The sequence below is a fragment of the Oncorhynchus mykiss genome, chromosome 15, assembly GCF_013265735.2.
Source record: "Oncorhynchus mykiss isolate Arlee chromosome 15, USDA_OmykA_1.1, whole genome shotgun sequence".
Taxonomy (NCBI): Eukaryota; Metazoa; Chordata; class Actinopteri; order Salmoniformes; family Salmonidae; genus Oncorhynchus; species Oncorhynchus mykiss.
This window is the reverse complement of record NC_048579.1, coordinates 57574522-57646610: the sequence shown is the minus strand read 5'-3', so window position 1 is coordinate 57646610 and position 72089 is coordinate 57574522. Positions and strand designations below refer to the sequence as shown.

General features: G+C 42.2%; 1 protein-coding gene across 1 annotated transcript; it reads right to left on the bottom strand.

Moving 5' to 3' along the window:
• Window positions 1–44603: 44603 nt before the first annotated feature.
• Window positions 44604–62098, bottom strand: LOC110490401 (monocarboxylate transporter 2). The gene is made up of 5 exons (XM_021563776.2): window positions 61825–62098; window positions 51865–52116; window positions 47704–47847; window positions 46574–47383; window positions 44604–46103 (listed from the first exon to the last, which is right to left on the bottom strand). Exons 2-5 carry the CDS (start codon window positions 52079–52081, stop codon window positions 45829–45831), a joined length of 1446 nt encoding a protein of 481 aa, XP_021419451.2. The 5' UTR covers window positions 52082–52116; window positions 61825–62098; the 3' UTR covers window positions 44604–45828.
• Between the last annotated feature and the right edge of the window lie 9991 nt (window positions 62099–72089).

Below are 72089 nucleotides of genomic sequence, written 5' to 3'. Positions count from 1 at the left end.
TTCTGTTTTAGAGTATCTGGGTTACTTCTGCATGTTGTGATTGAGTCATTTACTTGCTTGTCTTAGTGGTTACACTTTATTTTACAGTATTACTTATTAGCTAGGATGTAAGTACTTTTAATATGGCAATTTATTTAATTTTTTTTAAGCACCACTAAGCATATTTTGGAAGCAGGAAGTTGCGATAATGCTGAACTGAATTAAATCTTTGTTAATACTTTTTAGTATTTTTTTCTACCGTGACTCTGGGTATCACCATTTAAAGCCAAGGAATAGAAATAGTAGGCTTTTTATTGAATGTCGAGCATTGGAAAATGAATGACTCAATGGGTGTGTTTCTACCCCTGGATAATTCCAGTCTGTCTGAACACGGAAACAAGAGATGATCAAGCTGAGGGTAAACATATCTGCAGGTGCAGCAAATGTTTTTAATCATAATTCGTTGAGTCATGCTGGCTTCAGCTGACGCAAGAGGAGACACCTGCGATGCACTGTGCTTCTGAACACTTGAGAATCCCAATATTGTATTATTGGGCAAAACTAGCCTCTGCTACATTTTTGGCAGGTTGGCATTCATTATCATGAATCTTGTCCTGGAGGCAGCTCTACAGAATGGCTAGCTAGCACTAGCTAGCAAAGCCAAAAAGTCATAAAATCGGATTTTAAACCTAACCTCAGCCTGGTCTTATAGACTGGACGTAACAGAGTAAAAGTAGATTTGGGACACTCAAATTGATATGATATGTTACGTTTGGTGTGGTTACATAAGACAGATGGTTACTTAGGGCAAAAATGAAAGTAGGGCGGTTGGTCGGGGTGGATGGGTCAGAGTATAACGCAAACTTCTAGCAACCTAAAGGTTACGAATTCAAATCTCATCACGGACAATTTTAGCATTTCAGCTAATTAACAACTTTTCAACTACTTACTTCTTTTTAGCTACTTTGCAACTACTTAGCATGTTAGCTAACCCTTCCCCCAACCCTAACTCTTTTAGCCAAAACTTCCCTTAACCCTAAGCCTTTTAGATAACCCTAGTCTTAACCTAACTCCTAAACTTAAACCTAACCCCTAGTCTAGCTAACATTAGCCAGCTAGATAACGTTAGCCACCTAGCTAGAATTCATAACATATAGTACGTCTAGAAAATTCAGAACATATTGTACTTTTATAAATGTGTAGCAAATAATACAAATTGTAATTCGGAACATATATGAAATGTGTGATGGACATCCATAAATTAATACATACCATACAAAACACTATAAATCAAGTTAGAGTAGCTTGTCTAACTATCTTAGCTGGCATGCCTGCTGTCAAGGTTGCTAGACTTTAGAAAAGCAAGCAATTACTTAATGTACTGAAGAAATTCCTTTTAATCTTTTAGCCATATTTTTGCTGAGATGCAGAGAAGCATTCTAGTTTATTTAAAAAAAAGACTCACCAGTCAGGAGGATACAGACAGCTCAAGAGGTATGTTTAGATATGCAGACAAATACTTGGTTTAAATGTAATCTGGCACCTTATGAGAATATCATGATATATATGTATTCATGATGATGCCATGATGTGCCTTTATGAATGATGGGTGTCATGATCCCATGTACTATGATGCAATATCCTTGTAACAATTGTCTGTGGAAGAGAGTGTGGACCAAAGCACAGCGTGGTACGTGTTCATACTTTTATTTCAACTGAACACTGAAATAACAAAGAGAATGAACGAAAACCGAAACAGTCCTGTCAGGTGCAGAAAGACACAAAACAGAAAACAACTACCCACAAAACACAGGTGGGAAAAAGCTACCTAAGTATGGTTCTCAATCAGATACAACGATAGACAGCTGCCTCTGATTGAGAACCACACCCGGCCAAACACACAGAAATAGAAAACATAGAATGCCCACCCCAACTCACGCCCTGACCAAACCAAAATAGAGACATAAAAAGGATCTCTAAGGTCAGGGCGTGACAATCCTAGACATGTTATTGCAGTATATTGAGATGTGTGATTTCCAACAGTCAGAATGACACCCTCATTAACAATTGAACAGGTAAAGAGGTATGCGTAGATAACCTACGCAGAAAAATTGACATATATTTTTTACATAGAATTAGGCAAAATGATTATAGCTCTAGATTGCAGGAGAAAACTGTTTCAGGTGTTTGAAAAATACTACATTCTCTGACTTTCCACTCCATCTTCATGTACTTCGTGCCGCATCTAAAATAATGGGTGCATTACATCCCTGGCTGCATAATTGGGCCAATGAAATATTAACAGTATTTTAATATTTCAGTGCAAATAACGAGGTCTCTTGACCTCTGTATTTAAATGTGAATTTAGGGGCATTTTTCCCCTTGTCTCTTTCTCATTTCCTGAGAAACTTTGGAGAGTGATGAAGAACCTGTCGTTACATAATAAATGAACAGAATAGAAGATTCATCAAGAAAATGAGTCATAAAAGCAAGTGCTTATTGTGAAAATGTTGAATCCATCAAATTAGAAAATGTTTGAATAGCTGGCAAATCAATTTCATTTGAAACCTTTCTAAATATACAAGCACATCTAATACCTCAGGGAAGTAAAAGTATTTCCAGGTGAAAAGGTGAGGAGTGTGTGCATCTGAGTATGTGTGTGTGTGTGTGTGTGTGTGTGTGTGTGTGTGTGTGTGTGTGTGTGTGTGTGTGTGTGTGTGTGTGTGTGTGTGTGTGTGTGTGTGTGTGTGTGTGTGTACGTACGTATGTTTGTCTGTGGAGAGAGTAAGGTAAAGGGTCGGGCATGAAGCATCTGACAGCTTCATCAAAGAGGGACAAACACCGACGCCCAGACACAGGCTGAAGGTCGGCCACGCCGTAATGGCTGGCCCCAGCTCCCATTTGTCTAAATCAGGACGTGTGCGTTTAGCAATCAGCCGCAGGTAAAAAGGCATTTGGCTGGCTGTCATACCCAGTCACCTTCATCCACGCCTGTATCGCCCAGTAACCCTGTCAGGCAGGAGGCTGGACGCAGCCCGACTCAGGTAGCACAATAACTCTTATCATCAAGAGCAGCGGCGAGCCAGATAGACACGTTATTATTCTGAGACACACATTCCATCCCAGTACGGCGGGTGGAACACAGAAAGAGAGAAAGAGGGGGAGACAAAGGAAGAGAGGGTTAGAGGTAGAGGAGTGGGAGGGGGGACGGGAAAAGATAGGCGGGTGTTCAGTAGAATCAAGCAGAGAAAGGATGAGAGAAGAATGGAGAGATGGTACAGCTGGGGAGATTGGGGTAACGAAAGACGATGCAAGAAGAAAAGGGGAAGGAGAATGAAAGGAAGGAGAAATAATGGCAGGTAGATTTAAAGAGGGAGATGGAATGAGAAGGAAAATAAAATATGAAAAAACTGAAGGGAAGAAGATAGTGAGTGCAACAGCTGAGTATACGGGTGAAAGAGAGCTAATTCTCTGAGGTGAGAAAATGGTTAGGCCTATGTGTTCGGACACAAACACAGACACATCCTCATGAGTACATAATTCATCAAGAGGGACTGAGGTGGATATTGATCTTTTTGAGGTAAACAATATTTACCCTGCACACATGCATTTCTCACCTGCAATCAGATACTGCGCAAATTACCTTTTGCCGATTTGTAATTATTTAAGGGAATGATTTCCTGGCAAAGCAGCCCTATTGATAAAATGTATTTTTTAACAATGTGTTGTTTAGCTGTGTGAGGCATCTTTGGCAGTAAGTACAGGGCAGTGTTACATTTAACTGTTTGCTTTCAGTAATGAGACACAGAGTAGAGTAGACATTAGCAAGTCAGTTTGCCTAAGACCTGGACTGGTTCCATTCTGTTTCTCATTTCAAATCCAATAAGCACTACAAATACACCTTGTTATTAAATGGTGACCGAATTGCACAATACAGACGCAGGCTGAATGCAAAAGTGATTTGATAACCACTCTACCACATATTTTCCTCATCTCCATCTCTATGACAGCCACCAGATGACTTGGACTTTACCTAGCCTGTTAAATCTAAAAATATACTTTTTACAGAGTCAGTTTTACCACTGAGGCTTCCCATCTCAATACTTCACAGAGCTATCTCTCTGCCCTGCCCACGCACACTGACACCACGGTCGCCCCCAGCTCACTAAGGGAGCAAAGAGGCAGGATTAAATACCTTCAGAGACTAGGCGTGGGTAACCAATGATAGGGGCGACCTCAAGCCCCCCATTTCCTGGGAGAAGACTTGAAAGCAAAGTGACCATGTCAGGGACAGGATGTCCCTCTCACGACATCCAAAGTCTCTACCTAAGCCTCCCTGCCCTCTACCCCCTCCACCCCTTTTCCCCTGGCCTGTATAAGCCCAAGCACCTGGCCACAACTGGGAGAGGGGCCAGCAAGTTACACACTGCTCTTTTTATAGACACTCGCTGAAGCTCAGCCAGAAATGTGGACCAAGCATTAATCATGAATTTCAATTTGCCACTAATTTCATTCATCTCCGTCTGTGATACCTCTGGGTTTGTGATTCCAGATTTTTAAGTGCCACCACAATCCCATTGGTTGGTTTGATTGCATACCTGAAGGGTATAGAAGCATAAACAGTCGGAAAATATGTGTAAATTACTTTCTCTGGGTAAATGCAGGGTTTTTCAACAAAATGCAGGGTATGTAAGTCAATGCAATATACTGAGGATACCACTAAGACTGTCTGGTTAAGTTTGGTCAAGTCAATAATTAATTGGACAAAGGACAACCCACAGAGTAGCCGAATAAATCTCTTAAAAAAGTTACATACTGGAAGGAATAATCTAGTATCCAATGCAGCAGACATTACTGAAGTCATGTTGTTTCTTTTGAATCTGGCCTTTTGTATTTGACCTTCTCTTGAAATTCTGTAGAACCCATTTCCTCCCAAACACTACATATTTCCTAGCCTGAGCAAGACCTAGTCCAGTGATATGATCGTCTTTAAAGGATAGCCTAGCTCAACAGTATTACCAAAATGACTACGCTCATTCAGCAGTCCTCTACTTGCAAACAATATAAAAAACAACTGTAAAATCACCATTTACAAAGATGTAGTAAGAGAAAGGTTTTAAATCATATCCTGTCCAACAATAAATGGTTGACTTGTAATAAAGTCAGAAGTGGGAAATTTGTTGAACAATTTTCCTTTCTGGTGTCTCTGAGATTTATTTCCTATAATGAAATGAGGCAGATGATGAAGACTTCAGGAGGTATTCGTCTCACACCTGTTCTCTCACATCTGACCATCTCCCTGTCTGACGAACCCCCTGGGGTCTGACCTGCAGTTGGAAATATAGTCAGATACGTGCTGCGTCTGGTAAACAGACACAGTGGGTGCTGCTGGCATTGAGGAGAAGTAGAACTTTAGATATTCCGAGATATCGGCCGACACAAAGACAGATGATTCCAAAAGAGATAAATAGACAGAAAGATGAGCAGACAGAAGGTAATGTTCCTGACGCATTCCTTCTCTTTGCCTGAGGGACTATGCATGTGTTTATCGAGCATCAGCAAGTCCTTTTGTTTTGCTTAGTCCGACGTTGCCCCCTGTCTAAGGCTCCAGTGGTTTACATATTCCATTCGCTGCCCTGAGACGCCGCTGGGAGAGGAAAAATAGCCCTTGGTGCGGTGCATCTTGCTTTGTGCGGTTCACATAGCAACGGGACCCTCTAACCTCTAGAGGTCGGTCACCCGGGAATTCTGGGAAGCTCAACTGTCAGATCTGGCAGCCACTCAGGCGTGGAGTATGAACCGGGGGGAGAAAAAGACCAGCGCACACACTGTAGAAACTAGTGCTCCACACACACACACACACGCACACACACACACACACACACACACACACACACACACACACACACACACACACACACACACACACACACACACACACACACACACACACACACACACACACACTATAAAAAAATCCGCATCCACCTCTCCATAACTGCCTCAACCCTCCCTGGTGACTCAGTTTGATCCCAGGGATGAGATTGCTTCCTTGCAGATACTGTACCCTGTCTTAGTATGGGCTGTTTTACCAGGGTTAAATTGATACCCCAGGGAGAAACTGGGGGGTAAGGGATCAATGGGTATGAGAGAGGGGGTGTCAAGGGATGCAATTAATCTCTATCAAAATGCTCCTTTTAGGTGTAATTAGAAATTATCTCAACACGGGGAGATGGGAGAGCCAGGATTACAGCGATGAGGACAGGGTGACATCTGTATACTGAGACAAGGGGTAATTTGTCTCTCTAACGAGGATGTAATATTGATTGGGATGCAGGCTGACTGAGATCATGCAGTACCTCACTAGCATTTTATTTTACAGTCAAATTGATTGTCAAAGACAGAACAGGAATAACAAACACTGGCAACGCAATCTAGCCTGCATGTGTTTATCATACTCTTACAATAAAATGTTCACTGTGATGATAAAAACATTTCTTTCAAAATTTATATTTTGATATCTAGCCCTACTAAAATAATATATGCCATTTAGCAGACACTTTTACCCAAAGCAACTTACATTCATGCATGCATTTGGGTGGTCCCAGGAATTGAAACAACTAACCTGGCGTTACAAGCGCCATGCTCTACCAACTAAGCTACAAAGGACTATGTTACCAGGGCAACACCTACATTCTACAAAGACCTAGCCCAATAATAGACTAAAGGAGCCTAACGTTACTCCTTATAGTCCAAGGACCTTACATGTTCTGTTAAGAGGTGAATTGACTCAGGCATCCAAAACAGCCAAATACTCCATCTAAACTAAAATAGTTTCTCAATTGTGGTACGGTTCTAGACACATAAAGTGCTCTACTTTCATGTCTTCTGTCGGTTTCCGTAAACGAGCGCTGTAACAAATATGGCTGTGTGTGAAGCCTAACCTTTAAAGGTATGTAGTAATTGTTTTATTATTTCTCGCTGTTGTGAAACATATGTTCCTTATATTTACAAAACCACACCGCAAGCATTGCATTTTAACATTCAGAATGAGTGTCGGGGCTCTTAACAAATCCCCCGGCCAGAAGATACTATCACCAATAGGCGCTAAAGGTAATTAGCGTCTATGAATGGGTTAAGTGCACAGTAATCAACGATTGAGACATATGCTTAACCGACGTATCCAAATGTGCAACACTCTAGTGAATGCTATAGGTGAATGTTTGGGTGGAGGCCCTTAATTGCTTGGGGCCTCATTGGGGCTGCAGGGGCCTCCGGTAGTACACCAGTGATTGTCAGTACTGTAATTTTCAAGGCAAAACCTGGCCAAAAACAGGCAATCGTTTTATTTGATGGAGAGCACTGGTTAGACTCCAAAGACAAGAGGTAGCGCTAAAGCATGTACTATACAGGCCTACTTACTTAGAATTCCGGCGGGTTACTTCCTGATAAGGCTCTTTATCCTCGTGAGCCGAACCTTCCTCATTGGCTCGTAGCAGAGTCATGCTATCGTCTCTAGGCTTGGGTCATTGTGTCAAAAGACATATCTCACTCACTATATATCACTCTCACTAGCAAAGGTAGAAAGAGTGACATGACATTCCCGAGCCTGCATCTCCAGCAATTAATAGGGCGTTCGACATCATTAGTCTCGGTGAACATGAATAAAACAGAGTGTTTGAGTGGGCCACGAGAGGTGATTTAAATGCAAAGAGGCCTGGGTTCCCGAGCAATCCATCTCATAAACCTGATTTTGGAGTAAATGTTTGATTCATAATCGCCTGGTAATGACTTTCCCGCCAAAAAGGAATTGCGTCAGAGTCAGATTTAATCCGTACCTTGTTCAGATGATATCCTATCAAAGCCTGGAGGGGTGTTCCTAGGTACCCACGCGATGGCTTACGGGTAAGAGGAAATGACAACCACCTATAAAAGGCTATTATGAAATCACACCGTTTAAGGAATGACTTTCAGTTTCATTTCCCTATGTCCTCAAATTGCAGGCATATTAGCCTATACACACAGGTAGACTCTTCCAAGCGTGTCGACTTTGGCAAACAACACAGACAGGTATGACATGCATGGTGCACAAACAAGCATATTTTCTTTCTCGTCCTCTCTCTCACACACACAGAGACTAAGACAGACACAGACACACACACTAACACTTTCCTCATAGCCAACACCCATATTTCACCGTAGCTCCAAAGGGCCTCCTCCTGTGACAATCATTAACTGTGTGACAAGTTCCAAATCGTCAACCCACACAATGTTGTCAGATTTCACTGCTTATGAGTTTTTCAGCTGCGGTGCAGCTACCTGACAGGAGGCGTCAAGGAGACTGCAATAAGCAACCCAAGCCTCTCCATGGCACCATGCCTCAAATAAATAGAGTACAGATGTAGGATCTTAATTGGATCACCCTGTTGCAGGAGTACTTTACTGCAATCCAGGACCTGGAGTAAGTAAATTGTAAATTGTAGTCTATTTGAGGATTAAAAAGGCTTCTGAAGTCTGTAATTTCCACTTTGAAATTTCAGACTTAATTTCCCCTTATGAAAAACGTATCAACGCCTGCAAAAATGTCCATTAACTGTAATCCAAATAATAATTCACATATCCAGGATTATTTTCCTTCTGTAGCAAACTGGCTCAAATGAACACCCTACATACAGTACGTAGTGTGGTGCCGATTTGTTTCTTTAAAGAGGAAACATGACGTCATACAGACACATTGGATAAGCTAAGATCAATGAAAACATTACTTGGAAATACTAGCAAGGTCAAGCGCTCGGTTCAATACTATTCGAGCCTTCTGCCCTGCCACACTTGTCGTTTTACCTTGAACTACACTAGAACCTATTGCTCCTGCCCTGTTCAGTGTAAGGAAAAGGAAAATATGACCTTTTAACAACAAACGTTCTTGCATTTATGATTCATACCATGGCCATACCTGTTCATGTCCTGTGTTGAGTGCGTATGCAGTTGTGTGTTTGTTTATGTGAATTTGTTCAGACCAAAGACAACTCTGCATTAGCGTTCAAAATGAATAGGAATTGTGTGGCGTTCATCACCAGCTACTGTTCCTCAGTTGAACAGCTCATTCTTGCTGTTGATAGACATTTATGAGAAAGAATTGTACAGTAACTGTTGATTACTGGACTAGGTTGAACCAGGACATACATTCAAAACAGGGAACATGCAGTACATGAACAATGATCACAATGTTTTGCTAAGTTTTGCCTCCGTGCATTACACAAAAAGTAGCCTTATACTGTATTTCTCTAAATTCTTCATTGACTGAAATTCCAACGTCCAAACCAGCAAGAACAGGGCTGTCCAATCCAGACGATATGGAGATCAAACACCATACCAGCCAGCCAAGACGACCCGCGGCAGCATGTGCTACCCGCTACCCCCAGCCGGCTCTTGAAAGGCGACACAATTCCGATAAATGTATTCCTGTCAACATTGCTGCGATGCGTTTTTAATACAGCCCCCAGAGGATTCAGGGCACAAACAGGCAGAGTCAAACTCAATTTCTCACTGCAGAAAGAGAGACGTGACAACTGCCTTATGCAGGTCAGGGACAGTCAGGGACTAGCTGTCCAGGCAGCCCGTCTGGCCCCAGTTAGATATGGCTGAGGAAGCGATGTCCTATGAACCACCATGTCCTGAACAGGTTAGTGGGGATCTCAACTCCAGGGACTAAAAAGTCAATAGCATGCTGTGCCTATGTATTTCTCGTTTTATAGTTTAAATAGACTCAAAGATCAGTGAACGTTTATGTCATGGTAACTGGGCGAGCTTGCGTCAAATATGAGTAGATGCTTGCAGGATCACATCTAATCTCAAATTTGTTTTTTAAAATGACCTGGTAACAAGGGTTATGAAATATGGATGTTAAAATGGACAGATGTCAGCTTTTAGGTCAAAATGTAATTTAGAGCTCCTTCAATCATTAAATAATAATCAATGTGGTTCTGTGTGTCATACCTTACCATACCTTTAATATCATGGCAGAAAGTACTCATGCCAATTGACTTAGTCCACATTTTGTTGTGTTATAGTCTGAATTCAAATAGGATTTTTCTCACAAATATACACAGAATACCCCATAATGTCAAATTGACATTATTATAATTTTTTGCTAGTTTATTGAACATTTAATACAGAAATATATCATTTGCATACGTATTCACACAACATAAGTATTCACACATTACAACATGGAGTCATCTTGGATAAATCTGTATCAGTTTTGCACATCTGGATTTGGGGATTGTCTCCCATTCTTCCTTGCTGATTTTCTCAAGCTCTGTTAAATTAGATGGAAACCGGTGGTGAACAGCAATCTTCCAATCTTTCCAGGGATTTTCAATGGGATTCAAGTCTAGGCTTTGGCTGGGCCATTCAAGGACTTTCACATTCTTGTTCTGAAGCCATTTCAGCGTTGCTTTGGCTGTATGCTTGTCATTGTCCTGTAAGAACGTAAAACGTCAATCTTCACTCCCGGTCTAAGGTCATTCATTATACACTCTAAAGCAGGTTCTCATCAATGATTTTCCTGTATTTGGCTCTATTCATTGTTCCTTCTATCATTAGCAGTCTCCCATTCCCTGCCGCTTTACCATAGTTCTTTGCATTCAAGCCAAAGAGTTACATTTTTGTCTCATCAGACCACAGAATATGTTGCCTTATGCTCTTAGGTTTTTCACTTGCCTTTTTCTCTGGAGTGACTTCAGTCTGGCCACTCTACCATAAAGCACAGATTGGTGAAGTGCTGTAGAGACTGTTGTCCTTCTGGCAGGTCAACCCATCTAAACCAAGGAAATCTATAGTTCTGCCAGAGTGGTCATTTGGGTTCTTGGTCACCTCCCTGACCAAGGTCCTTCTTAACTGGTAACTCAGTTTGGTCGGATGGCCAGCTCTAGGCAGAGTCTGGGTAGTTCCATATTTTTTCAATTTCTCAATGCTGGAGACCACTGTGTTCTTGGAAACATTCAACACTCTAAAAATGGTTTTATACACTTCTCCAGATGTATGCTTCATCACAATCTCTCTGTGATCTACGGACAGTTCCTTGGACTTCAGGGTATAGTTTTTGACTGACATGCACTGTCAGCTGTGGGATCTTATATAGACAGGTGTGTTTCTTTCTAAATTATGTCCAAACAATTGAATTGGCCACAGTTGGATGATCAAAGGAAATTGGATGCACCTGAGCTCAATTTGTAGTGTTATATCAAAGGGGTGTGGTTATTTACGTAAATTAGATATTTCTGTATTTCGCTAAAATAATTTGCTAAAATGTCTAAAATCATGTTTTCACTTTTTCATTATGGGATATTGTACTGTATGTAGATGTATTTAATACATTTTGAATTCAGGCTGTAACACAACAAAATGTGGACAAAGTCAAGTGATATGAATACTTTCGGAAGACACTGAATATATTTGATTTCAGGGCACAGGCACAGTTTCATAAAGTACCAAATGTTGTTTGATGTAGCTAACCGTCATATGAAATAAACTGTACTAATCGCTGATTGAGATGGTGATAAGACAACAGAACGATGCCGTCTAACGCAGTACTGGACATTTGTGGAGACCTGTCCTGCGGGTCTCATGGGTGGAATGTTATTATTAATCATTTTCATAACTTAATAAAGATTCTTAGAAAAAAAAACGGATGAATATCCGGTGTTTCGATGTCAAACAGTTTTGTTATATTTCAGTCTTCTGTGATGTATATAAAGTGTAATATTGGGATGCAAACTCAAAATGGAATACATTTCAACTCTATATCTGACATGGTACAGGTGTCTTCTTTTGTTAAGCCCATAACCATGTGTGTGAGGTGTAAACTTCTGTTTCAAAGTAGATTTGATTTGACCAAGAATCACTCGGTTTGACCCTGATTTAGCCAACTGCAGTAAAAGGTTAACAGAAATGGCACCAGATCAGTTCCCAATCTGTCAGATGGAGTTGACACAACCAGAGTGCTGACAGGACATAATGAGTTATGAACAGATCCTGTTTTTGTCCACACCTGACCAATCTACACCATCAATACCTATTGGGGGCTAAAGAGGTTACACTCCAATGCGTCACATTGGACCTGATAGGGCAGTGATGAGGCAGTGTTGAGTTAACACTGCATGCCAACAACATAACATTAAACAGACTTCACCACACCTTAGTAACATATTTAGTCTCATATCAGTGGAAGTGTGCACCTGCCTTAAAGTTAGCCTCCATAACTGATTCTAGACACCGTAGCCAAAGCATTTGCATTAGGCACTTCTCAGAGGGATAGACATGACTAAGATCAATGTGGATTTGAGGTGCTACACGAGAGATATTGGAGATTGCCCTGGCTTGCCAAACTTGGGACATGGCCAGCAGAGTACTTGAGTGCTTACAGTGGTACCACTGCAGTGACAGTGAGCTCCTTCAGACTACAGTGTAGAGTGCTTTCCCTTATGGTAAATCACCGCCAGTCCATATTCATAATCATTCCCATTAGTCTTTAGCCAAACTGCCCTTTACCTCCATTTTGGCCCTCAATTAGTCTTCCTGTGTACACTTTGCTGTAGCTACTTGCACATCAGCACTCGTGGACTGCTGGGAAGCTTTAAGTGGTCCTTTAGAAGTAAAAAGCTACTCGGGGGTAGAGGGTTGTAAGTCCTTCATGGAACAGAAAATAAACTGTAAGAACAATGAAAAAGAAAAAGCAGCTGTGTAAATGCCATTATCTAAAGGGATTCATTGTGGAGTGATTGTGTGTATCTGCATGCCAAGCCCACATGACCTCGTTTGATTTCAGTTCCAATATATATATATTTTTCAAACAATGCAACACTTAAGGGTAAATCATGCAAATTATACTTACTAAAGAGCTTTAGTACAATGCATAATTGCACTAATGCCCAATGGAAACAATGAGAACATTTCCAGCATTTCTGATTTTCTGAAATCTGTTGTTATATTGGCCCTTTCTTCACAACCCTTCACATTGTTTTGCACCCTGCTATCATCCAGAAGGCGAGGTCAGTACAGGTGCATTAAAGGTGAGACTGAGAGACTGAAAAACAGCTTGTATCTCAAGGCTATCAGACTGTTAAACGGCCATCACTAGCACATTAGAGGCTGCTGCCCTATATACATAGACTTGAAATCACTGACAACTTTAATGTTTACATATTTTGCAGTACTCATCTCATATGTATATACTGTATTCTATCAATTTTTACTGTATCTTTACTGTATCTGCCCAAATATTTATATATTCTTAATTCCATTCCTTTACTTAAGATTTGTGTGTATTGTGTGTAGTGTTGGAAAATTGTTAGATATTACTTGTTAGATATTACTGCAGTGTTGGATCTAGAAACACAAGCATTTCGCTCCACCCTTAATAACATCTGCTAAACACGTGGATGTGATAAATACAATTTGATTTAATTTGATTGTTCCAAGTGATCTTGGCCCTAGTCTCTCGTATTTGTTATGGGTGCCGAGATTATCTTCACCCTTGAACCCATCATGCATGATCCTCCTTTAAGTTCATGTGCCCACTGCTCTGTTCTGACGAGAGGTAGCTTTGGTCTTGGCCAAGGGATGTTGTTTCATTAGGTCTGACCGGAAACCCTGTGATTACACACTTCCAAGAGGATGATAAACCCAAGGTTCATGATGCCTTTCTTAGGTGCCTCTCTCTCTCTCTCTCTCTCTCTCTCTCTCTCTCTCTCTCTCTCTCTCTCTCTCTCTCTCTCTCTCTCTCTCTCTCTCTCTCTCTCTCTCTCTCTCTCTCTCTCTCTCTCTCTCTCTCTCTCTCTCTCTCTCTCTCTCTCTCTCTCTCTCTCTCTCTCTCTCTCTCTCTCTCTCTCTCTCTCTCTCTCTCTCTCTCTCTCTCTCTCTCTCTCTCTCTCTCTCTCTCTCTCTCTCTCTCTCTCTCTCTCTCTCTCTCTCTCTCTCTCTCTCTCACACACCAATGAAAGGATCATAATGTAATTAAAGCTGAAAGATTGTTTTAGGTCTGTGTGAATTTTTTAAAATATTTAAATTAAATGGAATCTCACCTCAGAGAGTACTGACATTTGAGACCATTTATAGAAGCTGACATTTAAACTAATCTCAATCAAATAATCTGGGTCTCGGCGCTAAACTAATCTGATTAACCCTGGAATCAGAGCGCTGTGCAGATCAGTGAGTCCAGATATGAGATAGCATCACCGGCAACCCCCAAGCCTGAAAATAGAATCAACTCCTCATAATTCCATGTTTACCTTGCATATTCTACCCCAACAGGCTCTCAGATTTGATTGAATACAGACACTTATCCTTTGTCCTTTGTGAAATGCATAGAGTCAATTAACATGAGCCCAATCAGGAGGTCATGTCTAAGTGTATAATGGTTTGTTCGGTAGTTCATCTGAGTGGTTTAGGACATTGACACCGTCACTAAAAGGTGTTTCAACTCTAAGTCTGCGTGTCCTTATTTGGTTTACAGGTTAGATCGGATTGAAATGTGTAGAGAAGAAAGGAAATGTAGTGATCCATGCAAGAGACTCGTTTCTCTGGTTGAACAGATAGTCAGATCCTCAAAGAATATCCTCCTTACATTGCAATCTGCTAGGTACAGTAGGACACAACATCCGAGACTTGTTAAGAGTCTTGAAAGAACATTAGTTCAGGCTGAGTTCAATTTCTTTTGTGCACGATAGTCAATCAGCTAGATCAGCTCACTGAACAAATTCCCATGCTTTCACACTGCACTCCTTCACATGATTAACATCCTACACCTCAGTACCTAAAATGGTTCCTAAACCCAGAACACACTCAGTTTGACTGTTACAGGCCGAGCCTGACACTATTGTTCCAGAGCACTAGATAGACAATAAGATAACACAATCTGAACCATAAAACTATTCCGTTTGTGATTCCACAGAGTATAGATCCACAAGCCAAATGCCCCCTGATCCTCTAACTGTAATATTTCCACAGCTCTACTATGAGTGTGTTTTTGACTAGAGGCGATGGTCGTTACAGACGAATACAGGGCAATATTGCAATACTTGACGTGGAGCTTATCCCTATTCCCAGAGTTAGAATGGAGAATTGACTAAACGCTGCAGTGAGCTTTACTGCAATATTGTTTCTTTTCTTCTTAACTAAATTTGTTTCCAATCCCGCGCCCCTATATTTGTTTCCGCAATGATCTCATTGTCTTCTCTTAAAAACACACAAAGCAAAGAGTTTGAGTAATCTGTGTTTTTGCATCCATTGAAAAGCAGCAGAATGTGGTTGTTTAATATGGGTTGGATACTTCAAAGCAGTGATGAATTCCTTTGGGGTTTGAGTTTAAATGTTTATGTTGGGATTTTTTTTATCCTTCCCCTTTATTTTTGAGAGCAGGCCTCCAATCCAGCTCTTTCCCCCCCATGTCACAATTCAACAAATAATTTGCTGACAAATAATGTACACAGAGCACATTTACATATAAATTAAACCCAGCTATTTCCAGACAGAAATTGATTTTTATGAGTCCATAACTTCAATTTATGACAGTAATAATGACAGTGTTGCTGTAAAATAATGACAATGGAACTTCATTTACAGACGCATCTATGTTCCCAATATCCTGGGTAGACATCTGCATCCACCATTTGTGACAAATAGATTAGTTCTGAGCGGAGAAAGCACTTGCTCCCGTTTGGAGAGCGTCGTATTGATTGATGATTGATATTTGGCAGTCTTACCTGGAAAAAAGTGACTTAATGCTTTCTCTGCCTACAAGCACAGAGACTCAGGGCTGTCTCATGTGTCTGTCTTCCCAATGTCTGGGAAGGTGAAAATCGACCTCAGTCACGTCCCCCTCGTGTGTGTATTACCTTGAAATACTGAGTTATAAAGGACATGCTACACAATAGCACAGACAACTCTAATTCATCTACAGTTTGCCAACACTATGATTCATGAAACATTCACATATATTAATAATTGATTGAACTCTTGAAGTAATTTGCATACAGAAAATAAATGTACTGCTGTATGGAACAAGAGGACACAAGGAAGGGATTATTTAAAGATGAGCAACCCTCAAGCCTCTCATCCTCTATCTTCCACCAACAGAGTTACAACTCACCCCGCCTCCTCCAAAGACATTTGCTTTTATGCAATGAATTACTATTTACTAGTGTTTGTCTGAGAGTTGTCTTAATGAAGTCCTGCTGTGATGTAGATGACACAGAGAGACATTCTAAAATCACATTTACTCCTGTTTTTAGAGCAGCGAGGCTGATTCAGGTGTGTGAGGACTGCACAACACCACTGCTGCTCTGTTTGTACTATCTGCTTTAGGAATACAATGGAGTACGACGTTTCAAAGTAAGTCTATAAACACTTGAACGTTTGGGCCTTGTATGTTGATTCGTATGAAGTATTTTTAATCCATCATTCATTTCTATTTTCAAGGTGGATCGAGGCCAATTGGACAAGCCATTGTTTAAAATTATTATTATTTATGGTGATGTTACTGAAGCAAAGGCTATCATAAAATAAAAATGACTCACTGTCTGACTCAGCAGTATTTCAAGGTAGGAAATAACAATGAAAACATTTAGACATGCATGAACTAATCACACTCATGTAACTCAGACATCAATAGGATTTAAAATAAAATATGTGACCGTTACGTTTCAGAATAACAGATTTAATAACTGAAGCGCTATAGATTAGATAGGCATCATCACACAGCCCATCTGTAAACAGCCCATCTATCTACCTACCTCATCCCCATACTGTATTTATTTATTTATCTTGCTCCTTTGCACCCCAGTATCTCTACTTGCACATTCATCTTCTGCACATCTACCATTCTAGTGTTTTAATTGCTATATTGTAATTACTTTGCCACCATGGCCTATTTATTGCCTTAACTCCCTTATCTTACCTCATTTGCACTCACTGTTTATAGACTTTTTGTTTTCTTTTATTCCACTGTATTATTGACTATATTTTGTTTATTCCATGTGTAACTCTGTGTTGTATGTGTCGAATTGCTATGCTTTATCTTGGCCAGGTCGCAGTTGCAAATGAGAACTTGTTCTCAACTAGTCTACCTGGTTAAATAAAGGTGAAAATAAAATAAAATAAAAACATGCTAAATTCACATCGGAAAGGAAATTCCCTGCAAGGATCAAAGAGGAAGTAGCAAACTCACAGAGGGGTTGCTGTGTCAACGGGACCACAAGGCCCTCCTAAAGGCTTTTATTCCTGTTGGCTAATGAAACAGTAAACACACCCCTGGGGTGGGTCTCAGTGTCTATTGATTGCAATTTGACATGGCTGCAATTGTGCCTGTAGATTGCCCTCACTGTGGCATGGGGATATGATTAGGTCTGGTGTAGTGTAATGAGAAAAATAAATAAAAGGACGCTTCAACTACACATCCGGGGCCACTAGCATGCAAATCGGAATGCACCTCCACAGCTCTCCTATTTCCCCAACACATCTGTGCCTTCCATTCCACACCACTCAGTGAAAGGTTTAATGTGTATTTCACAATCAACCATGTGCTGGGTTTCGGGAACTTTCTAAACCAAGTTAAACACCCCTATCCTCCCTTCTGATTGGAAAATCCATAGTTCCACTTTTTGGACCATCTGTTGCGACATATGCTCCCCCATCCTTTCTGATAATGCCAATCAATTGAATGTTGCTTTGTTATTGTCACCTTGTGAAGAACTTATACCCCCAGTGGAAATTGTCAGATGCTAGAGAATGTCACCTGTGACATAACCATTTTTCATCATTGTTATCTGGTAAGGGGAACAAATGATGAGTCTTTTTTTATAGGCCTTTCATGACTGCTTTCTAATGATGATTAGACAGAACTGCGTCGTATGTGGCACAGCTGCTGATCAAAAGACTTTCGGCTCCACAGTTTCCATTTGCTTCAAATGTTTGTATGAGATCATCTTCTATCATTTGTGTTGTTTGGACACAGCAGCACTGTGTGTCCAAGTAAAAATCCCCTCTGGGGACAATAAGGTCAATGGTATTTTATCTTTGGTCAACACGTTTTCATGCCCCTGGATATGCTCCCACTACATACAGTGCCTTCAGAAAGTTTTCACAGCCCTTGACTTTTTCCACATTTTGTTGTGTTATAGCCTGAATTTAACCTGATTTTTTTGGGGGGTGGACACTGGCCTACAAACAATACCCCATATTGTCAAAGTGAAATTGTGTTTTTAGAATTTTTGTAGAAATTAATAACAAAGAAAATGCTGAAATGTCTTCAATGCCTTTGTTATGGCAAGCCTAAATAAGTTCAGCAGTAAAATGTGCTTAACAAGTCACATAGTAAGTTGCATGGACTCACTCTGTGAGCAATAATAGTGATTGATATGATTTTTGAATGACTACTTCTTCTCTGTACCCCACACATACAATTATCAGTAAGGTCCCTCAGTCGAGCAGTGAATTTCAAACAGAGATTCAACTATATACAAAGACCTTGGAGGTATTCAAATGCCTTGCAAAGAAGGCCACCTACCGGTAGTGGTGTAAAAAAAAAAGTACACTTTGGATGGTGTATCAATACACCCAAAGATACAAAAGCGTCCTTCCTAACTCAGTTGCCGGAGAGGAAGGAAACCGCTCAGGGATTTCACCACGAGTGACTTTAAAACAGTTACAGTGTTTACCAGCTGTGATAGGTTAATGGATCCATAACATTTTAGTTACTCCACAATACTAATCTAATTGACAGAGTGAAAAGAAGGAAGCCTGTACAGAATAAATATATTCCAAAACATGAATCCTATTTGCAACAAAGTAATAGTGCAAAAAATTTGGCAAAGCAATTAACTTTTTGTCCTGTATACAAAGTGGTATGTTTGGTGCAAATCCAATCTAACACATTACTGAGTACCACTCTCCATATTTTCAAGCATAGTGATGCCTGCTTCATGTTATGCTATTTTTATAATCATTAAGGACTGGGGAGTTTTTCAGGATAGTAAGAAACGGAATGGTGCTAAGCACAGGCAAAAATCCTAGAGGAGAATTTGCTTTCCCCCAGACACTGGGAGATGAATTCACCTTTCAGCGGTACAACAACACAAGGCCAAATCTACACTGGACTTGCTTACCAACAAGACAGTGAATGTTCCTGAGTGGCCAGGTTACAGTTGAAACTTAAATCTGGCAAGACCGGAAAATGGTTGTCTAGCAATGATCAACAACCAATTTGACAGAGCTTGTAGATTTTTGAAAACAATAATGGGCAAACATTGCACAATACAGGTGTGGAAAGCTCTTAGAGGTTTACCCAGAAAGACAATGGTGATTCTAACATGTATTGACTCAGGGGGTTGAATACTTATCTAATCAAGATATACCCTATTATTGTTTTATTATTATTATTACTGTTAGAAAATGATTCTTCCACTTTGACATTACAGAGTATTTTGTGCAAATGGTTGACAAAAGTTACAGTTAAATCCAGTTTAATCCCACTTTGTAACACAAAAACACGTGGAGAAAGTTAAGGGTTGTGAATACTTTCTGAAGGTGTAACACTTACAGCACCTGAGCAGCTGTTGAGTTTTCGTCTTGTCATCTTCTCATAGCACACCCTCTTCTACAATGTCAAAGAGAAAACTGCAAGTGCAGTTCCCCTAAACTCCTTCTCAAAGGGCTTTGCTTCAATCAAGAAGCGGGTTGGTATGTGGTCACGTAGCTCCCTTGCCGGTGCTGTTTCTGGATGTGTATCGAATGTGTTTTTGGAGGGAAGATGCTTCACCGGGAAATCATTTGTTTCCTCTTTGCAATCCACCCTACAGTGGGACCTTCACATATCCAGCAAAGGCAATCGTTAAGACAGTCTTTTTTCTGCTGCCATTAAGGTCTAATATATCACTTGTGCAGTCAATTGTACTTGACAGGCAGCTTCTTGAACTTGAACTGGGTCATCTGGTGACAGATAGCATGGCCTGTTTGTTCAATTTCCTCTTCTGCAATGGCATCACTCTGAAGTGACTTATTATAAATCACTGTGGTTGCGTTCATCATGTATCTTGTCAGCGCCACTGCGCCAGTGAAAGGCAAAGTGTGTGTGTGTGTGTGTGTGTGTGTGTGTGTGTGTGTGTGTGTGTGTGTGTGTGTGTGTGTGTGTGTGTGTGCGCGCGTGTGCATATTTGCGTATGTGCGCGTGCGTGTGTTTGTGTGTGTGCGCATAGAGTCACATTGTAGGCTGAGAGAGATGAAACCCTTTACTTGGCCCTTCGCCCCTTATCACCTTGAGGGGGTTCTGCTGGCTGCCGCATATAAGCTTTAATGTGACTGAGAGATAATGAGGATCATTCCATCCCAGAGAGAGAGCAAAAGAGCGAGAGAGAGTGAGGTGGGGAGAGAGAGAGACAGACAGACAGAGAGAGGAGGGGGAGAAAGAGAGAGACGGGGAGAGAGAGCGGGAGAGCAAAAGAGCAGATAGAGAGAGACAGACAGAGAGAGCAAAAGTGAGAGAGTGAGGGTGTGAGTGGTGGGGGGGAAGAGACTGGGAGAGAGAGAGAGAGTGTGTGTGAGAGAGAGAGCGAGAGAGGAGGTCAAAGGACAATGTCTGAAGTGGACAGAAAATCCCAAAGGAAGATGGAGGAGCTCCTGGCAACAGCATCCACACATGAGAGAGAGTGTTGCACTGCCAGTACAACAAGTATTTGTTCCCCTTTGATAGTCCAGCAAAAAACTGGTGATACTATCAACTAGACAGGCCTTGCCTCCTGACCTCAGCATGGTTAGATAATAAGGCTTACTGTCACTTTCAGACTCTGTGTCAAAAGGATGTATCGTACTCATACGTAAGCATTTGAGTGGAGGAATGAATTTATCTAGAAAATATATTTTCTGTTTAAAGGCTGATCGATGCCAAGCTTCAATTGCGATTGAACAAAGAATGGGAGCAATAAACAGGGTGATGAACGAAATTCAAAGCGCTCTTCAGATAAGGTTCGTAGTTTCTGTTTCCATATAAAAGGCTATCTTTGCATTACAGGTATAAACCAGTAAGTGAAGTGTCAATCTGTCTTTGACGAGTGGACTTGATCGTATTACACCATGCAGAACACTCAAACCCATTAACGGACATGTGGAATGTTGCGACCCTTTGCGAAGCTGACATCACAAGATTCAGATTTAGTTACCGCAGCTTTGAAGCTTCTGACCTTGCATCTGTCCAGTGTCACAACAAAGTACATTATTCAAAAGGCATTGTCTTCCTCTTCAGGGGTTGCCAAATGGTAACGCTAAACGCTAATTGACTGAATGGTGCAGAAGTCTTCAGTTTCTTCTCTCTGTTTTCTATTGCTCATCTATTGCTCATGTCGGTGTTTATGGGTGAATTGAGAGGACCCACATGGCTAATATATGACGTTGGTTGGTGTCTGTGCCAGCTGTCCCTTACACTGGGCACGGTGATAGGGATGTCCCTGATGCCCCCTTCCAGTTGTGGGCAAATCTGTTCCCAAAGCTAGTCAAGGGCATGCTCACACACACACACACACACACACACACACACACACACACACACACACACACACACACACACACACACACACACACACTTGCTTATGGTAGTCCATGATGACTTCCACTTTTGAGGTAACGGTGAAGTCTTTGGTGGCTGTAGTGTCCAATCCGTGATCCACAAGCTTTATTGCAGGTGGGGAATGTGCATTCTGTGTTGGTGGGGGAAGGCATGTGCATTCTGTGTTGGTGGTGGAAGGCATGTGCATTCTGTGTTGGTGGGGGAAGGCATGTGCATTCTGTGTTGGTGGGGGAAGGCATGTGCATTCTGTGTTGGTGGGGGAAGGCATGTGTATTCTGTGTTGGTGGGGGAAGGCATGTGTATTCTGTGTTGGTGGGGGAAGGCATGTGTATTCTGTGTTGGTGGGGGAAGGCATGTGTATTCTGTGTTGGTAGGGGAAGGCATGTGCATTCTGTGTTGGTGGGGGAAGGCATGTGTATTCTGTGTTGGTGGGGGAAGGCATGTGCATTCTGTGTTGGTGGGGGAAGGTTGTTTTTGCTGTCACTTTGTGTTCCTCTCCTCCTCCCACCTCTGTACACTGCTCTGACAGAGCTGCCTTCAGGTGGGATGTTCGGCAGCAGCGTCCTCCAGGTCTGTGGGTTTGATGTTGTACTTCTTCAGCCACGTTTTCAGCTGGTCCTCGTAGTGCTTCGTCTGCCCCCTGTAGACAGCCGGTCACGGTGTAACTGACCATACACGATCTTCTGCGGCAGGCGCTCCTGAGACATCCTGAAGACATGCCCGAGCCAGCGCAGTTGGTGTTGGGTGACTGTGGCCTCCATACTCTTGCAGTTGGTCTTAGCAAGTATTTCTGTCACGCCAGGTAATTCCAAGGATGGGAACACACACACACTCATACACACTTCACTTTGGGCTAGGTCTAGAGCGACAGGAGTGAGTTCCTATAAACAACACAGACACAAATTACGTTTCATGACCACATTAAAAGCTGAATGATTCAACCAGTATACATTGTACATTCCAAGGCAGTCACAAAACTGTCTCACAGTAACTAAGAACGAAGTCAACACTGCCATTTTAGTTGATCATACCACGTTGTCCTTTGATTACAGTGGACAAATAGGTCTGAGATGAACAAGTGCATGACAATATTCTGGACAATTAGCTTTTTAGAGAGGGGCTATGAGGTTTTAAGAGGGGCTATGAGGTGTTAAGAGGGGCTCTGAACAAAACTAAGTACAACAAATACAAGAATAAGTCACCTTGTTATCTGATTGCTTCTCGGGCCATTTGATTAAATAACTGTTCATGGTTTCAATTGCATCCCTTAATTAAGAGAGGACCTCTCTATGTAACAGCAGCCCTTGGCTCTCATTGATTGATGCCTAATATAGCAATCGGGGGGGGGGGGGGCAGCAAATATGAAAAATGGATACTGCAGCAGACCGGACAAAGTGAGAGATTAAATTAAGTTGCACCGCCACTAGTGTGAATGTGTGTGAGGTCTCGGTGTGTGTGTGTGTGTGTGTGTGTGTGTGTGTGTGTGTACGTGTGACAGAATATCCCTCTGTCTAACACGTTCATACTCTACATGACCTTGACAGGTTGTTTCCTCGCCATCCTTGAGTGGGGACAAAGAGGGGTTATAGATCTACATTTGGAGGGACACAGACAACACAACATCCGGTTTGATATTATGCTGTACATATTGAAGTCTCTCTGGAACATTACGTCTTCATGACTATGACAGTGTTTTGCAAATTAACAGTTGTATACACACACACAAATGGACAATAATAACCAGAGAGGTCTTACAAATCTGTGTTTCAGAATTCATCAGCATCGTCACGGTTTGTACAGATTATGAATGCACGCAGATTCATTTGGTTTGTGTAATAATTATCCACAGCCTACAGTACATTTTATTTATGGAAATGTTTTCATGCATGGGCGCTATTTTCAGACGATCTCTGTTTGGAAAACAAATTGCCGAAGCAACCAGGCTAATATATTCCTATTTGTGAGGTAAGTCGTTGAGCCAATGTTAACATTAGCCTTTGGTAAATTCACCCAAGTGAATGTACTGCAGGCCTAGAGATATCATTACCTGCAGTCAGTCTCCCTTAAAGCGCTATTTTCGAGAAAACACAATTATTTTTAAATGAATTCAATACCGATTTAGTTGGGAACAATTGGTTTGTATTGAATGATGGACTGGTGTATAGGTCATGGCTCAACCTCCGTACACTCACCACACACTCTGAAGAAATTAAACAGAGACCTACTGCAGAGACTGTCTTATCATATGTTCATTAGAGATCAGGATCACATGCCACTATCTAAATATAGAGATGTCATTCACTTAGAAATTCAAATTGGAAAAGGAGCCTGAAAGAGTTGAAATGAGCTGGTGGACAGACAGTCTTCATGTGGAAAACGTTATTGTCCCCATTAATCTGACACTGTCCATAACTTCATTAGATTACTGTAATAGATAGGAGAGGGTAATATCTGATTAATGGCCAGTGGTGTGATATCATATGCACTCTGAATTGATAAGAGGACTTTCCAGGAGAACTTCCCCCTCTCTCTCCCCTACTGCTATTGGTTTTTATAGTCCCGTACCCCTTCAAACATTCAACCTCCAGCTGCGTACCCCCTCTAGCACCAGGGTCAGTGTGCTCTCAAATGTTGTTTTTGCCATCATTGTAAGCCGGCCAGACACATTTATTAAACATAAGAATGAGTGTGAGTTTTTGTCACAACCCGGCTCATGGGAAGTGACAAAGAGCTCTTATAGGACCAGGGCACAAATAATAATAATAAATAGTTGTGCTCTGTATTTAAAAATCTTACATATAAAACCTTATTTGTTCATCAAATTGTGAATAACTGTCACGTTGGTATGAAGAGATTCGTGAGACAAGCGCAGGAATGCGTAATATTTTTTAAAATTTAAGCCCAAATTACGGCGTGCCGTGTAAAGACAAACACGTAACAAAACACAGGGTAGAAACCCAAAACAAAGAGCGAGGAGCACCTCGAATAAATAACACAAGCTCACAATGATTAACACACGGGACGAGACCCGTAATCATCTGCGCAATCCACAATGGCACGAAAACCCAAGACACACAGCACAGGTACTCACGTGCACCAACGGACAAAGTAACAATAATCGACAGCCCAATGGAAACCAAAGGGCACACTTATACAAGTACTAATCAGTGGGAATAGGGGACAGGTGTGCGTAATGAAAGTTCCGGAGGGATCCGTGACAATAACTCACCACAGGTTAATGAGAAGGGTGTTTGAAAGATGCACATACAGTAACTCTGCAATGAGTCCCTGTAATACAGAGTCCCTGTAATCCTGGATTCAGATCATTCAGGTGAGAAAAAACATCACCCAGATAGGCCAGTCGTGTGAGAAACTCGTCATCATGCAAGCGGTCAGACTAGTAAAAATGATCAGACTAGTGAAAATTATGGTCAGTAAAGAAAACTTTAAGCTCATCTCTCAATTTAAAAAAACTTCAATACTTTGCCCCTTGATAACCAGCGCACTTCTGTATATTGTAAAAGTGTTACAATGGTCGCTGCCCACATCATTGCGTAATGCAGAAAATACACGAGTTCAGGGGCCTTACTTTAACAAAGTTAACCATTTTCACTCTAGTGTCCAAAACATCTTTCAAGCTGTCAGGCATTCCATTGGCAGCAAGAGCCTCTCGGTGGATGCTGCGGTGTACCCAAGTGGCGTTGGGAGCAACTGCTTGCACGCGCATTACCACTCCACTATGTCTCCCTCTCATGGCTTTTGCGCCATCAGTACAGATACCAAAACATATTGACCACCAAAGTCTTTTTGATGTCACAAAGCTGTCCAGTACTTTAAAAACATCCTCTCCTGTTGTCCTGGTTTCCAGTGGTTTGCAGAAGAAGATATCTTCCTTAATTGACCTCCCATAAACGTAACGGACATATACCAGGAGCTGTGCCAGGCCCACCATGTCTGTTGACTCATCCAGCTGTAAAGCATAGAATTCACTGGCTTGTATGCGAAGCAGTAATTGTTTCAAAACATCTCCTGCCTTGTCACTGATGCGTTGTGAAACAGTGTTGTTTGATGAAGCCATTGTCTGTATAGTTTTTTGGGCCTTTTCCCCCAGCAGTGTCCCAGCCATATCCGTGGCAGCAGGAAGAATTAAGTCCTCCACAATAGGCTTGCCTGTCCTAGCCACTCGGTAGCTCACCATATAGGACGCTTCTAGCCCCTTCTTATTAATGGTATATGTTGCTTTTATACACGTCTTAATTCTCGCTCAAAAAACCCCTGTGGCCTGTTTTTCAAATTGGCATGTTTTGTTTCTAAATGTCTCACATTGAGTTGTGCGACAGTACTTTTGCACACATAACACACTGTGGATGAGGAAAGGCACTACTCCCAATATAAGTGAACCCCAAATCAATGTAGTTCTCATCATATTTGCGCTTCTTCGATGGTCCAACGTCCCTGTCTGTTGTTCGGTGACTTCCCGGGTAATGGGGCAGTAGCTCTTCGGCTGCATCAGTTTCACAACTGTCAGTGTCCATGCTAGCTGGGCTAACAACAAATGTAGAATTACTGATGCTAGCATTGGATGTGCTCGTGGAAGCAGAACAACTTGTTTCGTCGACAGGTGCAGGTGTAGTACTGCTGGCAGTAGCAGTACTACCAGTAGAGCTGGTATGTGTCTTTATGGATGCGGGCCTTACTTTTTTGAACCATTTATCAATTTTCGAGGAAACGGAATGAGCAGCAGCTACATTTGGCTACATACCGTTAGTGGAATTCCCTCGAGAGAGAGTAACGGTTAATGTGATTGGATGTTAATTATTTGACTCGGCTACCTGTATTTGTCATGGTGTGGTTATTTCGCTGAACACTTGATGGTTTAATTTTATTTTTGGCAGTTAAACGAGGCTACTCAGGGGAGAAAAAGCCTCACCCAAATGTTTAGCCCAGCTGGAAAATATAAATGGACTGTTTGAAAATGTGAAGACTTTTTTTTCCAAAACATAACAAAAAACATTTATTTATTTATTTTTTAAGAATGTGTATCGCATTTTTATTTGGCGTACCCCTGACAGCATTGTGCGTTCCCCTGTTTGGGAATACCTGATCCAACGCAAAGCTAGCTTTACTCTCTATTGTTATGTACAGTCAATTCTGACAAGTGGAACACTGAAAACCAGGGTTCAATGCCAGTCGGTTACACTCCAATAAGCTTTTATAAATGCAGGACATTTTCCCTGACTCTGTCTAGCTCTTTTCGGGAGATGAATAGCTGAACACACAGACCAACAATGAAGAACTGGAAGTCTCAGACTAGTGGAATGGCTTTATGTGACATCAAAACACAAACACAGCGTTCACTTGCTATTCTACACACATAATACCATAAACATCATGCTCCCTGTAATTATCATATGTTATTAGCTTGTAAATGATCATTCATTAGCTAATGCATAATTTACGACATATGAGCTGATCGTAGGCCTATATGACATCCCTCACATGTGGATAATTGCATACATTTATTTTGACCTGAAATGATTGTACATTTAGGATATAAGCATGCCCCTGCGATAGCAAACAAAAGCTAATCTAGCATGACTAGCTCATAAGAATAACATTAGCATGAATTAGCATTGAAATATGGTGAGCCATTTGTCTTACATAGCTGCACGAAAACAATCTTGTGTAGGCCTAGCTAATACTGAGCATGCCTCTCAAGTACACATTAAAAATGTTCAGCAAATATAACGTATAAATGTTACTTATTAAGTCAGAAATAGGGACAGGAAAGGATAAAATAGCATTTACCCTCATTGAACTGTGAACCAACATGACCCTTTTAGCTGACCAATGCAACACAGTAATGGCAGAATTTACATGAGCCTCTGAATGTTTCACTTAGATGGCAGTAGATTTGGAATGACAAGCCCAGACAAACAGAACACATTGAATCTCTAGTGGACCACTGTACATAACAGCATATGTTCCTCCAAAAACAACAAACCACTCTGAACACTGAAGGAAAAAAGACAGAATACGGAAAGTGCAAGGGAAGAAGTTATTTCCATGCCGTACTCCCAAGTCAGAGTCTTTGAGTGGAAGTCCGATTTTCCTTGTGGAATAGAGTGGAGGCCTCTGCTCTACTCTGCTCTACTTTGGAGTGCAACTTTATTTTGGCCTGTGGACACATCAAGTTCTGCCTCAACAAGAAGAGAAAGAGATGAGGAGGAGAGAGAGATGCTTTTCAAACAGCATACATTAAATGTCTTCTCTGTACTGTCTTCACCTTCCGTGTTTGCCTCTCCTTTGGGTCTGTCTCACGTCCTAGGGCAATGGCACTAACAAGACTCCCTTCCATGGTCTCTGGTCACACCAGATTTACCTCACTGTCAGTACAGCTCCCCTTCAAGGAGAGGCTATCAACACATTGGTCACAGTGTAAGCAAAGTCCAAGTGTTCAGATAACAAACATTAAACCGAGAACCTGTGTCTAGTGGAAACTAATGCTAAATGGAAGTGAAATAAAACATTTAAGAAGATGTAGCTGGAGACATTCCAAATGGACAAAAATTGAGCACCATCTGAGAAACATGTATTTCCAGAAAACGAAAGGTTGACTTTTGAAGGATGTACTGCATACTTGTATATCCTTCCAGACATCCCTTAATCCCTACTCGCACGTTGTTCTTACACTGCCGAGGACCGGCAACAGTTCAGCTCCATTTGAAGATAGACCATTTGAATGCATGGTCTGCATCATAGCCAGATAATGCTTAGTGAGGCATCGAAGAGGAGCGTTCCTTGCTGAGCAGAGTGCATGGACATTCTCCTGGGAGGCCATATTAACAATGGGTGAGCTCCTTCCAGAGGAGGAGCACGGTGAATCCATGAAAACCACCAGCAGAACCAGGGAGGAGCTGTTAGCATGGGCTCTGGCCTGACTCAGGGAAAAGCATGGACCTTACCTTACCTCAACCATCTCTAGAGTAGCTTGTGCACGTTCACTATGTAATAAAGCTCATTGGTACTACAACACTATACATCCTGTGTGACGACATGAAGCTAAAATGAATGGGAGTGGGGGAGGGTTCGGGAGATTTCCGGATGGGTTTGTAAGGTTTGTGGGACATAGTGTATTTTAGTCTTTCCCCTGTGAACATAAATGTGGATGGATGAGGAACAATGCAACTCTCATGCCTGGATTGGCAAAGGGCTTTTACCGACACTTAAGACTAACTGATGGCTTGTAGCTAAATTGGTCAAGATCCTTCAGCTGTTTTAATGATGAGGTAGTATGGCAGGTGCTGGAGGTGGAGAGGATTAGCTTCTTTCTCTGTGTTCGTTCATAAGATATACCATATAAACTGCAGTAAAACATCACTGAATGTAGGTATCTACTGTATAGACAGACACTGTACATATCACCGAATTGTGATTAGGCATGATGACATTGAGCTAATGATGTGCCGCCTTGACTCTCACCCTAGGGATGATGACAAAGTGTTATAGCCTAGTGTGCTATCAAGTAGTCACCAGAGGGTAAATTCTGCTGAACTGAGTTTGCATACACAAGGTTCCCTTACTATGTTTTAACTTGGAGAATGCCTGGAACATCTGAAGGCTCTCCCCAATTTAATTCAGAGCTCCTACCTTGGAATATTAAGTTCCCAAATGCAGCTTTTGAATGAGGCTGAACTATTTTAGGAGGAATATCTGTTATAGCTTGGAAGGAGTGAACTAACCATCATTAACTTAGTTGAGACTGTTTAGAGAGGCTCAGCACTAGAGATAGCCTTTTTACCTTGCATCAAGAGAGGGGGTGGAGACACGCTGGCACTTGAGACCCTATCCTGTGGATTCTGCTCGCCCTAGGTAACGCCCCCCTACAGTGCAGCCATAGACAATTACCAGGGAGTGTTTGATTGAAGATCAAAATTCAGCTCAGAGCTTTCAACAAGCCTCACATTGCCAAAATCTTGGTTCGGTTTCTATTCAAATCTGCCAGGTTATAACTATTCACAAACAATACTGTAGCTTTTTAAGTTCTGCATGCATCTTCATAATTAGAATTGCAGACCTCTAACAAGCATATCTACAGGAAATCAAATGTGTGATTAGACAAGTGTGTTCTCTGGGTAGGTAGCTTGAATAACACATGTATGTGGATCATTCCTATGTGGGTAGAATTACAAATGACCAAGTGCAAACAACAATAAGGCTTTTTTTTGTCTCTCTTTTGGATGGTGCAGAAATATCACAGAATGTGCTGCGACTTGAAGCACGTTAGTTTGTAGTCAGCTGTTTGATTGTAATTAAATTGCAGAACTGAACGGAGGTGTCCCAGTTTTATCCAACTTTGGCAGCTGGTGAATAATCAGTGCACAGTTGAAGGACATAATTAATGATATGGAAATGTAAATACAAATATATGTCATCTATCTGCAGGAGAAGAGTGTATTGTTATGGGAGTCTTGTCTAAATGATTTGTTTCCCAGATGAACTGTACCAACTAGTCACAAAGAACAGCTCATTCTCCAAATATAACTAACATTCCTGTACCCATGTGTTATTTTCCCAGGTACATACTTTGATTGACCGTTTGTTATCGCAAATTTAAATTATCCCCATGCAACAGTTTAACAAGAGAAAAGTTGTTTGCACTTTCAGAATATCTCTCCCAAAGACAGCCTTTGAAATCCTTTTACAGAACTTCAAACACTTTAAATACTCTGTCTTGCCACTGATCAGTATGAGCACCATTAGTTTCTCATCATAGAGGCTATTTATAGTAATCTGTGCTGATGAAGTTTATAATGTAAGACTGTTCTCAGGGGAACTATAAGAAATGCTTTGTAGCTCTGCTGACATGAAGAAAACTCACCTCCGCAAATATATATATATATATATATTTTTTACTTTTTATCCTTTCAAAGCTAAACGTGGACTCTCTGGATGACACCCTGAGCACCTGCAGGCTGAGCTTACAGACAGACTGTATAAACAAGAGAAGAGTGCCCCCTGTATGCAGGCTATGTCCTCGCTTTAATTTCTGAGTGGTATTTAGTTCTGCAATAATCAAAGTGGTTTCATACATCCTATTACAATTTATTCTAAATGATAAAATAACAACACAATCACTTTTATTCATTTGATGCATTTCCAGACATTTCTTGCTTAAACCAACAGCCAATAACCAATAGCCCAGATACTCCGTTTTAAATGAAACATATTTTTGTCTTCCCTCAGAGATAAGGGTGTATCTAAGGTGAAAGATACATCAGAAACGTTCCCATTCAAAATTCCTTTTCTATGTGCAGTGTCAAATGGAGTTAAATGAAGAGACAGGGCAGATCAGAGAGTTCCGCCAGCAGATCTCCACTGTCTTATCCACTAAACCAAGAGAGACCCTGTCAAGACCTCATCCGCGACCTGCCTGCTAAGATAAATCACATATTCCTAACATAGATTAGAAATTAACTCGTCAACCATTCAGATAGTCTACAATAGGTGCCCTTCTTATCTGTGTAAGAAAGGCTCAATCAATATTATTGCATTTTATATCATGCCTGAGTAACCCAAATATACATAGTCCCATCGCATGCAGACTATTTTATGTATGCTTATATAATGCAGTAGAATGAACAATACTTCAACAAATGGCTGACAAAAACACATCAAAGAAACCAGTCAGGTGTATCCAATGAAGCACATAAGTGGATTCCCAAATCGGGTTATGCAGTATTACCAGGGATCTTCTTGGGTTATATGGTATTTGGTATTTTGGTATTTTATTAGGATCCCCATTAGCTGTTACAAAAGCAGCAGCTACTCTTCCTGGGGTCCACACAAAACATGAAACATAATACAGAATGACATAATACAGAACATCATTAGACATACAGTATAACCAGGGATCTTTCTGGGTTATATAGTAATACCAGGGATCTTCTTGGGTTATATAGTAATACCAGGGATCTTCTTGGGTTATGTAGTAATACCAGGGATCTTCTTAGGTTATATAGTAATACCAGGGATCTTCTTGGGTTATATAGTAATACCAGGGATCTTCTTGGGTTATATAGTAATACCAGTGTTCTTCTTGGGTTATATAGTAATACCAGGGATCTGCTTGGGTTATATAGTAATACCAGGGATCTTCTTGAGTTATGTAGTAATACCAGTGTTCTTCTTGGGTTATATAGTAATACCAGGGATCTGCTTGGGTTATGTAGTAATACCAGGGATCTTCTTAGGTTATATAGTAATACCAGGGATCTTCTTGGGTTATATAGTAATACCAGGGTTCTTCTTGGGTTATATAGTAATACCAGGGTTCTTCTTGGGTTATATAGTAATACCAGGGATCTTCTTGAAAAGCATAATCATCATGATAAGGGAATAATGGTTTCCTGAGAACATATGGTCTGTGCTATGTTATACACAGCTTTTGTCATGTGCTCTCTAGAGGGCTATCAAACGGCTCCAAATACACGTATCACCTTTAAACATTCCCCTTTGCACAAGAAGAGAATGAGCCAAAATAAAATGCACACTGGGTAGTTGATACTAGTAGGGAGCACATGATGCACAAAACCTGATCAAGCAAACAAAGAACACTGTAAGCATTTACACTTAAAGCTGAGGAATTAGCATCTGTTCAAATGTAGGTGAACCCCAGGCATGCAGTAAACATCCTACGGAAAGAGGAAAGACCTCAACAGTTCGACTCAAGAACAGGATTGAGATTAATAAAAGGATCAGGCGTGTCGACCAACAGCAGAATAATGTGGTGCTTCCAGTTCCGAGTTGGAACCTGGCGCCGCAGAGGAGACAGATGTGCAGCGGAATATGCCATCGATTGCCCCCAGGCATTTTCAACAGTTCTAAAGGCTTCCACTGTCAGAAACGAAGCACCGGGGAACGCACAACACAAAAGTTAAATGAAGGTTAAATAGAAGCACTTCAAAGTGGGAGATCCTCCACAGAAAAAGAACAAAAAAGGTTCATGTGTGTTTTGTTGAGACAGCCCAGCAGCTTGTAGCTTTTGGGTATGGCAAGTCTGAGGTCCAGTTTGAGCCGACTGCCTCAGGGCCTGGCAGTACAGGTTTCATTTACCCAGTAACAACGGCGACTAGCACACGAAAAGGGTTTTCCACAAATGACATGAAACGGCAGTTTTCACCCAATCCCCTCTTGGTTGATGCCGCAACTACTTCAATGCCTCAACACCTAGGATGAAAACTCAGCAGCATGGCGGGATGGTCACACAACCTGCTCTACCTTACGTGTCCAACATCCCCTTCTGCTGATGGCGATAACGAAGTGTCACTATCAGGTGGGGAAAGAGGAGAGGATGATATTGGTGTAGGTGTATTAGGTAGATGTACTGGTGTAGGGGTATTAGGTAGATGTAGGGGTTTAGGGGTATTAGGTAGATGTAGGGGTATTAGGTAGATGTAGGGGTGTAGAGGTATTAGGTAGATGTACTGGTGTAGGGGTATTAGGTAGATGTAGGGGTATTAGGTAGATGTAGGGGTGTAGGGGTATTAGGGAAATGTAGTGGTGAAGGGGTATTAGGTAGATTAAGTGGTGTAGGGGTATTAGGTAGATGTAGGGGTATTAGGTAGATGTAGTGGTGTAGGGGTATTAGGTAGATGTACTGGTGAAGGGGTATTAGGTAGATGTACTGGTGTAGGGGTATTAGGTAGATGTAGGGGTATTAGGTAGATGTAGGGGTGTAGGGGTATCAGGTAGATGTAGTGGTGTAGAGGTATTAGGTAGATGTAGTGGTGTAGATTATTAGGTACATTAAGTGGTGTAGAGGTATTAGGTAGATGTAGGGGTATTAGGTAGATGTAGTTGTGTAGGGGTATTAGGTAGATGTAGGGGTGTAGGGGTATTAGGTAGATGTAGGGGTGTAGGGGTATTAGGTAGATGTAGGGGTGTAGGGGTATTAGGTAGATGTAGTGGTGAACGGGTATTACGTAGATGTAGGGGTGTATGGGTATTAGGTAGATGTAGTTGTGTAGGGGTATTAGGTAGATGTATGGGTGTAGGGGTATTAGGTAGATGTAGGGGTGTAGGGGTATTAGGTAGATGTAGTGGTGTAGGGGTATTAGGTAGATGTAGTGGTGTAGGGGTATTAGGTAGATGTAGTGGTGTAGGGGTATTAGGTAGATGTAGTGGTGTAGGGGTATTAGGTAGATGTATGGGTGTAGGGGTATTAGGTATATGAAGTAGTGTAGGGGTATTAGGTAGATGTAGTGGTGTAGGGGTATTAGGTAGATGTAGTGGTGTAGGGGTATTAGGTAGATGTATGGGTGTAGGGGTATTAGGTATATGAAGTAGTGTAGGGGTATTAGGTAGATGTAGTGGTGTAGGGGTATTAGGTAGATGTAGGGGTGTAGGGGTATTAGGTAGATGTAGGGGTGTAGGGGTATTAGGTAGATGTAGTGGTGAAAGGGTATTAGGTAGATGTAGTGGTGTAGGGGTATTAGGTAGATGTAGGGGTGTAGGGGTATTAGGTAGATGTAGGGGTGTAGGGGTATTAGGTAGATGTAGTGGTGAAAGGGTATTAGGTAGATGTAGTGATGTAGGGGTATTATGTAGATGCAGGGGTGTAGGGGTATTAGGTAGATGTAGGGGTGTAGGGGTATTAGGTAGATTTAGAGGTGCAGGGTTATTAGTTAGATGTAGGGGTGTAGGGGTATTAGGTAGATGTAGGGGTGTAGGGGTATTAGGTAGATGTAGGGGTGTAGGGGTATTAGGTAGATGTAGTGGTGAAAGGGTATTAGGTAGATGAAGGGGTATTAGGTAGATGTAGTGGTGTATAGGTATTAGGTATATGAAGGGGTATTAGGTAGATGTAGTGGTGTAAAGGTATTAGATAGAAGAAGGGGTGTAGGGGTATTAGGTAGATGTAGTGGTGTAGGGGTATTAGGTAGATGTAGTGGTGTAGGGGTATTAGGTAGATGTAGGGGTGTAGGGGTATTAGGTAGATGTAGGGGTGTAAGGGTGTTAGGTAGATGTAGGGGTGTAGGGGTTTTAGGTAGATGTAGTGGTGTAGGGGTATTAGGTAGATGTAAAGGTGTAGGGGTATTAGGTAGATGTAGGGGTGTAGGGGTATTAGGTAGATGTAGGGGTGTAGGGGTATTAGGTAGATGTAGGGGTATTAGGTAGATGTAGGGGTATTAGGAAGATGTAAGGGTATTAGGTAGATGTAGGGGTATTAGGTAGACACAGGTGTGTAGAGGCATTTGGTAGATGTTGTGGTGTAGGAGAATTAGGTAGATGGAGTGGTATAGGAGTATTAGGAAAAAGTACTGGTGTGGGGATATAAGGTAGATGTAGTGGTGTAGGGGTATTAGGTAGATGTAGGGGTGTAGGGGTATTAGGTAGATGTAGTGGTATAGGGGTATTAGTTAGATGTAGGGATTTAAGGAAATGTAGTGGTGAAGGGGTATTAGGTAGATTAAGTTGTGTAGGGGTATTAGTTAGATGTAGTGGTGTAGGGGTATTAGGTAGATGTAGGGGTATTAGGTAGATTAAGTTGTGTAGGGGTATTAGTTAGATGTAGTGGTGTAGGGGTATTAGGTAGATGTAGTGGCGTAGGGGTATTAGGTAGATGTAGGGGTATTGGGTAGATGTAGTTGTGTAGGGGTATTAGTTAGATGTAGTGATGTAGGGGTATTAGGTAGATGTAGTGGTGTATAGGTATTAGGTATATGTAGGGGTATTAGGTAGATGTAGGGGTGTAGGGGTATTAGGTAGATGTAGTGGTGTAGGGGTATTAGGTAGATGTAGGGGTGTAGGGGTATTAGGTAGATGTAGGGGTATTAGGTAGATGTAGTGATGTAGGGGTATTAGGTAGATGTACTGGTGTATAGGTATTAGGTATATGTAGGGGTATTAGGTAGATGTAGGGGTGTAGGGGTATTAGGTAGATGTAGTGGTGTAGGGGTATTAGGTGGATGTAGTGGTTTCGGGGTATTAGGTAGATGTAGGGGTGTAGGGGTATTAGGTAGATGTAGGGGTGTAGGGGTATTAGGTAGATGTAGGGGTGTAGGGGTATTAGGTAGATGTAGTGGTGTAGGGGTATTAGGTAGATGTAGTGGTGTATAGGTATTAGGTATATGTAGGGGTATTAGGTAGATGTAGTGGTGTAAAGGTATTAGATAGAAGAAGGGGTATTAGGTAGATGAAGGGGTGTAAGGGTATTAGGTAGATGTAGGGGTGTAAGGGTGTTAGGTAGATGTAGGGGTGTAGGGGTATTAGGTAGATGTAGGGGTGTAGGGGTATTAGGTAGATGTAGGGGTGTAAGGGTATTAGGTAGATGTAGGGGTATTAGGTAGATGTAGGGGTATTAGGAAGATGTAAGGGTATTAGGTAGATGTAGGGGTATTAGGTAGACACAGGTGTGTAGAGGCATTTGGTAGATGTTGTGGTGTAGGGGTATTGGGTAGATGTAGTGGTGTAGGGGTATGAGGTAGAGGTAGGGGTTTTAGGTATATGTAGTGGTGTAGGAGAATTAGGTAGATGGAGTGGTATAGGGATATTAGGAAAAAGTACTGGTGTGGGGATATAAGGTAGATGTAGTGGTGTAGGGGTATTAGGTAGATGTAGGGGTGTAAGGGTATTAGGTAGATGTAGGGTTGTAGGGGTATTAGGTAGATGTAGGGGTATTAGGTATATGTAGAAGTGTAGGGGTATTAGGTAGATGTAGGTGTATTAGGTAGATGTAGGTGTATTAGGTAGATGTAGGGGTGTTGAGGTATTAGGTAGATGTAGTGGTGTAGGGGTCTTAAGTAGATGCACTGGTGAAGGGGTATTAGGTAGATGTAGTGGTGAAGGGGTATTAGGTAGATGTATGGGTATAGGGGTATTAGGTAGATGTATGGGTATAGGGGTATTAGGTAGGTGTATGGGTATAGGGGTATTAGGTAGATGTAGGGTTATTAGGTATATGAAGTAGTGTAGGGGTATTAGGTAGATGTAGGGGTGTAAAGGTTTTAGGTAGATGTAGTGGTGTAGGGGTATTAGGTAGATGTAGGGGTGTAGGGGTATTAGGTAGATGTAGGGGTGTAGGGGTATTAGGTAGATGTAGGGGTGTAGGGGTATTAGGTAGATGAAGGGGTGTAAAGGTTTTAGGTAGATGTAGTGGTGTAGGGGTATTAGGTAGATGTAGGGGTGTAGGGGTATTAGGTAGATGTAGGGGTGTAGGGGTTTTAGGTAGATGTAGTGGTGTAGGGGTATTAGGTAGATGTAGGAGTGTAGGGGTATTAGGTAGATGTAGGGGTGTAGGGGTATTAGGTAGATGTAGGGGTGTAGGGGTATTAGGTAGATGTAGGGGTGTAGGGGTATTAGGTAGATATAGTGGTGTAGGGGTATCAGCTAGATGTAGTGGTGTAGGGGTATTAGGTAGATGTAGGGGTTCAGGGGTATTAGGTAGATGTAGGAGTGTAGGGGTATTAGGTAGATGTAGGGGTGTAGGGGTATTAGGTAGATGTAGGGGTATTAGGTAGATATAGTGGTGTAGGGGTATCAGGTAGATGTAGTGGTGTAGGGGTATTAGGTAGATGTAGGGGTGTAGGGGTATTAGGTAGATGTAGGGGTGTAGGGGTATTAGGTAGATATAGTGGTGTAGGGGTATCAGGTAGATGTAGTGGTGTAGGGGTATTAGGTAGATGTAGGGGTTCAGGGGTATTAGGTAGATGTAGGGGTGTAGGGGTATTAGGTAGATGTAGTGGTGTAGGGGTTTTAGGTAGATGTAGGGTTATTAGGTAGATGAAGGGGTATAGAGGAATTAAGTAGATGTAGTGGTGTAGGGGTATTAGTTAGATGTAGTGGTGTAGGGGTATTAGGTAGATGCAGTGGTGTAGAGTATTAGGTAGCTGTAGTGGTGTAGATATTAGGTAGATGTAGTGGTGTAGAGTATTAGGTAGATGTAGTGGTGTAGATATTAGGTAGATGTAGTGGTGTAGATATTAGGTAGATGTAGTGGTGTAGGGGTATTAGGTAGATGTAGTGGTGTAGAGTATTAGGTAGCTGTAGTGGTATAGATATTAGGTAGATGTAGTGGTGTAGGGGTATTAGGTAGATGTAGGGGTCTTAGGTAGATTTGGTGGTGTAGAGTATTAGGTAGATGTAGTGGTGTAGGGGTATTAGGTAGGTGTAGGGATGTAGTGGTATTAATTAGATGTAGTGTTGTAGATTATTAGGTAGATGTAGTGGTGTAGAGTATTAGGTAGATGTAGTGGTGTAGAGTATTAGGTAGATATCGTGGTGTAGGGGTATTAGGTAGATATAGTGGTGTAGAGTATTAGGTATATGTAGGGGTATTAGGTAGGTGTAGGGATGTAGGGGTATTAGGTAGGTGTAGGGATGTAGGGGTATTAAGTAGATGTTGTGGTGTAGAGTATTAGGTAGATATCGTGGTGTAGGGGTATTAGGTAGATATAGTGGTGTAGAGTATTAGGTATATGTAGGGGTATTAGGTAGGTGTAGGGATGTAGGGGTATTAGGTAGGTGTAGGGATGTAGGGGTATTAAGTAGATGTTGTGGTGTAGAGTATTAGGTAGATATCGTGGTGTAGGGGTATTAGGTAGATATAGTGGTGTAGAGTATTAGGTATATGTAGGGGTATTAGGTAGGTGTAGGGATGTAGGGGTATTAGGTAGGTGTAGGGATGTAGGGGTATTAAGTAGATGTTGTGGTGTAGAGTATTAGGTAGATATCGTGGTGTAGGGGTATTAGGTGGATTTAGTGGTGTAGAGTATTAGGTGGATGTACTTCAATGATCTGTGTATTTCTTATTGATAATTAAGACATGGGCAGATGGGTCCAGTTCATGCTCTTGCTATATATTAGGCACATACAGAATGAAATTAATTTTTTTGCTTGGGAATGTGGCACAATTGACTGCTACACAATAGCTACATGAGATACGTGGAGCCGAGTCATTGTTAAAAGCCTGTCCTGTCTGTCACACATACGCTCACATGTCATTGTTTCTGTGCTGATACAACTAGCTTAATGTTATTATTACCAAGTCAATTCTACATTAAAGAAATGTGCATCTTGCCCCTATGGTGCCAGGGGTCCCCCTTTAGTACATCAACTTATCACAACAATGTCAAGAAAATAGGTTCTGTGTCTACGTCGAAACACAATGGGGACAATTCATTGCAAACTATGAGGACTAAATGGGGAAATGGTGTTGAACTGAGGCTCTGCAGCTTACCAGGGAATAGTTTGACACTGTTTTGAAGGTCAATTCCTCCTGCATTCAAACCCCATACCGTTCCCTTGGGGTCCCCTTGCCCTGTTAAAATGCCTATCACAGGAAACTAGAGAGGCTCATTGTTCTCCCCTCTCCTGTTGACCCTTACCGCCCCATTAAAATCTAGCCTGAAACCCAGCCTGGGGGTCTTCAGCCATCATCGGCACGCATGCCTTGGTAAACAGCATTGCATACTAACGAGAGGGCATGCACAGAGTTGGAGGAGACTGCGGCTTGCATCCTAAAATATGACAATAGAAATGATCTCTCATATTTATAGGCAAATGCTGAATCAGAACTGGAGACTGGCGTTCTTAAAGCTGCTATGCACTTTCACATTGACTATTGATCGAATACAAATGTAACGTTTTCTGTATGGTGAATGTTAGGGAGGGAACAGGTTATCGGGTGGTTGATGGTTTGGAATGTTTCAGGCCCTTGAAGGGAAAAAGTGATTTGCCTCTCTCAAAAGACCACTTCACATTTTGATATTGGGATCATCATAAGGTGTCTGTCAAAACTATAGGTTTAAAGGGATAGTTCATCAACATTTCTTAATTACTAATTTATTTTCTTACCCTGGAAGGAGAAGCAGTAATCCATGCTTTCATTTTTTACATCTAGCCACTTCAACAAGTCGCTAACGTGAGAATTTCGGAACAACAAACAATGAAAGTCAATGTAGCCAATATTAGCACGTCCGTTAATCAATTCATGCCCAAACGATCAATCAGAGATTCACACTAATTATGCAAAGATAATACATTTTTAAAAAAGTGCAGTGAACAGAGGATTTGTTTGCATGATCTTTTATTGGACTATCGTGATGCAACTTCTTTATATTGCAATTACAAAAATGTAATTGGTCGTCTGCGTACCCGTGTGACACTTATACTTGCTTTGAAAATGACAATTGCAGAGGTAGTGGAATTACTGACACAATCTGACATATAGTATGATTGTCTATTCTATTACAACACTGGGACTCAGCTACTGACTGGAGCTCATGTTTCTACTCATTAAATGAGAACGTTGAAGTGGGCACACAAAACCATATCATATACATCATTCCCTCAGAATCGGTGCATTAAACCTTCCTGCGCGTTTGCATCCTTAGACTAGTATGGTAACGTGAGTGTTGTTATACATACAACCAACGTAGTTGAAAACATGACCTTTTTAGATTCACGTTTAAGAGTCGTTATCGTCAAGGTGTTATGCCCATTGACTTCTGTGTGTTCTGATGTAAGGCAGACATACAGGTACTGAAAGGTTAGGATTTTTGTTTGTCACTGTGGCTGGGTTCCCTCCCCACATAAATCCAAGGGTATGTTCTCAAAATGTACTGAATATAACAACTGTGGAAGACTGAAAAGGAAAAATAAATGTCACATTCAGATGTCCAAATGAATTACTCACATGAGATCAGATGATGGAATAGGATTTGTAAACATCAAGGAGCAAACTGAGAAAAAATTTACACAAATTCCCCCCAAAATACTGTCACAGTTGACTCTCTCACAAAATGCAGTGTCAACACCAATTAAACAAGGTTGTTTATAGGCAAACCCTTACTTGCTTATGAATGGATAATATTTAAACACAATATTCAGCAGGGTCTAATAAGGCACAGTAAGTTGTTAACTTAAACATTTACTGACAATACCTTTTCAATAGTGTGAAATGAATGACAGCTTTAGCCTCCTAGTACAGCAAGACATTTCTGCAACTGCAAATCATCTGCGGTTCCTTTAAGTTTTTAATCCCCATGTTGATATCCAGATCCATCTGGGAAAACAGATGTGTGAAATAAAAATGTATTGCGGCTAAATATGTATTTTCATACTTATAGAGTGTTTTCCTTGCCACACCAACACTGTCCATTGCACGGTTAAGCTTCTAAGTGCTTTTCAGCCCTTCTGATTAAAGAAGAATGACAATGAAAGTGTTTTGTCACAAGTCTTGTAGGAGTCATAATTGAGATAAAGTCTAAGCTGTGAATTAATCAGAAGAGGGTTGTTTTTCTTCCAAAAACAATTTCCATTACGCTATGACACAACCCGAGTCAATTACATTATGTCCACAGTCAGCAAATCAAGAGAACTCCATCTTTAAATACATAATTACTAGAGTTACAGCCTTATCCTAGTAGGAAACATTTTCATTCGCTACAATAGGATCTTAAACGTGTGCGTATAAGGGATAAAAACAGAAAACACATTAACAAAAAGAACAAGTATAGACATTCTTTGAAATTCCTTGTGATGTATTAGATGCTGTTTGACCATCTGATTCCATACATACCTATTTTGGCTTAGCATTTTTGTTCAGATGAACCTTTACAGAAAAAAATATAGATTTATAAATCAAAAAGTGTTGGTATTATGATAACCCCACAGACATACCAAAAATGCCCAAAATACAACATTATAATACAGAATCCTTCATACATAGGAGCCAAGTGTATTTTATAAGGCTAATGGTGCATAATTGTTATTAGATTGACCCAAATTTAAACAAATTCCTTTTGGTCCTTAAATAATATGCAAATCATTTCAGCATGACACATTTAAAAACGCATCACATTGCCTTCACATTACTATGTACAGAACAATCTGAATACTGTAGATTCATTGTATATAAAGAGTATAATGAAGTATAATTTTAATTTGATATAATATTATACTTAATTGTGGCACAAATCAAAGTTACAGCCTGATCGTTATACTGCGTTGCATTGGAATAAAGAATGGACTATATAAGTCAGAGTTACAACCTTGTTTGATTATGTTTCCTTCACAATAAAAACAGAATATAACTTATAAGAAAAGGAAAGAAACTGTTGAATACTGAAGAGTTAAATCATTCCAAAAACAGCACAACACATTTAGCCGTTTTGCTCATCCACATTGTCTATGGAATGACAATAAGCAATTGATATGGTAACTAAAGGGAAAAGCAACACTATGATTTTATTATTTTAGAAATAATGCCTCTGATTATACAAAACACAAACTCAAATCATACACATACTACACATGGTTGAAAATGGAAACAAACATGATTTTGCTCCATAACAAACATAATTGCCTACAAAATGGCTTTGCCACAGCAGCACATGAATGCAGTGTGTTTATTAAGTCAATCTACCGTTAATTTACACACTGTGAAATACTAGTATATACACACCTGTTGAAGCTATAGAAGGGAAATAAAAGTACATAGAAAATATATTCAATGGCCATAAAAAAAACTTTTTTTAAAACTTCAAACTTAAAATACAGAAAATCAAAACTAAAGATATATATATATTTTTTTTTACTTATTTCATCTAGGAATTTCTTATCTTTTGACATCACACAAGAGCAGCCACTGAGAACAATGTGTCGTTTTGCTATTTGAGGGCAGCTCAGATTGTAACATTTGGTCTAGGTCTTTTGAAACCAGTAGGGGGCAGTGCTATTTGATATATAAAAGTGATTGTACAGTACATTCATCCTTTAAGAACTACTGCATACTGACCCCTGTTGTCAGTGACCGGGAATCCAGACCCTGCAGCTGCAAGCAAAAAGTAGACACTTGCCAATGTAATACAGCCCACAGTCAATCTAAAAACTACCAGAAATCACATAATCATAATGATATATCTATTCAAAAAAATCTAAATATAAAATGCTGGTAGGCTACACACAAATTGGGACGGTAAGCATACTACCGCAATCTAACAGGTGCATTAGTCTGTTTCAAAGTGTGTTGAGCTATTTGACCAGAACACAAGAAGTGATGGATGTTAAGAATTTAAAAAAAAATATGAATAATCTTATTGGTGGATGGCATCCAGCCAATGGAGGATTTAGAATCAATGTCAAACAATGTTATGGTATATTGCACATTAAAATATATAGCATATAACATACTTTTGTTAATTATTGTTAATTTAGGTCATTATTTGCATATTATTTGTACAAATTATTATTAAACATATATTAAATCATATTAACATGTATAACGTTTGTGTTGCAATGAAACGGATATTATTAATTAAGTGAAGCTATACTTTGAATTGTGTACATATGGTACTGTACATAGTTGGTTAAACGATGTTCATTATTATGTTAATAGAAATTGCTGACAAAATTCTTCAAGCAAACATTATGATTACTACAACTTCCCTCAAAAGTCATTTAAGAGAGTTAGAGTTGAAAGGAAGAAATACTGTACTTGAAAATTAAGGTCACATAAGAAGCTGTTTAACCGTTTCACAATAGGCATGTTAATTTGGTAATTTCTATAACACTTCAATAAATACTTTCTAATATATATATATATATATATATATATATATATATATATATATATATATATATATATGTATATATACACAGTACCAGTCAAAAGTTTGGACACACCTACTCATTATAGGGTTTCTCTATATTTTTTATATTTCCTTCATTGTAGAATAATAGTGAAAACATCAAAATTATGAAATAACACACCAAAAAAGTGTTAAACAAATCTAAATATACTTTATATTTGAGATTCTTCTAAGTAGCCACCCTTTGACTTAATGACCGCTTTGCACACGCTTGGCATTCTCTCAACCAGCTTCATGAGGTAGTCACCTGGAATGCATTTAAATTAACAGATGTGCCTTGTTAAAAGTTCATTTGTGGAATTTATTTCCTTCTTAATGCTTTTAAGCCAATCAGTTGTGTTGTCACAAGGTAGTGGTGGTATACAGAAGATATCCCTATTTGGTAAAAGACCGAGTCCATATTATGGCAAGAACAGCTGAAAGAGGAAAAGAGAAACGACAATCCATCATTACTTTAAGACATGAAGGTCAGTCAATTCAGAACATTTCAAGAACTTTGAACGTTTCTTCAAGTGCAGTCGCAAAAACCATCAAGCGCTATGATGAAACTGTCTCTCATGAGGACCGCCCCAGGAAAGGAAGACGCAGAGTTACCTCTGCTGCAGAGGATAAGTTGATTGGAGTTACCAGCCTCAGAAATTGCAGCCCAAATAAATGCTTCACAGAGTTCAAGTAACAGACACATCTCAACATTAACTGTTCAGAGGAGACTGTGTGAATCAGGCCGAAATGCTGCAAAGAAACCACTACTAAAGGACACCAATAAAAAGAAGAGTCTTGCTTGGGCCACAAGCAATGGACATCAGACCAGTTGAAATCTGTACTTTGGTCTGATGAGTCTAATTTTGAGATGTTTTCTTTTCAACCACAGGGTCTTTGTGAGATGCAAAGTAGGCTTTGCTGGTGACACTGTCAATTATTTATTTAGAGTTCAAGGCACACTTAACCAGCATGGCTACCACAGCATTCTGCATACTCCAACCCGTCTAGTTTGCACTTAGTGGGAATCATTTGTTTTTCAACAGGACAATGACCCAGCACACCTCCAGGCGGTGTAAGGGCTATTTGACCAAGAAGGAGAGGTCATCTGCATTAGATGACCTGGCCTCCACAATCACCTGACCTCAACCCAATTGAGATGGTTTGGGATGAGTCGGACAGTAGAGTGAAGGAAAAGCAGCCAATAAGTGGTCAGCATATGTGGGAACTCTTCAAGACTGTTTGAAAAGCATTCCAGGTGAAGCTGGTTGAGGGAATGCAAAGAGTGTGCAAACCTGTCATCAAGGCAAAGGGTGGCTACTTTGAAGAATCTCAAATATATATATTTTTTGATTTGCTTCTTTTGGTTACTACATTATTCCATATGTGTTATTTCATCGTTTTGATGTCTTCACTCTTATTCTACAATGTAGAAAATAGTAAAAATAAAGAAAAACACTTGAATGAGTAGCTTTTGACTGGTACTGTATATATGACACAACTTAGATGCATTCTTTACATAAGGCAATGTATCATTGGGGAAAGTTAAACAGCTACTCCCAGAAATGACCATTGACTACACAAATAAATATCCCTGTATATACGTACATCAAAACAATGGCTAGGAATAGGTTATATTGCTCATGGATTCTTTATTTGGTATAAACCAGCAATATGCACATTTCTAGATGATTTTGATTGTGAATATCAAGTATTCTTAATAAGGCCATTGAAAATACAGCCAATAAAACGAATTTACATTCAACCTCATTAAATATGATTAAATTGCATTTGTTTCATTGTTGTTTTGGATGAGGCCTAAACATGGCCGGTTTAGAAGTAGTGCAGCGTATACGGACTCCATGTGCAATATGCAATAGTGAATAAAACAGCGGGTGTGTTATCGTTAGATTAGAAGCTTGGCAGTTGTGCAGGTTTAGCTAACGAACACAACGGACACAGTGCGCTAAAGGACAGTAATAATACATGGTCACTGGAGCCACCAAACCATGAACTCATCTCTGTTCCTGTGTTGCAATGATATGTCTCTCACCATAACCCTGGTAATAACAGACATTATGTGTCCTCGCATGTCAGCTCCCAGCATAGGAAACTGGGATATTAACCTGTATTGATTTCAATCAGAACAGTTGAATTGGGTTGCTGGTGTGGTAGGTTTAGTGTCACAGACTAAATACATGAGCAGTACTAGATTTCTGTCGACAGGTCGCATTTCACAGATTCCTAGATACGCGACAAAAGCTTCTTTCTCATATTCCAAGCCTTGTGGCTTCCTAACATGCGATCTGTATCTTACACCATTATATCCGGCTAGTCTGATGTTTGAGTAGCAGTCAGGGCAGTCACCCCTTCCTCCAGCAATACGCCTCGCAGTATCCCACGACATGGTTGTCGTTGTTACTTTGGCAGTTTGAGTGTCTCTGAAACAAAGGGGCCCCTGCGGGGAGGCCCCCGAGCGGAACCCTGGAGAGTGAAAGACCAGGAGGCACCCCACTTGAGCTCAGTCTGCAGTTTGATAGTGGCAGAGGGGGACGTGAGGGTGGTGGTGGAGGGGGGTGTGGTTGGCAGTAGGGAGGGGCTCTAGATGTTGGTCTCCCTCTGCATGGCGTCCTCATCTTTGGGGTCTACCATGTCCTCCAAGGCCTGGGCGTCCCCGTCTGTCTCCTTTTGGTCCTGGTCCCGGTCAGGGTCTTCGGTTTCAGTCCGTTTGTACATCTCCTCCTGCTTGCGCTCCTTGGCCAGGAGTCTGTAGTTGATGAAGTTGCCGATGAACAGCCAAATACTGGCCATAATCACCACAGCCCCACAGCAGAAATACATGTACTTGTAGTTTTTGGTGATGTCCACCAGTTTACCTGTAAATAAGAGCATAGAAAGGGTCAATGTTATTACATTTTTGGAAAATGTTTTTTAATGTTTTATTGAGTGATGAAGGTCTGTCATATTGTTATGTTCTGCATTTCCAAATATGCCTTTATCAGTTTCTTCATGTCTACTGATCTTTAATGAGGACATTATGTCAAATAAATGAAGCATTTTGTAAAGGACCAATAATCACAGAATGAACTTTCCATTTGTTGTTATTGTAATTAGACAAATAAGCACATATTATAAGAATGCCAAAACGTAATATGGCTTTTCCACTCTAAATCAGCAAACTCTATAATCAAGATCAAACCAAGTGAATGATTACTAAGCAATAGCACTCCATAAAACAATAATTGGGTGACTTTAATTTATTCCTTTGGCATATCAACTGCTTAAAAAGTAAACAATGTCTCACAACTGAATTAAGTAGTAATGAGTTGAGAGATCAGTGACATACCTGCCAGGGGTGGACCAATGAGGACAGGGCAGCACTCCACAATGGTGGTGAGCCCCACAGCGCTGGAGAACCTCTGAGCCCCCACCAGGTCCATCAGGGTCTCAAACAGCACCGAGCTGACCATGCCGAACGCAAAACCAAAGAACACGGCGTACACCACCAGGCCTGTGTAGCTCTCCACCAGGGGGCAGAGGATGTGGCACACCCCGTTGTAGAGCACGGCGAAGCTGAAGAAGTACTGGATCCTGGGCCGGATCCACTTGGAGTTGGCCAGGAGCCCCATGGAGGGCCGGGCAAACATGTCCACGAAGGCCAGGATGGAGAGCAGGAAGGCGGCCGAGTACTCGTCCACGCCTATGTCCTTGGCATAGGCCGTCAGGAAGACGATTGGCGAGAAAAAGCCCAAGAACATGATGACGTTGCCCGACAGATAGATGAGGAAACCGCGGTGCTTGAAAAGCGACAGGTCAATGAACTTGTTGACAGTCCCCAAACAAGTGGTCGTCTCCTTCTTCTTGGTGGTGGTTTTGGCAACGACCAACTCCTCATCCTTCTTGATTTTGCCCAGCGGTGGCCCCAGGGGCCTCATCAGGGCGCCAGCCACACAGCAATTGAGCAGTATGCCCCCCAGGATGAGGAAGCTGCCCCTCCAGCCGAAGGAGTTGAACAGGTACTGGTTGAAAGGGGCTAGGCTGCTCAGGAACACTGGGCTACCGGCCATGGCTATTCCGTTAGCGATGGGACGCTTCTTATAGAAGTACTTGCCAATCATAGTCAGGGCTGGCTGAAGGTTAAAGGCTAGGCCCAGGCCTTTGTGAGGAGAGAGGAATAATATGATTTAGAGTTAAAAAGATCATACATTTCTAACAAGATAATTATCTGATAAGAACACATTCGGAATAATATACATTTTCTTCAAGTAGCCAGACTGTGGACATTAAATGATTTGACAAATCAAGCTTAACTGTACTCTTGTAATGTATCTATAGTCTTTTACTATGACCTTTGTGAAAGACAGAATGGGAAACTCCAAATCAGTTGTAGGCCTATTTTCATCCAGTCACTTAAGGAGTTTGACACTATAATCAAATAACTCCGAATGAGTTGAAAATGGATTTCATCGGAATTACCTCCTATAAGACCGATGCAAACATAAAGCTCTACCACGCTGTTGCAGAAGGAAGCGGATATCAACCCGATAGAAGACAGCACTCCCCCCATGATCATGACAGGTCTGCAGCCATATGTGTTTACCAGTACACTGCTTATGGGACCTGGAAGAGAAACAAATGAGATACTAAAAACATGGTCTTTCATCCAACCCAAACATTCAGCCTGCAATAGACTCGGGTAATCATGTAGTGATTACTTAACGGTTTAAGCTTGTTAGCGTTGAAAGACAGCGTGAAACTTCCCAGCTCTGGAAATAGAAGTACTGTAACAAGACCTTGTTGATACTGGTAAACAATGTACAACACCGTGTTGTGTGTTCTGCATGCATTCTTAAGGGGATGAGGGCTGCATTGAGAGATCAGTAACAAACAGGCATGGGTATAACACAGCATTATCTTAGTAGTCAAACGGAAAAAATGGCCTTATTGCCAATAAGTACAGAGCACGTTGACAAAACATCTGTTATTTTCCAACTCTGCTACATATGTATCAGAGATCCCATCACGACAAGCAATACATGTACTGTTGGACCAGCAAGACCAATGACATAGAGTGCAGGTGACGTCTTGGACATAACTCAGCACCTAGACAATTAACCAATGGGTGCCTGTCAGCCTTGGACAGGCTGCACTGAGAGCTGAGGGCCAAACTAATGGAGCGTTAGTCAAACAGAATCAGTCAGAATCGATCGGGCCCGTCAAGCATCATCGACACGCTGAGTGAAGACAATGAACTGAGCTCTGGTTGGACACGCAATGGTTCTCTCTATTGCATAAGCTTTCAAGGCACAGCTGCCATGCTAATGCAAAACAGAGACCCAATGTGGCAACCAGTTATCTTATGAAATGGATAATAGACACTGACTGTATGAATACACACTGTATGGGCATAGATAGGTTTCAGATGTAACAGTGAGAGAACACTGGTGAACGTAAATGGACTCCTCTGAATTGGTCTGGTTGCACTGCATTAAAGCATTACCAGATGTATTTTCTGAAAGTGCACTGCAATGTAATGTTTTCGTATCTAAAGAGAGGGGTGGGGGGGGAATCAGGAACTATGACACATACACACTTTGAAGTGATCAGAAGACCTTGGCTCCATGGCCCATTTGTCCCTGAGCGCCGTTTCTTTTTCATTCACAGTTTTCCATGAGTAACAGTAAGCACTTGATATTGGTAGTACACACGCAGTTGAATTGAGTGGGGCCGACCAGCAATACGCTACTATGCCACACTGCTCTTTCCATTTCCTTGTTACCTTCAATAAGGGCTTGCCACACAACTTCTTCTTAGGGCCATACAACACAAGACAACTGGCAGCAAGTGAATCTTAGCAGATGTTGGTTTTAGTGGGTCAACCCGTCGTTCAACCCTCTCTATGGTCATTGATAGTACATCAAACTGACAGGTCCAAACAGTAGATTTTAAATTGTGTCCTTGTCAAATTTCTAAAAGTTGTTGTTGAGGGAAACTTTGTCCTTCGTATTTCTAAAGTCCTGTTATGTTTGAACCTCTGGTCTCCATTACCTGATAGGGTGAGGAATGACTCCGATTCTATGGCATGTCACAATGTCCCCTTTCATGACAGACGTTAAACAAAAGGACAAGTAAATTGAATAAGAAACGATAAGAGTGATGAAAGGTTTTTTTTGAACAATGCCCCCATTAGCAAGCAGAAGATGTGCGGTATCTGTGACGGACTCGGGGAGAGGTGCTATTTAAAAACAGGTTGGGGAAGAAGTCGCCTGACTTCATTTGCTCTGCGTGAATCTTTTTCCGACCTTGAGGAGAGGAGCCCTCCTCGTTTGCATACAGAGCACTTGTCAGTATTCTCCTGAGTCTGGTGGTGAAACCTGGATAGGCCAAGTGGAGGGAGCCCTTGAGGTTTCATATTAACTCCTTTTAAAAAGCAATTCATAAGTGAAGTTTAATTGCTGCAATAGCTGGACACACTTTCCAGGTTACCAAAAGGAAATTAGGAGTTTGTTTTGACAGTAACTATAAGGACAATAAATTAGACTACTATTGACATAGAACACGCTATATTTGAACATACTGTATCTCAGCCCGTACCAACATGATTGGGCTCAATTATAAAACATTTTAATGAAGCATGATCAGATACCATAACTTAAGGTTGCTTGTGTCCAGACTTGAGGCAAAATATGGGCTCAATCATGGAAACGAATGCCTACAAGAGGATGGGTACACCCGTCATTTACCCTTCCAGCTGTGATTTATTTCACAGGACCTAAAAGCTAGCTTGACAGCAGAAAGATGGAAGTTTGTGTAACACATTTGCTGACCACTCCCTGATTTGTGAGGTTGCAAAAGAAAAGGTTGATAAACCGTCAAGACAGCTGACTATGCAGGAAACTGATGTTTGCAATCCATCATACTATTAATGTCACTCTCATTACGGAATAAAGCGCTGATATATGAAACTAGAGCAGTTATGCAAGGACGCAAACATGAATTCTATAAGTGGTTGATCGACTAATAACACAGCTTAGCTAGCCATATTTCTGGACAGTTCAGTTAATGTGCTTGGCAGTGAGAGAGCTCTGCTGTGCTGACCGTCAACAGAGGATGGTACTGTACGTAGCCATGCTGCCTAGCCTAGCCAAGGTCAACTGTCCCTCTCTCTGTGTGGATTAGTGACATTGATCCAACACTGACACACACACAGCCTCCATTTTAGCACGTCACTGCAGAGCGACACTCAGCCAGGCTAGAAGGGAGGAGGGACGGGAGATCTGCATTAGGCGTCCATATAGCTGATGTAATAGAGTGCAATATTTGAAAATAATTCCCATTGGGCTCTTTTCTGCACCCATCAACATCATTACTAATCATTCACCTCAGTGTCTGTGTTACACCCTGGGTTATGGAGACACACAACATCCAGGAAGATATGAAATAGTTGCCTTCACTTACAGTTGTTGTGCATTTGTGGTCTTATCTAATATGTGTGTGTGGCCATACATCATAAAAATAGGTTGGCTGCTGTTGTTTGAAATCAGCAAGAGCCACACATTGGCTTATCCTGATGTTTGAGGATATGGCAAGCATTTCCAGTTTGTTTGCTCTGTGATTGACATCCAATCAGCATCATAAGTGGCACTGCTATCTTATCAGTTAGAGAGTCTGCCTGATGACTGCCCTGGAGAATTCAGTATGTGTCTGACCTCTGAACACGTGGTGGAGGTGGCAGTTGCGTCAACAGCACAGACGGCAGGCGGTGCGAAAACAACAGGTGCGTTGTAAAAGAGCCACAAGTCTCCTTCCTCTTCCAAGAGGACAAACACCCTCAATAAGCAGCTCTCTGATTGGGGTAAATATTTGGTGATTGTTTTTCCGCCATGTTATTCCAGAGAACAGCATATACCGCACTGGGCTGTCCGTTGCTTGTAGAGATGAAGAATGCATTAAACACTAAAAGGACAATTGCTTTATCGGCCTACAGCTGGTGCAAACACATAGGACAAGAGAGCAGGTGTTTAATGAATAGCTGATGAAGCTCTGTTCTCCCCTTTTGCTCAGAGATCAATATGAATGAATTACACTAAACATTTTAACGAGGGACAAGTGCCTTGTACAGGCTTGTCACATATAGAGGATGGTATTGGGTGTCCTTGGCTCTCTATGGCCAATTGGCCATCACTGTCACTGTCATCACAACAACGGCCTAGGATACAACAAACCCTGTTGACAGCAACAATTAGAAATGACCGGATAGGATGGCATCAGCTAACAGATGGCCAGCGTGGCACTGCCAAGCAAGGTGCCTACCGGGTAACCTAGTGAGGGGTAAAGTCATTATGAGAAGGAGACAATGTGATGCATGACTACTACAATATGCTGATGACTAGTCACAGAAACCATGTTTTCCTCTTGAATGTCAATTTAAAGATGGTCATAGGTTCTCATAGGAGACACACAATCAGATCAGTACAGGTACCTTGCCCCATACTTAGGGCATGAGTTTTCCCTGGACAGGTCACATGATGAAGATAAACTCAGGGCACTACATATACAGAACCCCAACCTTAACAAATCAGACAGACGACTTCAACAAGAGACTACCTGGACACCAACTTAATGTATTGGTCTTACCGCCTGCGTACATGACGGCCAGCATGATGGAGGAGATCCATGCTATCTGGCTGTAGGAGCAGTCGAAGATCTTCTGTATGTCCTTGAAGTAGACAGTGATGGCCTTGGGGAAGGCGTAGGAGAAGCCGATGGAGATGAAGGATCCCAGGACCACGGCCCAGCCCCAGCCCCCGTCCGGAGGGGTCACTGCTGGGGGGCCTGCGGCAGGGGGTGGCATCTCTGACCCAGCTGGCTCTCAGCGCTCACTGTTTACTGGAGGGGGAAAGAGGAAGAACAGGGGTCAGTACAGGGGATATATGAAGAGGAATGAGAGGGTCAGTACAGGGGAAATATGGAGAGGAAAGAGAGAGTCAGTACAGGAGAAATATGAAGAGGAATGAGAGGGTCAATAAAGGGGAAATATGAAGAGGCAGAAGAAAGATAGTTTCGGTACAGGGGAAATATGAAGAGGAAGAGGATAGAGAGAGTCGGTACAGGGGAAATATGAAGAGGCAGAGGAAAGATAGTTTCAGTACAGGGGAAATATGAAGAGGAAGAGGATAGAGAGTCAGTACAGGGGGAATATGAAGAGGCAGAGGAAAGAGAGGGTCGGTACAGGGGAAATATGAAGAGGAAGAGGATAGAGAGAGTCAGTACAGGGGAATGATGAAGAGGAAGAGGAAAGAGAGGGTTGGTACAGGGGAAATATGAAGAGGAAGAGGATATAGAGTCAGTACAGGGGAAATATGAAGAGGAAGAGGATAGAGAGTGTCAGTACAGGGGAAATATGGAGAGGAACAGTGGGAGAAACCGTTGAAAAGCTCTCTGGGTAGGGGAGCTGGACAATAATGATGATAATGACATCTCCACTCCCTCTAAGATTAATGTCTGTATTATAAACTTAGGCTTGAAAAACTAACAAAAAATGTAAGTTATAAAAAATGTTAGGCACAATATTCAGAGGTTAAAGGTTGTTTGGAGACAACTGTAGCTAACACCAATACCACATTGACAATGGCATGTTTTAAGTGTGCGCCCTACTGAAAATCAGTTTCCCACAGGTTGAGGCCATGTCCCTTTTGTCATTTAAACTCTTGACTGCTGGGTCATAAGACCAGATCTCAGCTCCAGAATGCACGTGAGCACACTGACAGAGTTAATCACCCTTGTCACAAGGTTGAGTTTCTACCTGAAACCAGATCAGCTCTTGCCCCACCCACTTTTCACCTTGAGGGTAGCCCCCTCCACCCCCACCCCCCATTCTGCCCTCACATTTCAGGAAGGTAATGGAGTAATGGAAACCAGAATGGGTGGAGAGTGGAGTGACAGGGGAGTGGTGTACGGGCAGCAGTGACCAAGATCACGTGTCTTTATTGACAAAGCAAACATGTCTCTGATCGTATATACACACATCCACCACACATACACACTTTCTAAGTTGTTCAAGAGATATCATGGGTAAGAGGCAGCTGCTTAGTTCCAGACACACAATCTACAACAACTGATGAGTGATATTAATATGTGCCTTCGTGATCCAACGAGCTTAATTAACATTCCATTTTTTTTCTGATATCACATACGTTGACATTACACAACCAACGGCTTATGAAGGCATTTCAACATCACAAGTAAAAGCTTATTTAAATGGGATTATTGTAGTTTAGCAAAACATGCTCAGCCATACTCTAGACGATACAGCTTAACAGGGGCATGGCATGGCTTTGATTAGGTGGGTTAGAAGCATGAAGGTAGACCCATAGCTCTAAAGGCGACCCATAGCACACTAACTCTATCCAAGGTAAAGAGTTGAGGAAAGTGGTTGAAGTTCCAACCATACCAGAAGGGGACAAAAGCACTAAAACTAGAACCTACCATTTCAATCTCAAGAGTGGCTGTAAAACGGACTCCATGACAACAACATGGTGCAGTGGCATCAATAAATTATATCAGTCTCTGTCTCTCATCAAGTCGTGGCCAGATCAGATTGCACTGCTGTGGAGCCTCATTCATATTCAGCCCCATCTCAGCTGTCAACAGCAGGCAATTAGCTAAACTAGTCGCCATGTGCTGTGATTGGCTGACCTTTCAGAAGAAAAAAGGAAAACGTGAATGAAGACAGTGACTCAACGTCACTATAAAGACGTTAGAAAGCCTATTTAAATCTTATGCTAAAACTGATAGTAGTAGAATTTCGAGATTTTATCAGCTGGTTTATAACTACTACACTACACGACACGACATGACACGACATGACACGACACTACACGACTTCTGACACACACACACACACACACAAACGCAACATTGTTTAGGTAAGGAATATCTCCAGCCCAGCTTTTCTAAATAAAGACGTTGTTTCATCACGACTATGTAAACACAGTTGTTATTTAACAGACACCATGAGTATTTGTGAGCTGTATAATGTGGGCTTAACGGAGGGTGAAGTGGTAGGGGAAGGGTTTTCCTACAGGCGTTCCGGGCATCTTCACGTCACTCTTTTCAGGTGTTTGACTTACAATGTTTTTTACATTTCTAACTTAAGCTAAATTTCTTGCTAATCACTCAGATATATAATCCTCTGTGCATATTCCCATGTGTTGCTCTTTTAATTAAACTCAGAGAGTATCTATTTTTCAAACATCCATATGGTGATAAAAGTCTAATCTGATTATTGGCCCGGGTTGATAGTGGGGTTGGTTGATTGAACGTGACGACAATGCATAACGGGGTCTCAGGACTCATAAGCTGCTTAGGTTTCTAAGTCTGAATAGTATAGTGAAAATACCAAAACACACCGTGTAAGCGATGACAACAGTCGCACAAAAAAACTTTATGTGAGTATACAAAACAAGTTTGTTTAGGCTATTTGACTTACATGAGCCTACTTGTGTATTTCAAGAGAAGTTTATTAATTCTTTGTGCGCCACAGTAGTTTCTCCCCTCTCCCCATGATGTCATCATGTGTCCTCTGTAATGTGTTTTTCCTCTGTTTGGTGTCTCAGAATATCAGCTGACACAGAGGGATGGGCAGATGCTTTCACAGCCAGAGACAACCAACCACAGTCCCGCCCAGCCAGATGGATGTGTCCTATCTAAGCCAATCACAAGGCACCTCAGATGCCTGTCCTTGCCCGTTGTTGAACTGAGCAAACAGTGTGCCTACCTTAGGTCTACCTGTGCTCGAAACTATCCTGTTACCTTAAACTTCAGGGAAGGTTAAATGGACAATGGAGCCTTAGAATTAGAACGAAGAGGCAGGTAGCCAACCACTACAACAGCATTCCTCTAATTGAATTATCTCAATGACAAGCTGATCAGAGCATGTAACACAATAGTGTGTGTGTGTCTTTGGTTTGGCAGTTTGTCAAGCTGGTAGGTCTGCATTTTCCTCCAAGGTCGAACCTGAGGGATAGCTTGACAGGCTGCTTAAAATCTTCCCTCAGACATTCATGGCCAAGGTAAACTGATCCTAGACCTGTGCTGACTAAGAGGTACAACTTCTGAGCCTGGCTGTGTTCTGTTTCAGGTGAACTACGTTGAGTAACCATGGAGCCTGAAACAGAGAAGGCGTGTAACTGAGTTAACGGACACAATGTGCCACCTGCAGCAACACGACTGACTGCCCTTGAGCCACATGATGATCAGGATTGGTGGCTTTGTGTCTCTTGGTACACCCAACAGGATTATGTGGCATAGAGTGTGCAGAGCGAAAATGAAAAAGGATAGGTAACCTACTCAGAGTTATCTTGGCACCACGTTGACAGAACGATTTGAGTAAATATAGAACCACTCTGAGGCTGGTTGCGGTTTTGAGCTTTGCAAATTACGGGATAATCACACTTTTTTTTTCATTGACGTGTTATAATTTAGGTTTTATAAATAGCAGCTACGGCAATTGCCACGGTCATAGAGGTGAAGTAGAACAATATATCATATCTAGTAACTGCATTTGACTTCTGCCTAAATGTAAAACAGGCAGTATAGAAGTTTCTTGTTGGGCCCTTGCTCAGAGGTATGAATGGCATTCAGGCATTGCGAGGTCACTAGCGTCACCATGCTGTAGTCTGGTTTGTGTATCCACAGGCCTTCGGGCAGGCACAGGCCACTCCTGTGACAGTCTAGTCCTCAGGGAATCTTGTGTCACCTTGGATGAAACTGACAAGAAGATATGAGCCAAGTGTTTTCATGAGCATCATACACTACCTGGTTAAGTAGGTCTGAATAGCCTGTGGGAGAGGAAAGACATGAGGAAGAGGTGGAGAGCAAATCAATTGAGATGGAGAAGATGTGTGCTTGTAAAAGGGACTTTCCAGGTGAACAGAATGGAGAGCCGTTATTGATCCCATCTATCAAAATCATGTTGATTGATTATATGAATTCAGGGAGAACATCTCCAGAGCAGAAGCCAAGAGAAATGTCTAATCCGCCTTCTCTTAATGTTGCTGGTTCGAATACCTGAGCTGACAAAGGTGTAAAAACCTGTCGATGTGACCTTGAGCAAGGCACTTAACCCTAATTTGCTCCAGGGGCGCCGTACTACTATGGCTGACCCTGTGAAAGCAACACATTTCACTGTATGTGACAATTAAACATATCCCCCCCCCCCCCCCCCTTTTTATTTTACCTCACAGCACCAATGTTCTCTAAACAACAGCCAGAGAGTCTTGTACAAAGTCACAACAAAAGACAGTAAGTGTCTGCTTTCCACCAGACACTGGGTGATGAATTCACACAAAGCTCACAAGGTCATCAATACAATATCAGTGTGCCTCCAGTCTGACGTCCTTCACTATCAACAGACGAGTTTTAATACATAATATACAGCGAGGAGTCTAGCGACCATCAACCTGTGACACAAATGAGTGTCACAAATAGAACACTGGAAATCATGTGTATACAATAAAGAGAAAATTAATAAATATGCTAAGTAATGTGTTAATTACTCTTAACTGAATATTAACTACCTCCATCTGAAATGTTCCCCATTGCAGTGCTCTACACAGCTCTGCGTTGTCTTTCAGAAGCAATTTTCATTGACCATTGCCATATGTCAGGCCATACTGCAGGTGTCCATCCCCCGCCCTCGCCCCAGTCAAAACATGTTCCTATACTACATGCTTTCCATACCTGTTGGCTTATTGGGGCGGCAGGTGGTTTGAGCGTTGGGCCAGTAAACAAAAGGTTGCTGGATTGAATCCCCAAGCTGACAAGGTAAAAATCTGTCATTCTGCTCCTGAACAAGGTAGTTAACCCACCGTTCCCCGGTAGGCCATCATTGTTAATAAGGATTTGTTCTTAACTGACTTACCTAGTTGAATAAAGGTAAAAAAAAAAAAAAAATATATATATATATATATATATATATATATATCTATATACAATTCACATTGAAGCAAGTCTAAGAAGTGGTAGATCTGTTCTAGGTGTGCTATTTCTATGCTCACCATTAAAAGAACTCACTATGTGGTAGTGGTAGAGTGAATAGATCTGAGGGTCTAAGAAATTATACTCTGCTGGGTGGAATTTTAAATCCTATGTCACCATTTTCCACTGACACTTTGACCTCAACCAAAGCATGTTTTGGGCGTCGAACCAGAATGGGTTTTCTACTTGAGAAGAACAAATCAGGAATTCCAGAAACAGTCTGTGTTTCAGGAAAACATATAAACATGGTGGTAATATTAACATTTTGAAGCCTCTTCTTGAAAAAGGAAAAGTCTGCAAGTTATACTATGAGGCCAACAATTGAACCTTTATTTAACTAGGCAAGTCAGTTAAGAACAAATTGTTATTTACAATGACGGACTACCCCAGTCAAAACCGGACGATGCTGGGCCAATTGTGCACCGCCGTATGGAACTCCCAATCCCAATGATGCAGCTTGGATTCGAACCAGATACTGCAGTGACGCCTCCTGAAGTACAGAGTCTTAGACCACTGCGCCACTCGGGAGCCCAAAAGGAATGGCAGACCTATAATGCACATTTCTATGTGAATTTGGTCAGGTGGCCCAAAAAGTTGCATATTGCAGTTTTAATGATAAAGGCTACGCACGAAAGCAAACGTTTAAAATAAATTAACTCTCATTCTCTCAATACATTAATTCTAGGACTTGGCATGTCAAAAGTGTAAGCCAGGGTGGTGTTGAAAGGGCTTGTAGCCTTTTTGAAAGCAGGCATCTGACCTCAAGGTCACCTGAAAGTAATGTATGTACTGTAGCAAACGTGTATGCGTACAACTAGCTCATCATTAACCACAATTGCCAACTCTCACGTCACACAAAACGATTCAATCTACCAGAAACACTGATCCAGTATACAGTTGCCTCTTTGAAGCCCTGTATAGTAAAGACGCAACAGCAACCTTCAATAGAAGAAAGACTACTGAGAGACAATGGGGCCATTGACAGCCAGAATACACACCCTGCACAGCAGTCAGGGGTCTTTCCATGAAAATAATCAATAGGTGTTTGATATCCTATTATTGTAGTTTCTTCTTTCTAACTTCTATGGCAACACACCCAGAAAGTAGTCTTACATGAACAACTGGTAATGGCAAAGCACACAATAAATCTATCTACCACATTTAGGGCTATAAGGAGACATTTTGAGCAACAATAGACCTGTTAATATAATGGCATTACAAGAGTAAATACCAAGTTACTACACAGGTATGAGAACAACTTGGTGTAAAGTGTTACCGGGTGCCTTTTACTACAGGTGCTCTTAACCCACTACTGAGCTGATTCTGTTCAAATGCATGGGTGGTGACGTATCTACCATCTACCAGCTAACCACACCCACTTAGACTACTTATTAGACATGTCTTCAGCTGCTAAGTAAGTACATTTAATTACCATGGAAGGCCTTGAGCGGTGCCTGTGCGTAGTCAGCAGATTGTAGTCAGCGATGGATTTAGCTCACCCAGTGTGCCAGGTAGGTGGTGTTAACTTTTGGAACCGTTCCATTGGTCTTTAAGTGCCAACTCTGTCCTCCTGGCGCACAGGGCAAGCTAAAACAAGTGGTGATTTCTGTCTAGGCAGAGTGTCATGGCCCCCGGAGCAACATCCAGTGCTGCCAGTGCCAAGAACCAACCTGTTAATCCATGCCAATATTTGCTGCAGCGTCAACGCCTAAGTAATGGTATGGGAAAACATAACATATTACACCACACATTTTAAGTGTAAAGTTTTAGTAGTTTGATAACGGTGTGTAGATGATTCTTCTAAATTCTTGTACAACAAACATTTTTTTCATTAGCTTACATTGATTTAAGGGACATTTAATCCAAGTATTTGTTTGAGAGGGGGTCAAAGGGGACCACTGAGTAAGGGTTAGGCTACGTAAATGCCAAACAGGACATTCATAACTGGAGAAAAAGCATAAACAAACTGGGCTCTGACCGAACATGAACTGTCTCTTACAACCTCTTTTGATAAGCTACGGCTGTAGAGGACTGCTCAACTACTCACAGGGGATTAGAGTCTGAGCTCCACTTCCCTCCCTGTTTTCTACGACGGCACCATGGGACTGGAGCACTGGACGGACACAGCGCCTAAGCCAAGTTGTTGATCAAGGGTTCTTGTGCCAGGCTAGGGACTTACTGAAGGTATGCAACCTAATACATACCTGACTCCAGTTGACATATTACACGGTATACATCTAAGGCATTTCTATGCCTAATATACTGTGGTGTAGGACACTGGAAATGGTTTCCTATTGAATCGTGCAAGCACTTATTAAACATCAAAAGCACCGAAACTGGACACCGGGAACAGCATAATAGATTGTATACTAGGGCCGGAAATTGCCAGGGAGCTCACGTCATGATATTATCACGATATTTAAGCTGATTATACGATATGTATTGCGATTCTCACAATTCTATATGTATTGCGATTCGATACTGAGATTTTATTGCGATTTGATGTTCCAAATTTGCAAACATATGGGAACATGTTTCTCACTACATCTACTGCAGAGAGACAAGAGAGAGCATGAGAAAATGAGTTTTGATTAGTCATGGAAATGAAAGTGCTGGAAACATGTTGGCTCAATATTTAAAAAGAAGATGGAGAACAAGCTTAAGGATGAACAATACCAGTTTTGGCACAGGTACAGCCAAATAGCACTAGCTAACGCTGATTAGAAAATCATTATTATATCTATATATTTGTCCAAAATAATATTGCTAAATGTAACTGTATCGATTTTTTCCCCCATCACTATTGTGTACACAACAATAATCATAACAACAGCTTTGTAAATACTATGTCAACACCACAAACTTGTTTGGGAATTATTGTAACACCTAAGTGTTAAAACCTCAGCAACTTTTAAGGCTTTATTTTCTACCCACATGCTCAGGGGGGAACACTGCTTTAGTTTACATGAAAACAGTGAAACACATTAGAGCAGAGGACAATGAATGTGGCTTGAGGGCTATGACAACCTTCCAGTATTTAGGATCGAGTCAGAGGTCATGTTACCCAAATCACAACAGTGAAAGATGGCCTACGGGCTGCTGACGATGGTTGGCTGGTCACTGCTTGTTTTAGTCACGATGAGAAACCCTTTCCCCTGTGAGATGGCCGTCTATAAAACTGATTTATCTTCAGAGGGGTTGGGAAGCCAGATGGATGGTGAGGCTAAGAGGCAGATGACAACGGGTTGTGGAGATGAGTCAGCTAAGCTTGAAGCTAACCATCCATGTATTATTTAGCTACATAGACTAGTGCACTAGAATGCACCATTTCTATTGGGATTTGAATGTTTCCTAGGCATCTGTCAGGTCAACTATGAAGTGGTGGCTCAATAAAGTGGAGAGGCCCCTATCTAGGTTACAATACAACAATGTTACAAAGGTTTCTCATGCCTGCAATGTCTACATGTTACCCTTCCTTTGGTAACCCAAAGAAAGTAGTCCAGTACCAGAGGCAGAACCAGCCTATGCCAGTACCAGAACTTATCCAATAGGTCTACCATAGAGCAAAGTAATGACCTGGGGAGGAACGCGAAAGCCCCTGAAGTGCATTATTAATTCATTATCAATATGTGCACATAGCCAAATCTATGGCCCATTGTTATTTGTCTACATTTCTTTCAACAATGCAAGCCATATATTGCCCAATTTCTCATAACATCTTGCATTACCGAAGAACCAGGCAGACTTCGCTGGTCATTTTGTAAAAAAACATTTTTATCTCGTGCTATATCAAGTCAAGGTGGAAAAAAGACAGACCAAATGTGACTGACCGATGTTATATTTAAAGCGCACCAGCTGACCCGGAGAGTGAAACATCCTCTGCTTGGCCCAAACCTGCTTACGAAAAATCTTCAGATCAGATCCTTAGATAATAATAGACTAGTATGATTTGGTAACTGTGTCATCTCAGTGGGAAAATGGTTACATTATATTATGCATCGAGACGCACGGGATGAGAAGAGAGATGTACAGTAGATCTACTGATCAGTGATGCCTCAAACTATGATGCAATACCCGCGTGTAGATCCTAATCCGTGTAGTCAGATACTCTGTGTGCGTGTGCTGCTGACAGAAACCGGATGGAACCAGCCAAATATGCATATCATAGTCTACACTGGGCCTACATAAACAAGTATTCATAATTATCTAGGCTAATGTAGTCTATAAGCATCATTCGCACAATATTGGGAGTAATAAGAGTAACGACTAACATGTCTGTCGGTGCCACATTTGGTTAACTCCGTGATTACGCACAATATATGTACATTTCAAGCTGAAACATAATGTAATTCAAAATTCAGCCTAATGTTTGTTTTATAAAGCATGTAGCCTAAGTGGTGTAGGCTATTGTTGTCACGATGACCAAGCATCTCTCTAAATGCCGAAGCAAAGCGTATCATTGTTGGACAAAAATAATAATCGTGAACGCACGGGCAGCTGTTCAGAGTTTCGTAAGCATTATTCCATCACGGATAACTTTCAGGAAACGCATATTACCTTTTGCGAATATAGGCGCGGTCTATCCCCAAATGTGGTATGTGGTCCTTGGTCGCTGACCTTGTCAGTGTTGCGGGAAGATGGGGCTCTATTCTATTTGAATTCGCTTACTAGGAAGCTGAATGTGACGTAGAGCGTTGAAAGAAGGCGGCCCAACCTGCTGTTATTCTGGACCACGGGTAGCATAGCGAGCATAGTGCTGGAGACAAGAGACCGGCAAGAGCATCAAGTAAAACCAGCCGGCTTGCGCTCCAATACCGGTAGGGAGGAGAGGGGGGCGTTTGACAATTTGTTTGTGGGTGTTTCTCATTCTTTTGTTATTGAAACCTTATGTGGTTTAGCGTCTGCTTCCACTGGAAGAACGCTCCGCGTGTTGTGCCCCATTCAACACTTCAAAACAAACTCGAAGTAGGTCATCCGATTTATCACAGGGATTCTTTTAAACAGTCATGTAATGAGGGAGTTGTCTAAACGCTTGTTTCATGCTAGCAAACTATGCATCAAAAATATTGTAGCAAATATAATTTCACATCACTTATGTTGGCCAATTTGACCAGTTTACCTGTTTGAAGAGCAATTGAATCCCAGAGCGCCAATCGCCCATAAAGGCGTTAGGTGCAGCGTCCAACTTGTGATACACATTTTGTATACATACACAGAGCAAAAATATAAACGCACCATGCAACAATTTCAAAGGTTTTACTGAGTTACAGTTCATAAAAGGAAATCAGTCAATCAAAATGGGTTCATTAGGTCCTAATCTATGGACTGGGTATACACATATGCAGCTGTTGGTCACAGATACATTTACCTTAAAAAAAAGAAGGTAGGGTCGTGGATCAGAAAACCAGTCAGTATTTGGTGTGACCATCATTTGCCTCATGCAGCACCACCCATTTCATTTGCATAGAGTTGATCAGGTTGTTGATTGTGGCCTATGGAATGTTGTCCCACTCCTCTTCAATGGCTGTGTGAAGTTGCTGGTATTGGCGGGAATTGGAACATGCTGTCGTACACGTAAATCCAGAGCATCCCAAACATGCTCAATTGGGTGACATTTCTGGTGAGTATGCAGGTCATGGAAGAACTGGGACATTTTCAACTTCCAGGAATTGTATACAAATCCTTGTGACATTGGGATGTGCATTATCATGCTGAAACATGAGGTGATGGCAGTGAATGGCACGATAATGCGCTCAGGATCTCGCCCACGCAACGCCACCTGCCCGGCCAGTGGCGACCCGTCATTCAGGGCAGGTGAGCCTCACCTGTTTTGATCCCCACATTTTTTGCAAAATGTTTTTTTGGGGCTTGTCTGTTTTGCATGTTATTTTGGCATTAATACGTGTCACATATCAGTTTGCAAACAATGTATAAAATATATATTTAATATATATATATATATACTACAGTGCATTCGGAAGGTATTATGTAACAGGAACAGGGAACCACTACTTCAAGGTCTTAGAGCAAGTGACGTCACCGATTGAAACGCTATTTAGCGCGCACCGCTAACTAAGCTAGCCGTTTCACATCCGTTACATTCAGACCCCTTGACATTTACCCCCTCTGGAACGCTTCAATGGAGAGTCGAGCACATGTTGGGCTTTCTAGCTCAGTGTGTCCTCATTTTCAAGCTTCAGCCCTCCTTCTTCCCCTCAGATTGCACCAAGATAGCCTATCTCATCACGCTGATGTCCAGGAGGGCTCTCACCTGGGCTACTGCTGTGTAGGAACAGCAGCCGGCCATATGCGTTAGTCTGGAGGGGTTCGTGGGAAAGATTAAGAAGGGTTTTTACGCCGTGTTCTCTGGGAGAGAAGCTAATCCAGCTTCGGCAGGACTCCTGCAGTGTGGCTGACTACGAGGTGGATTTCCGCACGCTGTCAGCGGAGAGTGCTTGGAACCAGGATGCACTGTTCGATATGTTCCTGCACAGCGTCTCGGAGGAGGTCAAGGATGAGCTTGCTGCTCGAGATTTACCTACGGATCTCGATTCCCTCATCGCTTTGATCATCTGAATCAATGGTCGACTACGGGAACTAGGGAGGGAGAGGAAATTCGACTTCACTTGCACGTCCAGGGATTCCACCTTGCCTCCGAGTCATCCCGGAAGTCCCCAACGATCCCTTTGCTGTGAGCACCTGAGGCTTCCCGACCTTTCACGAGGGTTGCCGAAGACGGCTGAGCCACCGCTTCCCAAGCCTACGCAACTAGGTAGAGCTGGGCTTTCACCAGCGGAATGGCAATACAGGATCTACACGAAGAATTGTCTGTATTGCGGGACGCTTGGTCATTTTGTGTCCTCTTGTCCTTTAAAGAGATCAGGCTCACTGGTAGGAGTGAGTCCTCTGATGGGCCATATGGATAACTTTTCTGCTTCCCTTGCTCGCACCCTTTTAATGCCATTCTGCTGTGGGGAGGCCAGTCTAAATCTCTCCGGGTCCTCATTGACTCTTGGGCCCAATGAGAGTTTTTTTGACGCTTCCCTGGCGTCCGAGCTGAACAGCCCCACTCAGCCCCTCTCCACTCCTAAGGATTTTAGAGCGCTGGACGGGCGCTGTATAGGCCAGGTCACTCATATTACCACTCCCATCAACCTACTGGTGTCAGGGAATCACAGCGAGACTATTCAATTCCTGCTCATCAAGTCTACTCAGATTCCTGTGGTATTGAGATTCTCCTGGCTCCAGTGACACAATCCCCTCATCAACTGGTCTACTGGTGCCATCATGGGCTGGAGTCCGTACCGCCACACCCAGTGTCTGAAGTCAATGCAACCTGCCCCGGACGTCTTCCTGGGTGCTTGGAAGGTGCCCAGGACCTCTCCGCCATTCCTGTGAAGTACCAGGACCTTCAAGAGGTGTTCAACAAGGCCCAGGCCACTTCGCTTCCGCCACACCGACCTTATGAATGCAGGATTGACCTTCTCCCTAGCACCACTCCGCTCCGGGGATGACTGTGCTTGTTGTCGGGACCGGAGACCAAGGCTATGGACTCCCTAGCTGCAGGATTTAATACGTCCTTTGTCCTCTTTTGCCAGCGCAGGGGTTCTTCTTTGTGGAGAAGAAGGACAGCACCCTGCGCTTGTACATCGACTACCTGGGACTCAATTACATAACGGCGAAGAACAGCTACCCGCTACCACTCATCTCCTCGGCCTTTGAGTCGCCAAGCTGGATCTATGGAACGCCTACCATCTGGTACAGATGCGGGAGGAGGATGAGTGCAAAACCACTACGATGCCATTTGGCCTGACCAACGCCCCTGCTGTGTTCCAGGCTCTGGTAAATTATGTTCTCTGCGACATGTTGAACAGATTAGTCTTTGTCTACATTGATGACATCCTCGTCTTCTCCCGCTCTACCCAAGAACATGTGCTCCACGTCCGACAGGTTCTTCAACACCTACTGGAGAACCAGCTGTTTATTAAGGCAGAGAAGTGTGAGTTCCATCGCTCCACCATCCCCTTTCTGGGGTACATCATCTCGGCTGGGAGTGTCCAGATGGATCCTAGGAAGGTGAGAGTGGTGGTGGATTGGCCCCAGCCTTCGTCCAGGATGCTGCTGCAATGTTTCCTGGTGTTCACCAACTCCTATCGCCACTTCATCTGGGGTTACAGCACCCTGGCTTCCCCCCTGTCAGCACTCACTTCATCCAAGGTTCCGTTCACGTGGTCCCCTGCTGCTGACCGGGCGTTCCAGGACCTCAAACACCACTTCACCACTGCTCCCATCCTGGTTCATCCTGACCCTCCCCGTCAGTTCGTGGTGGAGGCCGATGTGTCGGATGTAGGATTGGAGGCGGTCCTGTCCCAGTGTTCTGCCCTAGACCTGAAGCCACGGAGAAAAACTATGATGTTGGAAATCGTGAGTTTCTCGCAGTGAAGATGGAGGAATGGAGGCATTGGCTGGAAGGGGCAGAACATCTGTTCATCGTATGGACCGACCACAAAAATCTGGAGTATCTCCGCACCGCCAAACGCCTCAACTCCAGGCAAGCTAGATGGGTCCTGCTGTTCTTCTCCCTCTCATATCGGCCGTTATCCAAGAATGTCAAGCCGGATGCACTCTCACCATTATAGTCCCACGATTATTGCCCTGGAGCTCGACACCATCCTTCCCACCTTGTGCCTGGCAACTGCACTCAGATGGGGTCTAGGGAAACTAGTCAGGGAGGCACAGCGTTCCCAGCCAAACCCCGGGGGGGTCCTGATAATCGGATGTTCGTGCCTGACGCGGTCCACTCCGCGGTCCTGGAGTTGGCCCACTCCTCCAGACTGGCCTGCCACCCGGGTTCCCGCTGGACCCTGGCGTTTGTGTGACAACGCTTTTGGTGGCCCACCATGGTTCCTGACGTCTCCGCATTTGTCTCCGCTTACACAGTGTATGCTCAGAACAAGACTCCTCGGCAAGCTCCGGCTAGCCTTCTGCAACCTCTGCCTGTCCCTCACAGTCCCTGGTCCCACATATCCCTGGATTTCGTCACAGGTCTCCCCCATCTGAGGGCAACACTGCCATCTCGTCCCGGTTCTGGAAGGTGTTTTGCACCCTCATTGGGTCGTTGGACAGGCTGTCCTCTGGGTTCCACCCCCAGTCCAATGGCCAGTCAGAGCGAGCCAACCAGGATCTTGAGACAGCTCTGCGCTTTCTGGTCTCTGCCAACCCCACCACCTGGAGCCAGCAGCTTGTGTGGGTGGAATATGCATGCAACACCCTTCCCTACTGCCATGGGCCTATCAACTTTTGAATGTTCTCTGGGGTATTAGCCCCCGCTCATCTCCGAGTAGGAGGAAGAGGTCAGCGTACCTTCTTTCCAGATGTTTGTCCGCCACTGTCGTCGTACCCGGTATCGTCTCTGGCAGAAGGTATGGCTATCCACCCGGGATCTCCCGCTCCGGGTGGAAACACGCAAGCTCTCCCATCTCTAAAATTATTAGTCCCTCTGCTGTTCATCGTCTGTTGCCCCTTACCCTTTGTATACACCACACCTTTCATGTGTCCTGAGTTAAACCCATGTCTCACAGCCCTTGGTTTCCTGTTTTGTCAAGTCAACCAGTGTTTTTTGTATCAGCTCCTGCTTTACCCCAGTCTCTCTTTTCTCGTCCTCCTGGTTTTGATCCTTGCCTGTCCTGACCCCGAGCCCGCCCATCTGCCTGACCACTCTGCCTGCCCCTGACCCTGAACCTGCCTGCCGTCCTGTACCTTTGCCCCACCTCTGGATTACCAACCTCTGCCTGACCTGACCTTGAGCCTGCCTGCCGTCCTGTACCTTTGCCCCTGTTGCTGTAATAAACATTGTTACTTCGACACGGTCTGCGTCTAGGTCTTACCTTGATTCCTGATACAATCATTTGGGATTTTTTGGGCTTGGGTTTATTAAATGTTGTTAACGTAGGGCTCAGGAAATGTATTTAATATGGGGCTCATCAGGCTAAGGTAGCATTAGGTTTGAATTTTCATGCTGATCAAAGCTCTCAAATCCAGACATTTATATGCATTATAATGCTTTTGAATGACTTCTCGGCATGGAACATTTGTAAAATACCGGGGAAATATTCAACCCTAGCCAATGGGGACTTTAGAACAGTTACAGAATTTAATGGCTGTATTAGGAGAAAACTGAGGATGGATCAGCAACATTGTAGTTACTTTTACAGAGCTTGAAGAATTTTGAAAATAATAAAGGAAATGTTGCACAATCCAGGTGTGGAAAGCTCTTAGAGCCTCACAGCTGTAATCACTTCCAAAGGTGCTTCAATAAAATGTTGACTCAGGGGTGTGAATACTTATGTAAATTTAATATTTCTGTTTTTCATTTTCATTTTCAATAAACTTGCAAACTTTTCTGAAAACATGTTTTCAATTTGTCATTCCGGGGGGTTGTGTGTAGATGGGTGAAGAATAAATATTGAATACATTTTGAATTCAGCCTGTAACTCTACATGTGGAATAAGTCAAGGGGTATGAAGACGTTCTCATTGCACTGTATACAGTATATACTGTATATAATACTATAGTAGTCTATTGATGCTAGGGAAAATGTCAGGGCTGCAGCTGTCCATAACTTTGGTTGGGAATTCCTGACCTCCCTCTACATTCTGACGAAGTTGCTGAATATACACCTTTAATTCAGCATCCTCAACAGAGGATATATAATAGTGATTACATGGAGCCAACAGTGATTATTTCAGTGCAAAAGTCCTAGACCCTGGCAGACAGGCAGTTGCTGCTCTCATTATATATCATATTATCATATTTATCCTCCTGGAACCGGGTCTGCAGCTCAGTCAGACAATTTATACTTTTTTGATCATATTTAGATATACATATTTTTTCATTTCAAAAGTTGCTGCCCTTAAGGGCTTCTTCACTCTCCTTGTGTCCACATAGTGCTATGTCCTGTTTACTTTGGCATGATCACAATTCCTTTCTACAAATGAATAGTCCATGACCTCGCGGTTAAGTTGATTTAAAAGTTGATTTACTCCTGGTTTGATTGTGATGATTTGCACTGTAGCCTTCAAATTGATCCAGTACAAAAGAGTGGGGTTGGCTAGCCTGGTGCTTGAAGCATGCCTTGATATGGTACTTCCAATCCTTTTATCTGTCTCAAACAAATTAGCCTTCCATAGTGGCCTCTGTGAAATGTCTACACATTTTACAGAAAACAGCATCCCATTTCAAACTGCAAATAAAACTGTCCATAACACTTCCACGAGAAACACTGCACTTTCCATCGATCACTGTAGTGGGGAACACTCGCATGTCATGGACTCGTGATGACATGCTCACCGTGACGAGGTTGGGCCAGGCGATGGTGAGCTTGCTTGGCTGTGGAAGTCGAAGTAGTAGCCATGCTAATCTCCTCATGGGCTGCCATTGCCATTAGCAAATAATTGCAGAGAGTCAAAACAATTTGCAGAGTTAGCCAGCTGTATACCCACTTCTCCAGGCACCACTACACCACTGTGCATGCCAGATAATGACAAAACACCTGATGCCACTAATCATACTAATTTGAATAACCTACTAAAAGCAACATAACCAAACAGATTATGTTTGCCTCACACAGTGTCTGTCTCAAACTGTAATTAGGCCTACATTAATCCAAACACAAATTTTACACTGTGCACATGGACATAAAAGTACATTTTATTCATCCATCCTGAGAAGCGATAGTCCGGCGTCCCCTTGTGACATAGTTAAGCGACTCTGAGAGCACCATCCCCAGGGGACACACAGACGGACGAGCACCTCCCTACAATTCCCAACCAACATGTTTCTGGTACACATCCCAAATTCATTTGAATCTGTTGACAGTTGGAGAAATTGCTTGAGCTGCGCTGAGAATTAGAAAAATATGAAATCCAAGGGTCCAATATTCTAGAACAGTGCTATGTGTATGCGTACACGCTTGGTACTCTGATAGACCCTAGGCTTATCCAGAATCTATCAATGATCTTTATTTCTGTCTCTGACTTGGGGAATCCCCTTAGGCCTCATAATCACTCTCAAATGTCCATCCAACCAAAATGTATTGTCTTTGTTCCCACTATTATATTAGACATAGAAACATTCCATGCACTATGCTTAGCCTGTAGGCTTATGCATGAGTTAATCGTCTCTGAGCAGGATACATTTCTGAAGGCAATGAACTCTAGTTTATTCTAGTAATAACCAGGCTGGTTTTTACAGAAGTATCACACAAACTGAGTAATGTATTCACTGAAATAGAGAGCTACTGGTGCATGACATGTCAGTGACACAGAGATGCTGCCTGCACAGGCCCAGGTGTCACTGCGTGTGGGGAGAGAGAGAGTTACAGTTGGTGGTGGTGGGTGATATAAATAGCCTGGCATCTTAAGGTGATTGATGTTTGCTCTCTGTAGCACCAGTGTCATGGCAGGATGGATTAAATTCATTGAGTGCATTGCTTCTATCATCACTGGAGCTATACGTTAGGCTACATAGACAGTGGTAAAATTGTGAGGAGTACGAACAGGCAGGAAACATTGCAGTCAGTGATACAAATCTATGTGAAATCATTCTTCTTTGTCACACATATATTTTCTTATCTTGAACTGAAACCAGTCTCTCGAGTGCCATAAGCTCGCCAGCAATTATTAGTTTGGTTCCCAATTTCATGATAGATTGTAAATACCACAAAACATTGTTTCTTCACAGCAGTTTAAATGTGTTTCAATGTATTATAAAACAAAGATTTGCACACCTTGTCTTGTATTAGACCCAATGTTTCTATAATCAATATTGTTACATAATTATTATTTTCAGTCATCCATATTGTCATTCGCGACAGCCCATCACACATCACTTTTGGAGTTTGCTACTATAACAGCCTCCACTCTTCTGGGAAGGCTTTCCACTTGATGTTGGAACATTGTTGCGGAGACTTGCATCCATTTAGCCACAAGTGCGTTAGTGAGGTAGGGCACTGACTTTGGGCGATTAGGCCTGGCTGGCAGTCGGCGTACCAATTCATCCCAAAGGTGTTTGATGGGGTTGAGGTCAGGGCTCTGTGCAGGCCAGTCAAGTTTTTCCACACTGACCTCAACAAAACATTTCTGTATGGACTTCACTTTGTGCACAGGGGCATTGTCATGCTGAAACAGGAAAGGGCCTTCCCTAAACTGTTGCCATAAAGTTAGAATAACAGAATTGTCTAGAAACTTTACAAACTTTACAGTTGACACTATGCATTGGGGAAGGTAGAGTTCTCCTGGCATCTGCCAAATCCAGATTGGTCCGTAGAACTGTCAGATGGTGAAGCATGATTCATCACCCCAGACAACGCATTTCTACTGCCCCAGAGTCCAATGGCGGCTAGCTTTACACCACTCCAGCCGGCGCTTGGCATTGGACATGGTGATCTTAGGCTTGTGTGCAGCTGCTCGGCCATGGAAACCCATTTCATGATGCTCCCGACAAACAGTTCTTGTGCTGACGTTGCTTCCAGAGGCAGTTTGCTTCCAAAGGCAGATGATTTTTATGCGATACGCGCTTCAGCACCCGGAGGTCCCGTTCTGTGAGCTTGTGTGGCCTACCACTTCAAGGCTGAGCTGTTGTTGCTCATAGACGTTTCCACTTCACAATAATAGCACTTACAGTTGACCGGGGCAGCTCTAGCAGGGCAGAAATTTGACAAACTGACTTGTTTGAAATGTGGCATCCTTGGACGGTGCCACATTGAAAATAACAGAGCACTTCAGTAAGGCCATTCTACTGCCAATGTTTTGTCTATGGAGAGTGCAAGGCTCTCTGCTCAATTTGATATACCTGTCAGCAACGGGTGTGGCTGAAATAGCCGATTGCATTCATTTGAAGGAGTGTCCACATACTTTTGTATATATGGTGTGGCAAGAAATAAGTCATGGATAATCAGGTAGTATATCACGTTCTGTAGTTGCTCAATAAATTAATCAACATTTTGTTGATTAACTGAAGCAGCCTAGTGTCAGGGATCCCTCTGGAACTTTCATTGCGCACACCTGGCCTCTATTCCCACTGATTAGTACTTGTATAAGTGTGCCCTTTGGTTTCCGTAGTCTGTCGATTATTGTTGCAATGTTCATTGGTTCGTGTGAGTACCTGTGCTGTGTGTTTTGGGCATTCGTGTCCTTGTGGATTGTGCAGATGATTACAGGTCTCGTCCCGTGTGATAATCATTGTGTGCGTGTGTATTTATTTGAGTTACTCCTCGCTTTTATGTTTGGGTTTCAACCCTGTGTTTTGTGTACGTGTTTGTTTGGTCTTTGTCCCTGTGCCTTTACACGGCACGCCGTAATTTGGGGCTTAATAAGAAACCCTGTTACGCATTCCGGCGCCTGTCTCCCGATCCTTCATACCTAGTTAGTAACGGTTGCTCAATAGTTTATATGAAAGCATGTGATCCATATGTGATATACACTTCTTCAGAAGATGCCCCCTACCTGCTTCAAATAATGGACAAAACAATAAGCTATCATCTCCCTCCACATGAACATGCTTTGAAAACCTCAGTCCCCTTTTCCATGTTTGGAAAGAATTCCCCACCCAAACATGGGAGTAGAATTTAAGGAAGCTTGGCGCTCCCAAAAGCCAAACAAAAACATCCAACTAGTGTGTGTTTTCTATGAAGTGTAGGTGAAGTTTCAAGTGAAAGCCAAGAAAAATAAATGAGCTTTTCACTGCTGTAGTATGTATAGTTACAACAAAGAGCTGTGTGTATTTTAAACTGGACCAAGAGAGAAAAATACCATAAAACGTTC

What these genes read in the sequence shown, in the direction of transcription:
- LOC110490401 (XM_021563776.2), bottom strand. Translation starts at nt 52,081, where the DNA reads ATGCCACCCCCTGCCGCAGGCCCCCCAGCAGTGACCCCTCCGGACGGG. An exon ending in GGCCGTCATGTACGCAGGCG is followed by an intron (nt 47,848 to 51,864) that starts GTAAGACCAATA and finishes TTTCTCTTCCAG; the next exon opens with GTCCCATAAGCAGTGTACTG. An exon ending in CATTGGTCCACCCCTGGCAG is followed by an intron (nt 46,104 to 46,573) that starts GTATGTCACTGA and finishes TCTTATTTACAG; the next exon opens with GTAAACTGGTGGACATCACC.